At 36.8% G+C, this 72089-nt stretch overlaps 3 non-coding genes across 3 annotated transcripts; 2 read left to right on the forward strand and 1 right to left on the reverse strand.

Moving 5' to 3' along the window:
• The first annotated feature begins 32732 nt into the window (after window positions 1-32732).
• On the forward strand, window positions 32733-32839 carry LOC121209229 (small nucleolar RNA R71). The gene has a single exon (XR_005904346.1). It is a non-coding gene; the product is annotated as a small nucleolar RNA R71 (small nucleolar RNA).
• A 16061-nt stretch (window positions 32840-48900) lies between these two features.
• On the forward strand, window positions 48901-49007 carry LOC121209210 (small nucleolar RNA R71). Its single transcript, XR_005904327.1, has one exon. It is a non-coding gene; the product is annotated as a small nucleolar RNA R71 (small nucleolar RNA).
• Window positions 49008-55784: 6777 nt separating this feature from the next.
• Window positions 55785-55891, reverse strand: LOC121208863 (small nucleolar RNA R71). The gene has a single exon (XR_005903987.1). It is a non-coding gene; the product is annotated as a small nucleolar RNA R71 (small nucleolar RNA).
• Window positions 55892-72089: the final 16198 nt, after the last annotated feature.

Below are 72089 nucleotides of genomic sequence, written 5' to 3' on the forward strand. Positions count from 1 at the left end.
CCTTAATCTAGATACAAGTATGGCCGAACCTCCTCCTAATCCTCTTCCAAACCAAACATGAAGCAAGAACTCCTTCCTTCTTCCTTAGAATTTTCGGCCAAGGATGAACCAAAGGATGAACACTTTTTTTTTTGTTTTCTTTTCTTCCACTCACGGCAATGGGGGGGAGACAATCACACACATTCTTTCCTTTTTTCCATTTCTTTATTACCCATACTCCTTATTTTATTTTTCCTAACATAGATCACTAACATAACATGTTTGTGACATGTTTCCACTCATAGCATGGCCGGCCACTAAGCTTAAATTTGGGTAAATTGACATGCAAACCCATCATTTTCACAACATGCATTAATAGGCCATTTCACATTTGCCTAGCACATTTCTAAATTTTCTCACATAAGTCCTATTTGATAAAATTCACTTACAATTGACAAAATTCAAACATGAAATTTTCACACATGCATATATACATATAATAAGCATCAAATATGACAGCTAATTATTTTTATGACTCGGTTTTGTGGCCTCGAAACCACTTCCCGACTAGGGTCACTTTAGGGCTGTCACAAAGTCATTTGTCACAGCCCGATTTAGACCCTAATCGAAACGGTGGTTTCGAGACAACAAATCCAAGTCAGATAAATATTTTTAAATTATTTTTCATGTTTATTTTGTGTGAATTTATATCTATGAAATTTTCGTGATTTAATTTTGTCGTTTAAGTGTCTGATTAAATAAAAGGACTTAATCACGTAAATAGTAATTTTGGTAGTTTAAAGTATAAGGACCAAAAAGTTAGTGGCTTTCTAAGTTGAGGCATTGAAGTTGCAAATAGCCCATAACTTATTAGGTGTACGATAATGGGTTTTTATTATAAGGTTTTCATATAAATTAATTAAGGTTATTTTTGTAAACTAACATTATAAACAATTATAATATAACATATATATTATAAAACATAAAATAAAGTTTACATATTTGTTATAATGGTTCTTCATTTCCAAAACTAAAGAAAATAAAAAGAAAAGAAAGCAAGCTAGGGTTCGGCCAATATTCAAGCTCAATCAAGGGTCATTTTTGTTCAGTTTTTGATAATTTCTACGTTTTTGAGATCGTTGCTTCGAATACTACAAAACCCAAGCTTTAATTTTTGATTTTGATGAATTTTTTGAGTTGTGCCATTGTTGATAGTTTGTGATTTTGTTGTTTGACGATGAAAAATGAAAGATATGTTTTAGATTAACATATTTTGTATTGAAGTTTTTGATGATTTTGAGTAATTAGGACTTAATTGCATTGTACGATTTATGTGATTATCCGAGTGTCCTATCCAATTTCGAATGGTTCATCGGGCAAAGGTAAATTGCGTACGGATTGTATAATATGAGCTAATGATCAGGTATGAGTTAACTTGATAATTAGTTAAGATAAGGTAAGAAAGTACTATGTATATATGTTGTAAATCATGTACAATGAAAATGAAGAATCCATGTGTATTTGATATGTGTATTCGGCTTATGAATGAATAATTTGTGTAGTATTGAAATGATACTTAGTATGTGTATATATATAATTTGAGTATTCGGCTACCTAGATATTAGCAATACATGAGATGTCATTTGATGATTCTTATGTTGTATAAATGAGTAAATGGATGTGTGGTTTATTATGACTGTTTAGTTGGAAGTTGATTTATAAGTGTTAAATGGTCATATGTGCATTTGGCTTAGGTGGATTATAGTCTATGAAAAATACATCATATATAGAATTTATAAGTTTGAGGTCAAGCAGAAAAACGTTAATGTAATATCCTGGATTAGGGCTTAATCAGAATAGTGGTTTCGTGACCACAAATCTGAGATAGAAATAATTATTTTATAATTATTTTGATGATTATGATATGATTGCATGATTGTGTGAAAATTTCGTGATGAAATTCTATGCCTAAAGTGTTTAAATTGAAAGTAGGGACTAAATCGAATAAGTTGCAAAATTTGCATTATAGAAGTTTTTAGTATGAAATTGCATTGAAATATTAATTAGGAGGTCTTAGATAGAATTTGACCAATTTTAAGTTCATGGACAAAATTAGGACATGGAAGGAATTTTTGAAAGTTTAGTAAGGAGGGGCATTTTGGTCGTTTGGATATTAAATGAAATAAAATGGTAAAAATAACACAAAATTGGTCATCATCCTCCTTCGTTGCTGCCGAATTCTCCCTCTCTCCATAGCTAGGGTTTCTTCAATTTTCAAGCTCCATAATAAGTGATTCCAAGCCCCGTTTTTAATGTTCTTTACATTTTTGGAATCCTGGAAGCTCGATTAAGCTTATGCTAGCAATAATTCAACCTAGGGTTTATATTTGGAAAAATACCCATAGGTGAAATTTGTGTATTTTGATGTTTTATGATAGAATATGGGGTTTTAAATTATGTTAGACAACTTATGCTACTCGGTTTTGAGTGAAAACGAGTAAAAGGGCTTAATCGGCAAAAAAAATACCTAATAGTCACAAGTATATGTTAGAGTGAGAATTTGATGTTGCCATAGAAGGGAAAAGTGATCAGCATGTTATAAAACATAAGAATAAGGAATAAAGTTTAATTCCCGAGCCTAGGGGCAAAAGTGTAATTATGCAAAAGTTTAGGGGCAAAAGTGTAATTTTCCAAAGTTCGTATTAAATGCTGTTTTGATGAATGTATGTATTAAATAAGATTAATTTGGTATTATAGATTAAGAGAAACGAGATTCAAGTCGCGATCGAGGAAAAGAAAAGATTGTGGACTAAATTGCAAAATCTTTATATTTTGGTACCAATGTAAGTTCATGTGTAAATAATGTAGCATAATTGTTATTTTAAAGTTATTAATGTTAATTATATGATATGCTGATTTTTAATCATGAAATATTATGCTTTGTGGTTAATGTTGAGTAATATGCAAATTATGTTTACTACTTGATAAATATGAATTGCTGCCGAGTATCGGTTCCGATATTCCATGGAAGACGGCAAATGTGGGATCGAGGGAAAAAGCCTGTTTGAACCTTAGGAATAGATTAGGATACAAGTGACATGTCACTAGGATGGTTGAGCATCAGAACTCGTTGAGTTGAGTCCAAGTTCACTTATGGATGCAAATGTTCGAACTCGTTGAGTTGAGTCCGAGTTCGTGAGATGTAACTAGGCATCCGAACTCGTTGAGTTGAGTCTGAGTTCATTTATGGATGCGAACGCTCGAGCTCGTTGAGTTGAGTCCGAGTTCACTTAGGGGCGGGTTACATGATTTCTTGATTACATATGTGGCACTTATGTGCAAATTATCCATGTGTCCGAGTTATATTCCGATGTGTTCAACGGGTGAAATTTCTAGTTTAATGGAAGAGCACTTAAGATATAAGTGACGTTTTGGGTAAGTGTTGTGAAATGGACACTTTGGACAGGTATGTTCTTAACCCTCGGGTTGGAAATAGATACAACAACGATAAGATCGTAAGACGATGAATGATATTTAGAGATGTGATAAATGTTTTGGTGATACCATGTTAAGGTTGTTTGGTATGATTGTATTGTTATGTTGCTTGTTATTTGCATATGAACTTACTAAGCATTTATGCTTACTCCTTCCTTTTCATTCACTGTAGTTTTGAACAAGCCGGCTGAGAATCGGGACAGGTCGAAAGTTTGATCACACTATCTAAAGGACTTTTATCTTGGTAAATGGCTTGTACAACTACTTAAGTATGGCATGTATAGCAATATACCTATTTTGTGTAAATAATTTTATGATATGGCCATGTTTGGTTGAGAAAATGTTTGATATTGATAAGTCATGGTGATGGCTAATTTAGATCATGTTTGATATCATGGAAGTTTAATAGGTTATCTAGTTCATAAAAATTCATGGAAAGATGAAACTTGCCTTAAAACAGAATATTACTGCAGCAATGACATGAATTTGAAAAATTACTAAAAATAATATAAGTGGAACTAAATGATGATTAAGTTATGAAATTGAATCTTATTGAGTCTATTTTCATGTGGATTGAACAAAACAAGCATATAAATTATATTTTATGAGATATTTAAACTTTTGTGAAACAGGGCCAGAGTGATTTCTGGATCCCCTGTTTTGACTTTAAAAATTCATAATAAATTTTTAAAAAAATAATTATAAGTTTTTATTTATATGTAAAGATTCCATATTGAGTCTAGTTTTAAGATAAATAAACCTCATAGTCATTGAAATTTTTTATAGAGAGATATCTGATTCGTAATACACAGAGGTCAGAGCAGTCGAACCCTGAAACAGGGGAGACTTTCATTAATAAAATGTACTAATTGGCTCAACCAAAAATTCTAGAAAAAAATTAGTAAATAGATATATGAGTCTAGATTCAGGTAAAATTTACGGATCTTGATTTTGAGTTTCGTAACTCGAGATATGATTTTTCTTGTAACTATGACGCGGGTAGCTAGAAAGCTGTGAATGTAGAAATAAATGATTTGAAGTTCTTAATTTGATAAATTATGTTCGGTAACCCCTCAAGATCGACTCTGGCGATGGTCTCGGGCGTGGGGACGTTACAATTAATGTATTTTGTTTGGTTAATATGAGTCAATTATGATAATGAGTTGTTTATTTGCTTATGACTTACAAAGATTTGATAGCTTACCTTGTGTGCTATGTTTACTCTGTTTTATAGATTTTGAAGTCAAGCTACAAGCTCGAGAACTGTCAGCCAAGCTCATCACACTATCTACAACTTCGGTATTTAGATAATCAAACTCGTATTGTGGCATGTATAGACTGGAACATACTTTTGAGATATTGATTTTGGTTATTTATTTAAGCCATGCGAAAATGGCTTGCTATTTATGTTTAGATTTGGTTTTATGTGTGCTTGGTTACAAAGTTTAGTAAGCTTGGTATTGATAATTCAGTTATGCTTTACTGTGCTTGAAATTCGTTAGTTTAAAGTGCCTAGTATTACACAAGAATGACTTGTGGTAAGAGTTTTATGCATTGGAAATGCCTTCACTTCATGTTCGAAATTTTAGTCATTTTACTTATGGATTATGTATATCTATTTATTAAGCTATGTACTCAGATGCATAGTAAATTTGGTAGTTAATATATGCTAGAATTGGTAAATGATTTTAATTATACTTGAGTATAATTTGGTTAAGGTTATGCATGAGTATAAATGCTTATAAGTTCAGTATTTAATTATTATTATCATGTGATATATGCTGGAATTTAATTGATGAAACAGCTATTGCTTATATATATATATAGGTATTTGAAATATCGGCTATGGTATTAATATACATACACGCTCATAGGTAATTTAGTTGATTTGGCTATGGCATTTATGTATGTGTAGGAGTATTTTCAGCTTGTTAGATATATGGTATGACGTATGGAAAATTACACAAATTTGATGTATTGAAAATACCTTATATGACCGAATAGGTAATTAAATTGTTGGTTGTGTATATGTATTTCTATTCATGGTAAATTGGCATGTGAAATGGGTGTACCTTTAGTTGTTATATGTGCTTAAGGTGATGAGATAAAATAACTAGGTATATGGTTTGGTTTGGTTATTGAGCATAAGGGTTAGATACTTTGAAATGTGTTTGATGTTCGAAATGATTAAACAAAAATTTATAGTGGATTACTTATGAATTATTAAAGTACATGAATATATTAGTCCAGTGGGTAATGTTTTAATACATTTCATGCATGTATGTTTTATAAGCTATACAATAAGTATTATTTGATCTTATATATCGAATGTACGTAAATATTTTTTTTAAAATTTTGCATTGTCCAATTAATTGAAGAAATAAATACGTGATATTAAAGGCTGTAAGATAGATGCTTGGTATCATTTATGAAAGGAGATATGTTTTGTTTTAATTTTGTATGTACTTCAAATTTTATTGTATATGACTTTGAGTTTTCATTGATTTTATATTATGATTTAAACTATGTGTTAAATGACTAAACAAAATTATGTTTTAGTTATGTGAATATAACATACGTGTATATGTGAACGTCCTAAATTTTGTGTCTCTTCCAGTAATACCTCGTAACCGCATTCTGGCGACAAATACGGGTTAGGGGTGTTATATTTTATTGGTATCAGAGCTATGATCTAGTCGGTTCTAGGACTACGTAGTGTGTGTGAGTTTAGCTATACATGCCATAATTATATACTGTGATAATGTGATAACTTCTGACATTTGAAATGTGTTTTCATATAGTAAATGGATCCTGATCGAGCTGTAGCTGATGATGTCGAGAGTGTAGCGTCTGTACCCACGCAAGGGACAGCGCAGGTTGATTCTCGACCGACTTCGAGTAATCCAGAAAGTGAGGTTAAACAAGCCTTCTATCAAATGATGAATGACTGGTTCACCCAATATATCTGGACTAAACTAGCTGCACAACAATCTCCACCCCCAATTTATCCATCTTCCATGCCTGCTATACCTCAAGTAAGTGATCCGTTGCGATTGAATAGACCACTTGTTTAAAAAATCAAAAAACATAGAGCTAAAGAGTTTAAAGCGACTGATGTTGATGATGCTGAGCGGGCGAAGTTCTGGCTTGATAATACCATCCATGTGTTTGATGAGCTATCCTGGACTCTAGATGAATGTTTGAAATGTGCTATATCCTTGCTACGAGACACAACATATCACTGGTGGAATACCCTGGTATTAGTAGCTTCGAGAAAGCAGGTGATCTGGGAATTCTTTCAGACTGAGTTCCGTAAGAAATATATCAGTCAGAGATTTATTGATTAGAAGCGTAAAGAATTTCTAGAGCTAAAACAGGGTCGGATGATAGTGACAGAGTATGAGCGGAAATTCGTGACACTCAGCTGGTATGCCCGAGAGTATGTTTCCATTAAAGCTATAATGTGTAAAAGATTTGAAGATAGGCTGAATGAAGATATTAAACTATTAGTTGGCATACTTGAGATTAAAGAATTTATGGTACTTGTTGAGCGAGCCTGTAAAGCTGAAGAGCTCGGGAAAGAGAAAAGAAATGCTGACTTTGAAGCTAGAGATGCACGCAAAAGAGCATCTGGTAATTCATTTCAGTTGACATCAAAGAAATTTCGAGATGATTTCAGCCATCCTAAAGCCACTTCAGGTTACTCCAGACGGGATCAGAATAGACCACCAGTGAGCTCGAGAGCTACCTCGGTAGCGAGTGCGGGTAATGTCAGATCAAATTAACCCGAGTGTAAACACTATGGTAAACGACATCCCGAAAGTTGCAAATTGCATGATCAGGCTTATTTTAAATGCAGATCGACAGATCATTATATTCGAGATTGCCCAATGTTAGCTAAAGAAATTCCAGTGCAGAATACGAGATCGAGTAATACTACAGCTCGAGGTAGACCACCTAGAAATGCTGGTAGTGCGAGTGGCAATCAGAGAGGGACTAAAGATACGAGAGACAGATTTGAGGCTCGTGCACCTGCCAGAGCCTATGCCATTCGCGCGTGAGAGGAGGCTTCATACCCAGATGTTATTACTAGTATATTCACTCTTTATGATACTAATGTAATTGTATTGATTGATCCTGGTTCTACCCATTCTTATGTGTGTGAGACATTAGTATTCAGCAAGACTCTACCTGTTGAGTCTACTGAGTTTGTGATTAAAATGTCAAACCCCTTGGGCCGGTGTGTTATGGTTGATAAAGTGTGTAAGAATTGTCCTTTGATGGTTCGAGATCTGTGCTTTCCGGCTGATTTGATGTTGCTGCCATTTGATGAGTTCGACATGATTCTGGGTATGGATTGGCTGACTTTACATGATGCTATTGTGAACTGAAAAAGAAAGACCATTGATCTACAGAGCCAGAATGATGAAGTAATTTAGATTGAATCTAGTGATTTATATGGTTTACCAGCAGTGATTTCTTCGATGATAGCTCAGAAATATGTGAAGAAAGGGTGTGAAGCTTATTTTGCCTACATACTTGGCAGTAAAGCTGTTGAAAGAAACATTGAATCAGTACCTGTTGTATGTAGGTATCTGGATGTGTTTCCAAAAGAATTACCAGGTTTGCCACCTATTCGAGAAGTAGAGTTTGGTATTGAGTTAATGCTTGTGACCACTCTGGTATCCATAGATCTGTACAGAATGGCACCAACAGAATTAAAAGAATTGAAAGATCAATTGCAAGAATTGACAAATAAAGGTTTTGTGCAACCAAGTTTCTCTCTGTGGGGTGCACCTTTGTTGTTTGTGAAAAATAAAGATAGAACTATGAGAATGTGCATCGATTATAGACAGCATAATAAGGTGACTATAAAGAATAAGTATATGTTGCCACAGATTGACAATCTGTTTGACCAGTTGAAAGGAGCTACAGTATTTTCAAAGATAGATTTGAGATCAGGCTACTATTAGTTGCGAGTTAAAGATACAGACTTGGCAAAAACTACTTTCAGATGAGGTATGGACACTATGAGTTTTTGGTTATGCCTTTCAGACTCACTAATGTACCTATCATTTTTATGGATTTGATGAATCAGATTTTCAGACCATAACTGGACTGGTTTGTGGTTGTGTTTATAGATGATATTTTGATCTACTCTCGTGATAAAGTTGAACATGCCGAGTATTTGAGACTCGTGTTACAGACTTTGAGAGATAAATAGTTGTATGTGAAATTCAGTAAATGTGAGTTCTGGTTAAGTGAAGTCAGTTTTCTGGGTCATGTCGTATCAGCATCAGGTATTCGGGTTGACCCGAGCAAAATTTTAGCTATACTGGATTGGAAACCTCCGAAGAATGTTTCTAAAGTCTGAAGCTTTCTGGGACTTGTTGGTTATTATAGACGGTTCGTGAAAGGTTTCTCTATGATTGCAAGCCTGATGACTAAGCTATTATAGAAAGATGTTAAGTTCGAGTGGTCAGAGAAGTGCCAGAAAAGCTTTGATTAGTTGAAAGCCCTTTTGACCGAAGCTCTAGTGCTAGTTCAGCCAGAATCGGGTAAAGAATTTGTTATTTTTAGTGATGCATCTTTAAATGGTTTAGGTTGTGTTTTGATGCAGGAAGGCAAAGTGATAGCTTATGCCTTGAGACAGTTAAAGCCACATGAAAGAAACTATCCAACACACGACTCAAAATTGGCAGCTATAGTGTTTGCATTAAAGATATGGACCGACTATTTGTTCCGTGAGAAATGTCATGTTTATTCTGATCAAAAAGCCTGAAATACTTGATGACTAAGAAAGATTTGAATTTGAGACAATGTCGTTGGTTAGAATTGCTAAAAGACTAAGAGCTTGTGATTGACTATCACCCGAGAAAGGCTAAAATTGTTACTGATGCTTTAAGCTAAAAGTCACTGTTTGCTTTGTGTGCAATGAATACGCATATGGCCATGTTTGATGATGGTTCGATAAGCTGAATTATAAGCTAGAATTTTATTTGTTCAACAAATATGTGATGCCTAGAAGGTTGATAATGAATTGATTGCAAAACGAGCTCACTGCGAGACGGATGCTGATTTAGAGTTCAGAGTAGATGCTAATGACTGTGTGAGATTCAGAGACTGGATATGCGTTCTAAGAAATTCAAAGTTGATTCAGATGATTTTGAATGAAGCACATAGTAGTCGGTTATCTGTTCACCCAGGTAGTACAAAGATGAATAATGATCTGAAACAGCTTTACTGGTGGCATGGTATGAAATGAGACATTTCTGACTTTGTTGCAAAATGTTTAGTTTGTCAACAAGTAAAAGCTGAACATCAGGTGCCTTCAGGACTACTTCAACCTATCATGATATGTTTTAGATTAACATATTTTGTATTGAAGTTTTTGATGATTTTGAGTAATTAGGACTTAATTGCATTGTATGATTTATGTGATTATCTGAGTGTCCTATCCAATTTCGAATGGTTCATCGGGAAAAGGTAAATCACGTACGGATTGTATAATATGAGCTAATGATCAGGTATGAGTTAACTTGATAATTAGTTAAGATAAGGTAAGGAAGTACTATGTATATATGTCGTAAATCATGTACAATGCAAATGAAGAATCCATGTGTATTTGATATGTGTATTCGGCTTATGAATGAATAATTTGTGTAGTATTGAAATGATACTTAGTATGTGTATATATATAATTTGAGTATTCGGCTACCTAGATATTAGCAATACATGAGATGTCATTTGATGATTCTTATGTTGTATAAATGAGTAAATGGATGTGTGGTTTATTATGACTGTTTAGTTGGAAGTTGATTTATAAGTGTTAAATGGTCATATGTGCATTTGGCTTGGGTGGATTATAGTCTATGAAAAATACATCATATATAGAATTTATAAGTTTGAGGTAAGGCATAAAAACGTTAATGTATTTTGTTTGGTTAATATGAGTCAATTAAGATAATGAGTTGTTTATTTGCTTATGACTTACAAAGCTTTGTAGCTTACCTTGTGTGCTATGTTTACTCTGTTTTATAGATTTTGAAGTCAAGCTACAAGCTCGAGAACTGTCAGTCAAGCTCATCACACTATCTACAACTTCGGTATTTAGATAATCAAACTTGTATTGTGGCATGTATAGACTGGAACATACTTTTGAGATATTGATTTTGGTTATTTATTTAAACCATGCGAAAATGGCTTGCTATTTATGTTTAGATTTGGTTTTATGTGTGCTTGGTTACAAATTTTAGTAAGCTTGGTATTGATAATTCAGTTATGCTTTACTGTGCTTGCAATTCATTAGTTTAAAGTGCTTAGTATTACGCAAGAATGACTTGTGGTAAGAGTTTTATGCATTGGAAATGCTTTCACTTCATGTTCGAAAATTTAGTCATTTTACTTATGGATTATGTATATCTATTTATTAAGCTATGTACTCAGATGCATAGTAAATTTGGTAGTTAATATATGCTAGAATTGGTAAATGATTTTAATTATACTTGAGTATAATTTGGTTAAGGTTATGCATGAGTATACATGCTTATAAGTTCGGTATTTAAATATTATTATCATGTGATATATGCTGGAATTTAATTGATGAAACAGCTATTGCTTATATATATATAGGTATTTGAAATATCGGCTATGGTATTAATATACATACACGCTCATAGGTAATTTAGTTGATTTGGCTATGGCATTTATGTATGTGTAGGAGTATTTTTAGCTTGTTAGATATATGGTATGACGTATGGAAAATTACACAAATTTGATGTATTGAAAATACCTTATATGACCGAATACGTAATTAAATTGTTGGTTGTGTATATGTATTTCTATTCATGGTAAATTGGCATGTGAAATGGGTATACCTTTAGTTGTTATATGTGCTTAAGGTGATGAGATAAAATAACTAGGTATGTGGTTTGGTTTGGTTATGGAGCATACGGGTTAGATACTTTGAAATGTCTTTGATGTTCGAAATGATTAAACAAAAATTTATAGTGGATTACTTATGAATTATTAAAGTACATGAATATATTAGTCCAGTGGGCATTGTTTTAATACGTTTCATGCATTTATGTTTTATAAGCTATACAAAAAGTATTATTTGATCTTATATATCGAATGTACGTAAGTATTTTTTTTTAAATCGTGCATTGGCTAGTTAATTGATGAAATAAATACATGATATTAAAGGCTGTAAGATAGATGCTTGGTATCATATATGAAATGAGATATGTTTTGTTTTAATTTGTATGTATTTCAAATTTTATTATATATGACTTTGAGTTTTCATTGACTTTGTATTATGATTTAAACTATGTGTTAAATGATTAAACGAAATTATGTTTTAGTTATGTGAATATAACATACGTGTATATGTGAACGTACTAAATTTTGTATCTCATCCGATAATACCTCGTAACCCTATTCCGGTGACGGACACAGGTTAGGGGTGTTACATCATTGGTGTGATTTTGGGAGAGAAATGAAGCTTGAAATGGCTTTATTTTGTCCACACAAGTAGACACACGGGCGTGTGTATAGACCGTGTGTGACACACAACTTGGTATATGAGCGTGTAGTTAGGCCGTGTGTCTCTTGAACCTAAAATTTGAGAAACAGAATGCTCAAAATTGAGCACACGAGCGTGTGTCTCTCCCGTGTGTGCCATATGGCCTAGCACACGAGCATGTGGCATGATTGTGTGCACAAGTTAGAGAGTTATATAGAGTCGAACACGGTCTATAGCACGGGCGTGTTCTAGGGTCACAGGGGCGTGTCCCTTGGACCACACAGGCATGTCAACCCTGCACCTTGGAAATTTTTTGAAATGTCACAAAAAATTCTTAGAGTTCACAATTAAGTCCCGACTCGATTATAATGCTTGTATTGGGCCTCAAGGGTCCAATTAAGGGACGTTATGAATGATTTCAGAAAATGAATAGTAATTGACTTGAGATCTCTTTAAATGTTCTAAAAAATTTTGGTAACTCTCCGTAATCCTGTTCTGGCAACTGGTATGGGTTAATGGTGTTACAAAACTAGTGCAGGCTACCTCGCCTCAATTTGGTTAGCATCTCTGCCAGGTGCTCTCTAACTGTAGCAGCCCGGTTTTAGCTAAATCAAAACAGTGGTTTTGGAACCATAAATATGATGTCAAAAAATTATTTTAATATTATTTTATGTGTTTACAGCATGATAGCATGTATGTGTGAAAATTTCGTGAGCTAATTTCATCGTTTAGTTGCTCAATTTGAGAAAAGGACTAAATCGCGTAAAATGCAAAAGTAGCATTCTATTAGTTAAAGGTTTCAATTGAATTTGGCTCTTAAGTATAATGGCCTTAAATGGTAATTAAACCACTTTAAATGATAGTGGACTATTATGGGCAACCATTATATGTTTTTAATGGTTTTTACTAAAGGTTAGTATGGTAATTTGGTTATTTTAAGTATAATAATAAAACAAAAATATAATTTGAAGGCTATCATCTTCATTTAGCCGATTGGGAAGAAGAAAAAGACACCATTTTTGTGTTTTAAAGGTTCAGCCATGGTACTTTGAGAACGTAAGTCCATTTTGACTCGATTTTTAATAATTGCTACGTTTTTGAGATCGTTGCTTCGTAATCTAGCTAGCCCGTACCTCTGATTTCGAAATTTTTAAAGATTTTGATAGTTACCATTGTTGAATACATGTGTTAATTGATGTTTGATGATGAAATATGAAATTTTGATGATAGTTTTGCATGTTTTGTAAAGTGATTTTGAGTAAAAATTTCAATTTTGGACTAAATTGTAAGATGTGATAATTTAGTGGATAAAATGTGAAATTAATTGAATATATAGGCTGATAGTAATGTAACAGACCAATTTTGGGGCTAGTCAGAATAGTGGTTACGAAACCACTATTCTAAAGCCATAGAAATTATTTTAATATTATTTTATGTGTGATGACATGATTGTAAAGGTGCATGAAAAATTTGGTGAATTAATTTTAACGTTTAAGAGCTTAATCGCGCAAAAGGACTAAATCACATAAAGTGCAAAAGTCCTATTTTGATAGCTAAGGGTGTCAAATAGCTAAAGAGCCAAAACTGGGGGGTCTTTAAAGGGCAAATCGACCCTAAAAAGAGTGCTTGGCCAGACATGGGACAAGAATGGTCAAAAAAGTCAAATTAGGTAGGTTTTGGTAGCTTATTTGACTAAAATAGAAATAAAGTAAAAGAAAGATTATATCATCCCTTTTCACCATTTCTTATCCACCAAAAATTCAGCTATTGTTGGGGTTTGAAAGCTTGAAAATTTCAGCCACTTAATCTCTCTACAAGTAAGTGATCTTAAGGGTTTTTCTTGATGATTTTTGTACTTTTAGAACCCTTGTAAGATGAGCTTTCAAATGAGGGGACTGTTTTGCAAAATGGTTGATAGTCTAGGGGTTTTACCATGAGTGTGTTCATGTTGTTTTCTAAAATTTTATGTAAGAAAATGAGCTATGGTAGTGTAATAAACAACTTTTGTGTAGTAGATTTCATGAAAACCCTAACTAAGGACCATTTTGCATAAGTTGTATAATAGGTGATAAATATATGAAATAATGAGAATTGTGGGTTGCTTCTAGTATAAAAAGTAATTAGCTAGGCCTGGTTAGTGAGAAAATGTGATAAAGATCGATTTTCGGACCTAGGGGTAAAATGGTCATTTTGTGGAAGTCTAGGGCAAAATGGTCATTTTGCCCAATTATGAATTGTTGAGTACCTAGATTAATAAAATGATTAAATGTGTGAATTTTCATCATTTTAGATCAAGAATTACAAAATTCAAACTTAGACCGAGGAAAAGCAAATCTAGTGGACTAAGCTGAAAAGTCGCCATATTTTGAATACCGAGGTAAGTTCTATGTTAATAATACAACTATATCTTTGTGATGTGTAATTGAGTTGATATCGCCTAAATTGTCTTGGTTTTGAATGCGAGAATACATGTTGAGAAATTTAGGTGGTAAAGACTTTCGTTGAACATTTGGAATAGACTTGGATATTTGTACTGTGATAATGGGTGATATGTGTGCCAGTGTAAGACATGTCTGGGACATGCATCAGCCATAGCATGAGAGCAAGTGTAAGACATGTCTGGGACATGCATCGGCCTCGAGATAGTTAAGCCAATGTATGACATGTCTGAGACATGCATTGGCCTCGCGATATACAAGCTAGTGTAAGACCTGTCTGGGACATGGAATCAGCTTGTGGCGTGTTAGTGTAAGACCTTTCTGGGACATAGCATCAACACTGCTAGATGAGAGCCAGTGTAAGACCATGTCTGGGACATGGCATCGGTATTTTAACTCATGTTAGGGCTATTGAGTATCCAGTAGTATTCCAAATGGTTCAATAAAAGGTTTATGATTTATATCGAAATGAAAAAAAAATTATGATCATGTGATGAATGGTACAAGTACCTAATTGAAATGTATGAGATATGGCTCAATGTATGCAATATGAGTTGTATTGGATGGTGATAAGTAAGTTGTACTTACATTTAATTATGGTATTCATGGATAAATTATGAAAGGTTATGGGTATATTGCTTTATGATAAGTAGTTGTTGTTTATTTTCATGCAACTTACTAAGCTTTATGCTTACCTCGTTTCTTTCCATTTTCTTTTAGTGTCGCCTAATTAGCTCGTGGATCAATGGACATCGGAGACATCAATCACACTCTCAATTGAAGCACTTGGTATAGTTAGATCTTTTATTTTGATTATAGCATGTATAGGACTCTGACTTTTTAGTTTTGTGTCATTGTTAATTTGCCAAATATGAAAAATGGTTAATATTAAAGTTATTATGTGAATGCAAGCTAGCCTTTCATGAATGTGAAATTGTTGTCATAGTTGAATGTATGTAATGTATATGGGTCTTAACTATGGTTGTTTGGTTGAGAAATCATATTAAGTTAATCTTTGATGTGTTGGTTGATGTTAGATTTTGTTTAAGGGTGCCAAAGGCTTGGTAGATAGCCTTATATTGTCCATACGGGTAGACATACGAGCATGTGTCTAGGCCGTGCGTGACACATGGTTAGCCCCATGGGCGTGTCGTTCGGCCGTGTGTCCCCTGCACGTAAAATTTACAAGTCAGAATGCATGATAGTAAACACACGGCCAGAGACATGGCCATGTGTCTCAGCTGTGTGGAGGACATGGCCTCTGGCAATAGGCATGTGCCTGGGCCATGTACCTCTTATTGGATGCTGACGTCAGAAACAAAATGTCAAGGTTTTTAGATACGGGCTAGGACACGAGCGTGTCATGGCTGTGTGAGGGACACGAGCAATGGACACAAGCGTGTGCCAGGCCATGTGAAAACCCCTGTAGGTTTGAATTTAGAATTTAATTCACACGATCATGGGACACGGGTGTGTCCTTAGATGCTTAGGTCGTGTGTGTCCCACAGGCCATCAGCACAGCCATGTTATAATGACTACACGGGCGTGTTACCCTTCCACACGAGCGTGCACCTTGTTTCAAGTGTTATTTTTCTAAAATTAGTTAGAGGACTCGGGTTGGTCCTGAAGGGTTTCCAATAGAGGTTTGGGGCCTCGTAGGTCCATATTAAGGAGCTTAAACAAAGTTCGAAAGAGTTTTAAATTTGATCAAGTCTTGGTGACTCAGAAACAATTGTATGCATGTGATTAAGTAAGGTACTGACTTGTGCCCAGTTCTGACCTTAGACTCAGGTAAGGGGTGTTACAAGTAATATATGAAAAATTCGGCTAGCTTGGGTTTGTGTTTAATTTCATGAAATTGTGATTTTACGTGATATACTAAATTGAAAAAAATGTGAAATTATGGGGGAAAAAGTGTAAATGTACTTTAAAGTAAATTTTGGATTAAATTGAATAAAGAGATAATTAAATAAGATGATTTTGATTATAACTAGATTGAGAAAAGCGAAATATTGGTTTAGATCGAGGAAAAGATAAAGTACTAGACTAGTCGATCCGTTCCATAGTTTTAATGATCGAGGTAAGTTCGTATGTAATCAGCATTGTTATAATTATGTTTTTAATGCTTTGATATTGAATAAATTGTATGTATGGGATTACAGTTATGTTTGATGACAAATTGGCTAAATATGGCACTTAGTGTGCGGTTTGACATAGCTTCGGCTAAATATGGCACTTAGTGTGCGATTTGAGATAGTTTCGACTATGTACGACACTTAGTGTGCAAGACATCGAGTATGACACTTAGTGTGCGAAACATTGAGAATGGTACTTAGTGTCTGAGATATTGAGTACGACATTTAGTGTATGAGATATCGAGTATTCAACTGGCATAGTCAAGAAAAGAATGAAAGTGTGATCGAAATAAGTAATACAGGTATGTACAAAACTTATGTTACAATCGTATGAAAGTGGTGAGTTCATATTGTATCATGTTTATGAAATAAGAAAGCTTTGTTTATAAATATGTGTTATGCCAAAATAGATTCATTTGGATATATGGAGGTATGAATTTGATGTTAAATGAAGCATGAGTTACGTTTGTTTTAACTATATATGCATAAGGTATATAAAATGCAAAATACTGTTACTTGATGATATTAACACGATTCACCTTGACTAAAGAAAATGTGAGGAAATTTTAGTCTGAATGAAGTTATATAAATAGTTATTTTAGTATATGTAAATGCTTAATATATGTTTATTCAATAAGATCAGTTAAATATCTTACGAGCTTACTAAGCTTTATAGCTTACTTTGTGTTATTCTTCTATGTTTTATAGTGATTCAGACGTTCGTTCGGGTTGGAAGTCAGCAGAGATCGCATCACACTATCCGGTTTATGATTTCGGTATTTATATACCTGTGACTTGGTTATATGGCATGTATAGGCTTGAATTATGTGGACATGTGTTTTGAATTATAATTTTAGCCATGAGACTTGGCTTGTAAATGTTGGTGTGTAATTGGCCATTTATGTTGGCTTAATTCATGAGTTTGATAAGTGAAATTTGATGTATATAATGTCTTGTGTTTTGGCATTGTTTGCCATGGTTGTTGACATGGCTAAAGGTTGCTCTTTTGGTTAGTTATTAATTGATGTACTAAAGCTTGAGGAATGGTTTATTATGGTAAGATTTATAGATGATGAATTGATATGTTTAAAAGGTATGATTTAGTTGAGGGAATGGTGATGAAAGGCAATTGTAGGTTATGTAAATTTTGATGATTTTGGTATAATGAATTGGTATGTTTTGAATATGGATTTGAGTAGTAGAAATGGTTGATGATGGATGACATGATATGTGTATAAATTGGTTTGTTTTGGCTGCCTATAAGTGTATTGAAATGGTACCAATTTGGTTGTTATGAGTGCATGAGAGAAGGTGGCAAATTTGCTTTTCAAATGGCCTATTTTTTGTCCACATGGGTAGAGAAACAGGCGTGTGCCTCAGCCGTGTGTCCCCTGGGGTACCCTTTCGAATTAAGTCAGTATACCCTAAAGTTTTGACACGGCCTAGATACACGGGCGTGTCTACTAGCCGTGTGACACAGGGCTGGCACATGGGCTTGTCGCAAGCCATGTGACCTAAGTCAGTAACCGCTCCAGTTTTCCAACGGCCATGGAACACGGGCTTGTCTCCAGCCGTGTAGTGCAAGTCAGTATGTATGCCCTGTTTTCACACGGCCTATGACACAGACGTGTCTGGTGGCTGTGTGAGGCACACGGCCGGTTCACACGGGCGTGTGACCCTTAAATGTTGGAAAATTTTCTATGTTTCTAAAAGTTTGCAAATGTTATCGGTTTAGTCCCGAACCACTTCTAAAGTATGTTTAAGGCCTCGTTGGCCCTCATAAGGGACATTGTGATAGTAATGAATGATATTTGATTATGAATGCATAATGTAAGAGATATGTTTGATTAATGACTTGTATTGGTTGGTAATACCTTGTAACCCTATTCTGGTAGTGAATATGGGAAAGGGGTGTTACATTTAGTGGTGTCAGAGCTATGGTTTAGTCAATTCTCGGACTAACCTAGCGTATGTGAGTCCAGCTATACATGCTAGATTACTATTCATGATAGTGTGGTATCTCCTGGCTCTAACAAAATTGTTTTTTTAAGATAGAGATGACTTCCAACCGAACTATTTTTGATAATGCTGAAAATGATATTGAATTGAATGAAATGTGTTTACGATGTGTTGAAATTTCAAAAGGTATGAATAGAAGTTCATGAATATACATATGTTGATATACGAAATGAGATAACCATAAGTTGAGAAAAGTATAAATGTGGAATGAAATGAAAATTTATATGGTGATAAGCCATCCATGTTTGTATGGCATGCATAGGATGTTATGTGCCCAACATATTTGATTAAGTGAATATGATAAGTAAATTTAATTAATGTATGGAATGTGTGTGTATGTACACTTGTTTGAATAATGCATAATTAGTATGTTCATATAGTTGAATTTCATGTTTAAATTATTAAATTAGAGAATATATAATGTTTTGTTTTATGACTTTGTTGTGGAACCCTAAATACTATAATGGTATGAAAACTAAATTGGAAGATCAAATTGAGTAGAACGCAGGAGATGAGTATGATCTTTTGATGATGAATTGACAGATAAGACCATGGTTGGACCATGGCGGTACATGTGAGTACGTATAAGACTATAGCTGGGCTATGGCATCATAATAACATGTAAGACCATAGCTGGACTATGGCATTGTGATCCCATGTAAGACCATATCTGGGATATGGCGTTGGCATCGATATGTGATCCCATGTAAGACCATATTTGGGATATGGCGTTGGCATCGATATGTGATTTCGTATAAGACCATGTTTGGGACATGGCATCAAGAAGAGACTTTGTGTAAGATCATAGTCAGACTATGGCATCGAGTAAATGACGTACTCAAGCCCGTAAGACATTCTCTAGTTTGACAAGTGTTGGTAAAAAGAATTTTTGAAGCTAAGTGTTGGAATTTAATTAGATATTAATATTGAGCTCTAGTAAGTAAATTCATTATTTGAAGTCGTGAATGGCAAAAAATATTTGTAAAATAAATACGTATATTAAATTGCCTGGGGTGAATTATGTGATTATGATGATGTTATGTTGATGATGAATCAAAGTCATATGTTTGTATTTATAAGAGTCAAGTTAGAGGCTTTACGATCTCACCCCCTTGCCAGTGTTACTTTATGATAAAAATTACGAGAATCATGTCAAATAAGTCCACAAGTGTGAAACTAAAGAGTTCAATGGTGAAATATCTAGTAATGTGAACAGAAAAGAGAATAGTTGGGAAAGTGAAAACAGTCTTGAGAAGAATATCAAAATATTTTAAAGGCTATACAGATTATGAAATGTCATTATTAAAGAAGAAGTTGACTTTGATGAAACAACATATTCATGTATGATATCTAAAGGATGTATTAACTGGAAGTTATTTTGAATTAATTTCTGTTAGTGATGGTAGAATGAGAAATCAGTGATGTCAAATCTAGACAGTGGAATCATGATTGGATTGTAAAGTTAGTTGAGTACAACGATTATAGTCGAATGGTTTACAACAAATTCTTCAGGGTACTCTATGTGTTCAACTATTCTCAGAGATATATGTAGCTATATATTTTAAGATGAAATTCTTATCGTATGAGAACGTAAGTAGAACATACTGAAAAAAAGGCATTGCTGGTATATTTGAGTTATGATCGGCATTGCTCTATCTTTCTCTGATATTCTAATCCCTTGTGTTGATAGGAAAGTCGATGGTAAAATCTGTATGATGTTAGTATTTTGTTTCTACTAGTAATCATCCTATTGAATGTATATGAAGATTATATTACTTCTGTCACCGTAGATTTCAGTACTTGTGAATGACATTTTCCCTTCTGGAAATTTTCTAAGATATTATCGAGACTTCTACCATTCTATATGAGTTGTGATTTTCAGAAATTTTGTATAGCTCCACATTTTGAGATTTCGCTATCTTGACTTCCTTAGTATTTTATTTTTTAATTTATTAAGCATGAGATATTTACAATAGATGTCCTTTTGAAGAAGATGGTTATACTTGTTGTGATTATAATTTCTAGTTTGAGCAACGTGGTACAATGGTACCGTCATAAGATTATAGAAGTTGTGTTTTTACATTTGTTACTGAGGAAACCATTTTTTATTTTATTTTGTGTTCAAAATGCATTATTAATAGTTGGGGATTTTATCTATTTAAATGGTTCAAACGTTGGTCTTATTGCAGCATTATGATTTTTATATGATAGAGGCAGCTTCAGTATATTTCAACGCTCTGCTGATTAATAGTTGAGATAGCTTTATTATATAATTCTTTCTAGTTTCTTAAAAGAGGGCTGTCATCGGAAAAAGTGAAAATGGTGAAAGATCAAGCTCAAATTTGTATGTCGGTTATCATTCCCAGGTAATCTTGACAAAAGTCCATAAGTTGAAAGCCGGATGTTATGTTACATTTGAATTATACCATTTTTAAAGATCATTGATTAGTATCCTAAAGAAATTGCAATAAAATGTATGTTTGAGTTATCTTGACAACAAGATGAAAGGTTTTCTGTCAAAATAGTTATTTGACACGTGAAGCAGAAATGGTTGACATTGTATTCGCATGGAATAGTCAGTGACATTGATTGTTTGGTGAGTTATGTAACCTATTTGTTGACTGAAAGAGTTTAAAATATTTGATATTATAGAGAGATCTGAATTTAGGACAACAAGGATGGCTTGAACTGTCGAGAGATTTTGAGTCAGTAATTGGTTATCATCATAGACAAACAATTATTGTCACGGATATTTTGAACAAGAAGTCTTTGTGTGCTTTACAAGCGATGAATAAGGGATTGATCTTATTGAATGTTGGATAAATATTAGATGAGTTAAAAGCTAAATGGATGTTTATTCCGTGATTTTGTGCAGTTCAGAAATGTATCAGTGAATTGGAAGCTAAATGGATGTTTTACTGGTGAATGAGTATGAAACGTGATACTTCTACCTTGTATGCAAATGTATGATTTATCAACAGGTTAAACCTAATTTTCAAGTACCTCCGAGACTGTTAAAGTCTATATTATTATCTAAGAAGAGATGAAATAGAATTTAGCTGGTTTTTGTAAAAGAAAGATGTTATTCGAACTATTGTTGATTGTTGAAGGAGTCTGTACATTTTATCTCAGTACTTATAATTTTTCTCTTGATAGACTAGCTAAGTTATACATTTCTGAGATTGTTATTTTTACAGAGTGTCAGTTTTCATTAATTTGGATAGAGATCCGAGGGTTATATTGTGCTTCTAAAGACAACTACTATAAGTTTTGGGTATAAGGGTGCATTGTAACACCGCATTTCATTCTCATACTGATGGATAATATGAGAAAGTGGTGCAGATTCTCGAAGATACGGTTTGTTATTGTATTTTAGAAGTGAAAACAATTAAGAAAGATAATTACTATTGGTTGAGTTTGAGCATATTAATAGTTATCAGATGTGTATAAATAGGACATTGTAAGAAGTATTGTATGATTGCAATTACCGAACTCTATTATTATGGGATTGAACTTTGTGAGAAAAAGATTCATGGGATTGATTTCAACAGAGAGATGGAAGAGAAAGTGAAAGTAACTCGTAAGAAGAAGGCAGTTTCAGATCGACAAAAAACATATACAGAATTGATATGTAAAAGCATTGAATTTCAGTAAGTGAACTTAGTGTTTGTGAAAGTGTTGTTGTGAAAATAGAATTTCTCGAGTTAGCCATAAAGAGAAGTTGAATTTGTGATTCATTGGAACGTATAAGATTATTATGAAAATAAAGTCAGTATTATTATCAGAACTTGAGAAGATCCATAATACATTTCTTATATCAATGATGTGACGATTCAGATAAGACCCTTTGTATGTAATATCTCTTTCAGAAGTTGAAATTTAGCTTGATATGACGTATAGCGAAATACAAATTAAAATCTTAGCTCGTGAGATTAAAGAGTTGCGAAATCCGAGACTATGTGAGAGATTGATAAGGTTATAAGAAAGCAAGTCTCTATTTTATTCTCTGATAAGATTTTCGGGGACGAAAATCCTTAAAGGAGGAGAGTTGTAACAGTCTGGTTTTAGCTAAATCAGAACAGTGGTTTTGGAACCACAAATTTGATGTCAAAAAATTATTTTAATATTATTTTATGTGTTTACAGTATGACAGCATGTATGTGTGAAAATTTCGTGAGCTAATTTCATCGTTTAATTGTTCAATTTGAGAAAAGGGCTAAATCGCGTAAAATGCAAAAGTTGAATTCTATTAGTTAAAGGTGTCAATTGAATTTGTCTCTAAAGTATGATGGCCTTAAATGGTAATTAAACCATTTTAAATGATAGTGGACTATTATGGACAACCATTATATGTTTTGAATGGTTTTTATTAAAGGTTAGTATGGTAATTTGGTTATTTTAAGTATAATAATAAAATAAAAATTATAGTTTGAAGGCTATCATCTTCATTTAGCCGATTGGGAAGAAGAAAAAGACACCATTTTTTTATTTTAAAGGTTCGTTCATGGTACTTTGAGAAAGTAAGTCCATTTCGACTCGGTTTTTAATAATTTCTACGTTTTTGAGATCTTTTCTTCGTAATCTAGCTAGCTCGTACCTCTGATTTTGAAATTGTTAAAGATTTTGATAGTTACCATTGTTGAATACATGTGTTAATGGATGTTTGATGATGAAATATGAAATTTTGATGATAGTTTTGCATGTTTTGTAAAGTGATTTTGAGTAAAAATGTCAAATTTGGACTAAATTATAAGATGTGGAAATTTAGTCGATAAAATATGAAATAAATTGAAAATATGGGTTGATAGTAATATATGGAAAATTTGGCTAGCTTGGGTTTGTGTTTAGTTTCATGAAATTGAGATTTTATGTGATAAGGACTAAATTGCAAAAATGTGAAATTATGGGGGTAAAAGTGTAAATGTACTTTAAATTAATTTTTGGATTAAATGATAGAGATAACTAAATAGCCTTATTTTGATTATAACTAGATTGAGAAAAGTGAAATACAGGTTTAGTCAAGGAAAAGATAAAGTATCAGACTAGTCGATCCATTCTGTCATTTTAACGATCGAGGTAAGTTCGTATGTAATCAGCATTGTTATAATTATGTTTTTAATGCTTTGATATTACATAAATTGCATATACGAGATTACAATTATGTTTGACGATTAATTGGCTAAATATGGCACTTAGTGTGCGGTTCGACATAGCTTCGGCTAAATATGGCACTTAGTGTTCAATTTGAGATAGTTTCGGCTATGTACGACACTTAGTGTGCGAGACATCGAGTATGTCACTTTGTGTGCGAAACATTGAGAATGGCATTTAGTGTGCGAGATATTGAGTACAACACTTTGTGTGGGAAATATTGAGTATTCAATTGGCATAGTCAAGATAAGAACGAAAGTACGATCAAAATAAGTAATACAGGTACGTACAAAACTTATGTGAGAATCGTATGAAAGTGGTGAGTTCATATTATATCATGTTCATGAAATGAGAAAGATTTGTTTATAAATGCCAAAATGGATTCATTTGGTTATATGGAGGTATGAATTTGATGTTAAATGAGGCATGAGTTATGTTTGTTTTAACTATATATATACATATGGTATATAAAGTTCGAAATACTGTTACTTGATGATATTAACACGATTCACCTTAACTAAAGAAAATGTGAGGAAATGTTGGTCTGAATGAAGTTATATAAATAGTTATTTTAGTATATGTAAATGCTTAATATATGTTTATTCAATAAGATCAGTTAAATATCTTACGAGCTTACTAAGCTTTATAGCTTACTTTGTGTTATTCTTCTATGTTTTATAGTGATTCGGACGTTCGTTCGGGTTGGAAGTCAGCAGAGATCGCATCACACTATCCGGTTTATGATTTCGGTATTTATATACCTGTGACTTGGTTATATGGCATGTATAGGCTTGAATTATGTGGACATGTGTTTTGAATTATAATTTTAGCCATGAGATATGGCTTGCAAATGTTAGTGTGTAATTGGCCATTTAAGTTGGCTTAATTCATGAGTTTGATAAGTGAAATATGATGTATATAATTGTAACTACTCGATTTTGGGCCTAATCAGAAAAGTGGTTTTGAAACCACAAATCCAAGGTCAAGAAATTATTTTTAATATTATTTTATGTGTTACAACATAATTATATGAGTGCATGAAAATTTTGGACAATTAATTTTAGAGATTGGAAGCTTAATTTTGAAAAAGGACTAAATCGCATTTACGAAATAAGTTGTGATTTGCTAGAAAATGGCGTTAGATGGCCATGCATTATAAAGTAGGGGTATTTAATGTGCAAATAGGTCAATGTTTAAGGCATAGCCGGCTATTGAAACAAAGAAAGTAAAAAAAATTAAGGGTTGTTGGCATTAGGTGATGTATTTAACTAAATAAATAAAATAAAGAGAAAAACATTGTCATCTTTTTACTCTTCCTTCTTCCACCGATTTTTCCTCCAAGAAATAGCCATGGGAGCTTGAAACTTTTAGCCACTTATTCCTCTCTCAAGTAAGTGATTTAGATGGTTATTTTTGATGATTTTGGTACTTTTGGAACGCTTGTAGCATGAGCTATCTATTGAGGGGACTATTTTGCAAAATGGTTGAAAGCTTAGAGATTTGCTATGAGAGCATTTATGATATTTGCTGAAATTTTATGGCAGAAAATGAATCTTAGTTGTTTAATAATTAACTTTTGTGAAGTGGTGTTCATGAAAAAAACACCTAAAAAGGACTAGTTTGTAGTAATTGTAAAATAGATAGTAATGTTGTGAAATAATGGAAATTTTGGGTTGCTATAAGAGTGAAAAGGGTTCGGCTAGGTTTAAGACATGAAAAAATTCGATAAAAATTGATTTTCGAGCTTAGGGGTATAGCTTTAGCAAGACCGGATTGTCGAACCCAAAGGAACCAAAAGTACTAGTAATTACTCTCTTTTTATTATCTAACCTAAAAATTAAGGGATTTGTTTATCTAGACTAATTAACTAAACCAAGGGTGCACAGAGAAAATTGGGAAAAAGCTTTTGGGAAAACTCGATTGATTAAGACAATACCCAAGGAAAAATCCACCTAGACTTCACTTGTTACTTGACTCTCAATCAGATGATTTATTCATTTGACTTGATCCGTAGAAATCCCTAAGTTATATTGTTATCTCTCTCGAGATTAATAACGTCTAACCCTAGTTTGATTAATTGAAATCTCTTTCTAATTAACACCCTAGTGTTGCATTAACTCGATCTATGGATCCCCTTATTAGGTTTCACCCTAATTCGGCAAAATCTTATCACCCTATCTCTAGGCGTGCAATCAACTCCACTTAATTATGACAAATTTACTCTTAAACAGGGTCTATTCCTCCTCTGAATAAGAGCATTAACTTGAATCAATATCTTGGGATATTAAAACAAGAATTAAGAACACATAATTAAGAACAAGTCAAATATTTATCACACAATTCAAATAATAATAACAAGATCTATCTTTGGTTTCATTCCCCTTAGGTATTTAGGGGGTTTAGTTCATAACTAAGAAAGAAAACATCTCAAAAGAATAAAGATAACAAAACATAAAGAAAACCCAAAACCCCTAAATGGAAAATGAAGGGAGATATTTAGTCTTGATGATAAATCCAGCTTCTGAGATGGATCAATCAGCTTCCTTTGAGTAATTCCTTGCCTCCTACGCCGTGTGTCTCTTCTAAGTGCCTCCTCAGGTGTTTAAATAGGCTTTAGAATGCCTAAGAGCCCTCAAAAGTTTTTTTTTCCAAGTAGGACTATACTTGGGCTATGCCTGTGTGCGATTACTCCAGCCCGTGGTCAAGGCTGTTGAATAGGCACAACATGTAGTCTACCCATGTAAGTCATCCTTCAATCCTGCCAAATGGACACTGTAGCGCGCCACGCCCGTGTGAGGAAGTCCAGGCCGTGTTGATTTCCCATGTGGGTCCATTTTCTCCATTTTCGGCCCATTTCTCTCTCTTTTTACTCTCCTATGCTCACCTAAGTATAAAACATGAAATTAAAGAATTAGGAGCATCGAATTCACCAAATATAAGGAGAAACCATCGATAAATGTGCTAGGCATGGGATAAAAATATGTATAAATTACGGTTTATCAAATGGCCCCACACTTAAGCGTTTGCTTGTCCTTAAGCAAGGTCCTCAACTCACAATCAAAATAAATTCTTCCCAATTTATAGTCCTTATCAATAATATCTCAAAATAATCCATCAGTATTCATACATTGAAAATTCAACTAAAAAGTACATGAAAGTTTCAAACATTCCAAGTTGAGCATTTTATCATGAAAACATAGGTGTCCCATTTCATCTAAGTAATCACCTTTAATCAAAATATCAAAAAGTTTAACATCCTCACTAAAGATTCACTTAAATCACTTGTGGTGTTTAAGGACATCAAATAAAGCACTCATTAGTCAATATGAAAAGTTATTACCATAGGGTTGCATGAAAATCAAGTCTCCAACACTATATATTGAGATGATACATCAATCAAAAAGGTCTTTAGAGGGTTGTAACGTGGCTTTGGTTTGGGGGTGTGGTCACAAGCTGAAAGAAAAGGTTAGAATCGAGATTGAATTGAAGAAATCACCTAACTAGAAAAATAACTAATTATCAGTTGAATACAAGTGAGCTTCTTCTCAGAGTATGGAATTAACACTCAAGCCCAAAAGCAACGAATTACAACTAATATGTTTGTAAGTATTGTTTTTTTTAACAAGTCAAATAACATAGAACTTAATTATTGCAACGAAGAATAAAACGTAGCTAAGCAATTAATTCAAATCAAATCTCGACAAAAATAGGGATCAAATTAGGGGATTTCAATAATAATGGGTTATGGGTTACTATTGAGGGTAAATAAATTAATGGCTTGTTAGGCTCAAAAGGGTTCACTAAGGGTTAATTATGTAGGTATGCTTTTGTAGAATGAGTGGGTTAAACCTAAGTTCCTTTTATCATCTCGACATATCAAATCAAATGGTGTGGTCTTGACATGCATAATCAAGCAAGTTCTAGAATAAAAAATCAATAATGACGCACTCATAATAAAAGTGAGCATAAAAGAAATAACATATGATCTAAAGGCTTAATATCTTACAAAAAATTATGGCTTTTTGATATTTAACCTAGTGAATTTCAATTCAAGATAATACCTAAACTTAGGGAAGTAACCTAAATGTTTTTAATTCTTCAAAAATCAACTTATCATGCTTGATTCCCTAATGTCTTAAAGAAATTTTAAACAATCAATGCATGAATGTCTATATTTTACTTCAGGACATATCAATAAAAATAAAAAAAATAATTAAAATTCATTCTAATAGTGATATGAGTGATTCACGTGAGAATAAGACAAAATTCAGGGATTTCTAATGATGATATAAAAGACCCCGCACACTTAAGATGTACATTGCTCTCAATGTTCAAAGATGGATATATTGAAAAATATAGATATATAATCATAAGATAGGGAGAGAAGTGAAACTTCCTGAATGATAAATGAACTGCTTGAATTGGAGTTATGGAGAATAATCAACCAAGGCAATGATGAGAGTGGAGGAGGATACTCTGGTGGTGGTAGAGGTTCATTAGTCCATAAGTCCTGTGCTAGAAGAGTATTATATCTGGTAGTAGCATGGTCGTGGTCGAGCAGGACATGGCAGTCATGGAGAACCTTTTCTAGTGGAGTTTTTAATTCCTATTTGATGATAATCTTTGGAGCTCTTTATGACTGTGATAAAATCAGGAACTCTTTAAGAAATATAAAGAAGTATAATTACTCGTAATGAAATAGCCAAAAATAAAAATTGTAAAAACTAAAATTAAACTAATATTAAAGGGAAATGAAATAAAAAAAATACTTAAAGAAGATAAATAAAGATAAAAGTGAAAATATAAATAATAAATAAAAATTTTTTAAACACCGTCATCGCCGGATGGTTCGTGAGGTGGTGATGGCGATGAGATGTGAAGGTGCTTACAAATCTGATGAAGAGTAGCATCAATGTGCTCAAAACACTGAAAAGACTGCTGCTCAAATTGAGTAAGGCGCTTAGAGATGTCAGAGTATGAAGCCGCTGCATGAACTGGACGACGGATTGGTGGTGGCTGAGATGGTAGGTCCTCATGACGTGGAGGAAAATCATCAGTAATGTTATCTAGGTCCTCCTCCTTGGTGGACTAGATGAGGTGGTATTGCGGAGGGTAGGTTCCACGTTGTTTCTCGATCATCCTCATATGTAGCATGCTTGAGATGCCCTGTGGGGACATCTGGTCGATGATAGTAAGGGAGGATGATTGTGCCGCTGTGTTGAGGAGCACAAAGTGTCAAGCCAATCTAGTCACATAGGGCCTCATAGAGATGACTCCTCTCCTATGCCATTCCGTCTGATGGCGGATGGCGAGGGCAATGGAATAGGCAAGGTCAAAGACGTGCCCGTTTGCCATGCTCCACAAGAAATAGGATCGTGAGTGTTGACGACACTTGAACTCTCTCACTGTCCTGTCAGAGTGTGGGCCAAGATGGCATGTAGGTATCGCAGGGATAGGGTGAGGGCCGACGCCTTAGAGCGGCTAGGATCATAGGTGGTCGAGACAGGGAGAAGGTCCTTCCAGCACTTTGAGGGAAAGTAATGGATGTGGCGATGGAGGGTGTCGAGTTCGTTGTCATTCATGAACTCCTCTGTGTACAGCCCTAGTGCAATTCCAAACTTCGGTATGCTCAACTGGCGCACTAGACCACCAAGGCGGAACTAGACTGTTCCAGGATCGTCGAAGTTTGTCATGATAACTTGAAGATGGAAGGTCGAGCAGATTTCCATCGTGAGCTCGAGGTATGTCGGCTCGATGATCTCAAAGAAGAGCCCCCATGGTTTAGTCGTCAGGAGGGCTCGGACCGCGTCAGCCATCTGAATTTGTTCGAGTGCGGTCCAGTCAATGCAGAGGCCCACACCTAGGGGTCGGGCCCGTAATATCTGAAATAGTTCCTCCTGGGATCCCAAGGAAAACTGGAGGAATGGATGTCTGATTTTGGCAGTGGGACTCGAAGAGGATGCTGGTCCTTTCCTTTTTTTTGAGGCAGGGACGGTAGTTTTTTTACCACGATTCGACATGATATCTGTAATGAAAACATGAAAAAGATAACATGAACTAGCGAATTCAAGAAGCAATTATGAATATAGTTAAACTAACTAATCTAATCAACTAAACAATACTCAGTCAAAATTAGTTCAATCTAGATGATAAGAGTCTATAGCAAATGTCATAAGAAAAGCAAGATTATTTTTTCAACATGGAATGAATGAATTAGATTCTATGGAAACACAAGAAAGAATGAATGTTCCAGAAAACTTTGAATAAAATGGCAAAACATAAGTATGACTATAGTGAGAACTATGAACATTAATCAGAAATCAGCCAAAGAAAACTAGAAAAATCATATAAGAGATAAAGAAAATAGAGAGAAAAGAGTGAACAAACGCAGTATGTTGATGGAGGCAGGAGTTTGGAGAGTCTGGGGTAGAGCTGTGGTCGGCGTACAGGCATGGCAGAGAGGGCGTGTGATAGGAGACCGGCGGCTAGGGTTGGGTTTTGGGGAAGGGGATGATGAATAGTGAGGGTTTTATATAGATTTTGGGTCACACGGTAGTGGGGCACGCCAGTGTGCCCTAATTTTTGCCCGTGTGTTTCGCAAATTTTTTAAATTTGGGCGCGGTTAAGACTCACACACTCCTGTGCTCTTTGGGCGTGTTGGTGCCCACGATCGTGTCGCACGACCGTGTCCTACTTTGTTCGCTTCTCTCACACCCGTGTTGTTTTATCAGTCTTGAGCACGGGTGGTGGGCATGGGTGTGTTGCATGACCGTGCTAAATTTTTAGTTTAAACCACGGTTCCTAGACACGGGCGTGTCACACCGCCGTGTTGGTTTGACAGACTTGCCCACGCCCACGTCGCACTGCCGTGGCCACTTATCGCATCTCATGCTAAGGAAAATTTTTTCCCTATTTTCACACAGCCATATCGTACGGCCATGTCTCCTCCCGTGTGCCCTACCGTGGGGACTAGAGAACCTGTGTTTCAATGACTCAGTTAGTGATTAGATGTTAAAACTAAAATTTTTAAAGAAGTTATCATCGATAGTGCTTGGGTTGCCTCCCGAGAAGCGCTTATATATAGTATAAGCTTGACTTAACTTTTTAGTGCATGGTCAGGGTGGTGCGAGGAGTTTACACTCCTCATCCCTGCTATCAATTTTATCAACATAAGGTTTAAGATGAGTACTGTTTACCTTGAAAGTTTCGAATTTGGAATGAATTACCTCGACTGTACCATATGGGAAAATATTGAGTACCGTAAGAGGGATTGCTCCGCTAGGTTCAGAAGTAGCAATACGAGGGTCTGCTGCATCTAGTAGTACTTTGTCTCCAACCTTAAGCTGATTTGGTGCGACATTGAGATCGTCATGGCATGGTTTTGGTTTATCATGTGTCCTCGATTTATGTGCCCACTATTCATCTAATTCCTCGATTTGTAGCCTCCTTTCTTCATACAGAGGTCCTTTTTTGTTGCTTGAACATGGCTCATGTAGGTTCTTCGAACTTATGTCCTGCAAAGTAGGTTGCACCACATGGTCAGTTTTAGTAGAATGGTTTATACAACCACCTTCAAGTTTTGATGTGTTACTCATATTACGAGCTTGAAGGGTGATTGTTTCATCTCGCACACGAAGTGTGAGTCCACCTGTGCCAACATCAATTATTGTCAATTGGGCCTCCTTAAAATTAAAGGAACGTTACTATCCTCCTATGTCTAGAACAACGAAATCAACTGGGAATATAAATTTGTCAATTTTAACGAGTACATCTTCAATAATCCCCCTAGGAAATCTGATTGTTTTATCAGCTAATTGAATACTCATCCCAGTTTGTTTGGGTTTCCCAAGACCTAGTTGCTTAAACATTTTGTAAGACATAACATTGATACTAGCCCCTAAATCAGCCAAAGTATTATTAACATCTAGGCTGCCAATTAAACAGGGAATCGTAAAACTCCCTGGATCTTTTAATTTGTTGGCCAGCTTATTCTGCAGTATGGCTGAGCAAACCGCATTTAGCTCCAATAAACTGTAAGTTAATATGTAACTTCTTTAATAATTTGAGGAATTTACCGAATTTTTCATCTATGCGATCTTTCCTTGTTGCGTTGGGATATGGCACACGAGGTTTGTACTCTTTACTTATCGGTTTTTGGTTATTGTGGTCCACCTCACCTTTTTACCTTTGCTTACCATAGTTTCTTGTCTGGGTTCTGGTTTTGGTGCAACTAACCCTTCCTCATCTTGAATGTTAATCGCATTGAGCTGCTCCTTTGGGTTAAATTAAGTGTTACTCGGTAGGCTACCTTGTGGTCATTCAGATATCAATTTAGCGAAATGACCTATTTGAGTTTCAAGCCCTTACATCGTTGCTTGTTGATTCTTAAGTGCTATCTCGATATTTTAAAAATGAGTTTCTCACACCGAGATGAATTTTTTTAGCATCTCCTCAAGGTTTGACTTTTTCTCATGTTGGTAGGGTGGCTGTTGGAAGCCTGGAGGTGATGGTCTCTGATTCCCTTGGCCTCCCCATGAAAAATTTGGGTGGTTCATCCAACCTGCATTGTAAGTGTTACTGTAAGGATTATTTTGAGATCAAGGATTATTACCCATGTAATTTAACTGCTCGCTCTCTATGTCGTGGCCATCGAGTGGGTATTCTGAATTGCTTCATTCGCCTCCACTTGCTTCGCACTGCATTACTGGGTGAACTTGTGAAGAACCAAGAAAACCGTCAATTTTTCTATTCAAAAATTCTACCTGATTAGATAGCATGGTGATTGAATCGATGTTAAAAACGCCGTCTGTTTTCGTTGGCTTTGTCCTCATGACTTACTGCTGATAATTATTCAGTGACATCTCTTCTATAAATTCATAAGCATCCTCAGGTGTCTTATTATTAATAGTTCTACCAACGACTGCGTCGATCATCTGTCGAGTCGAAGGATTCAGGCCATTGTGAAACGTTTAAACCTGTAGCCAGAGTGGTAACCCATGGTGAGGGCACCTTCTCAACAGATCCTTGTATCTCTCCCATGCATCGTAAAGTGTTTCGAAATCCATCCGTACAAAAGAGGAGATATCATTACGTAATTTGGCTATTTTGGCCGGTGAAAAATATTTTAATAAAAGCTTTTCGGTCATTTGTTCCCAAGTAGTGATTGACCCTTGTGGTAACGAGTTCAACCATTGTTTAGCCTTATTCCTCAATGAAAAAGGAAACAATCGAAGCTGAATGGCATCGTCAGAAACGCCATTGATTTTAAAAGTGTTGCAAAACTCTAAGAAATTTTCCAAGTGAGTGTTTGGATCCTCGTCCTGCAAACCATCAAACTAAACAAACTGTTGGATCATTTGAATGGTGTTAGGTTTCAGTTTAAAATTATTTCCCACAACAGCAGGCCTAACTATGCTCGATTCAGTTCCTGTTAAAGAAGGTTTAGCATAATCATACATAGTACGTGGAGTAGGATTCTGATTAGCAGTAATTGCAGGGGGTAGCGGATTTTCTTGGTTTTCAGCCATCTCCTCAGTTGTGGTTGAAGTATTGCCCTGTTGCTCTTCCTCTATGTATCTTAAGCTTTGCCTTATTTCTCTTCTGTTTCTACGAACTGTGCAATCAATCTCACTATCAAACAGTAATGATCCCAACGAGTTTCTTCTAGTCATACACTATAAAAACCTGCCAGGAACGAAGAAAAGAAAAATTAGAAAAGAAAATAAAAATTTAAATTACAAATAAAGTAGAATGGCTAAAGTAATAAAAATTGAGTGTTCCTAATATCCTAGTTCCCTGGCAACGGTGCCAAAAACTTGATACATGATATTCGCGATAGGTTTTAAAAATTTATAATTAATCGTTCTTGAAACTAACTATTATCACGATGAAGGCAAGTGTACCATCGAACAGTAGTATAGCTTTAGCGAGACCGGATAGTCGAACCCAAAGGAACCAAGAGTACTAGTAATTACTCTCTTTTGATTATCTAACCTAAAAATTAAGGGATTTGTTTATCTAAACTAATTAACTAAACTAAGGGTGCACAGAGAAAATTGGGAAAAAGCTTTTGGGAAAACTCGATTGATTAAGACAATACCCAAGGAAAAATCCACCTAGACTTCACTTGTTATTTGACTCTGAATCAGATGATTTATTCATTTGACTTGATCCGTAGAAATCCCTAAGTTATATTATTATCTCTCTCGAGACTAATAACGTCTAACCCTAGGTTGATTAATTGAAATCTCTTTCTAATTAATGCCCTAGTGTTGTATTAACTCGATCTATGGATCCCCTTATTAGGTTTCACCCTAATCCGAAAAAATCTTATCACCCTATCTCTAGGCGTGCAATCAACTCCACTTAATTATGACAAATTTACTCTTAAATAGGCTCTATTCCTCCTTTGAATAAGAGCATTAACTTGAATCAATATCTTGGGATATTAAAACAAGAATTAAGAACACATAACTAAGAACAAGACAAAGATTTATCACACAATTCAGATAATAATAACAAGAACTGTCTTAAGTTTGATTCCCCTTAGGTATTTAGGGGTTTTAGTTCATAACTAAGAAATAAAACATCTCAAAAGAATAAAGATAACAAATCATAAAGAAAACCCAAAACCCCTGAATGGAAAATGAAGGGAGATCTTTAGTCTTGACGATGAATCCTGCTTCTGAGATGGATCAATCGGCTTCCCTTGAGTAATTCCTTGCCTCCTACTATGTGTGTCTCTTCTAAGTGCCTCCTCAGGTGTTTAAATAGGCTTTAGAATGTCTAAGAGCCCTTAAAATTGGTCTTTTCTGAGTAGGACTATACTTGGGCTTGACAGGGGCACGTCCGTGTGACACGCCCGTGTGTGATTACTCTTTCCCATGGTCAAGGCTGTTGAATAGGCACGGGCATGTAGTCTACCCGTGTAAGTCGTGCTTCGACCCTGCCAAATGGACACGACCGTGCGCCACACCCATGTGAGGAAGTCCAGGCCGTGTTGATTTCCCACATGGGTCCATTTTCTCCATTTTCGGCTTGTTGCTTATTGTTTTTACTCTCCTATGCTCACCTAAGTATAAAACATGAAATTAAAGGATTAGGAGCATCGAATTCACCAAATCTAATGAGAAACCATCCATAAATGTGCTAGGCATAGGATAAAAATATGCATAAATTACGGTTTATCAAGCAGCATGTAGTGTCTAAAGCTCAAACCACTTCTATTGTAAGTGTTGGTAGTGCTCGATCAAATAGACCAGAATGTTCAGAGTGCGGTACATGTCATTTCAGTGAGTGCCGAGGTAATGAAAGAGGTTGTTTTAAATGTGGGTCGTTGGACCATTTTATTCATAGCTGTCCCGAGATGGTCGAGAAAGATAAGGATCAAGGTGTGAGATTGGGTAACGCTCCTTAGAGGGGTAGACCATATAAAAACCCAGAAAGTGGAGCTACTAGTAGAGGTGCACCAAAAGATGCTACTGTAAGGTTTTAGCGTAGAGCGCCTGCAAGGACTTAAGCCATTCAGCCCCGTGAAGAGGCTGCGTCTCCCGATATGATTACGGGTACCTTTACTATCCATGATATACCTAATGTTGCTTTGATTGACCTGGGATCTACCCATTCCTATATTTTTATTAAATTGATACCCAGTATGAATATGCTAGTCGAGTCCAGGGAAATTGTGGTAAAAGTGTCTAACCCTTTAGGCAAACATGTGTTAGTAGACCAAGTATGTAGAAACTGTCCATTGACAATTAGAGGCCATTGTTTTTCAGCTAACCTTATGCTATTTCCATTTGATGAATTCGATGTAATCCTCTGTATGGACTGGTTGACTTCTCATGGTGCCGTAGTGGATTATGGACAAAAAGTTATTGAGTTAAAATGTGAAAGGAGGGATGTTCTTCGGGTTAAATCAGGTGAAGTGGATAGTTACCTGTAGTAATATCGTTTTTGACTGCGGAAAGATATTATTGAGAAAAGGGTGGAAAGCTTATCTCAGTTCTGTGCTGAATACTCAAGTATTTGAAGTGAAGATCAAGTTAATACCAGTGGTGTGTGAGTACCCGGATATGTTTCTGAAAGAATTGCCCAAATTGCCCCCAACTAGGGAAGTTGAGTTTTTTATCGAGTTAGTCCCTGGTGCAGCACCTATCTCGATTGTTCCATACAAGATTGCTCCGGCAGTTAAAGGAGTTGAAAGTGCAGCTGCAAGAATTGACGGATAAGGGTTTTGCAAGACTGAGCTATTCTCCGTGGGGTGCTTTGGTACTTTTTGTGAAAAAGAAAGATGGGTCGATGAGGTTATGTATAGACTACAGACAGCTCAACAAGGTGATAGTGAAGAACAAGTATCCCTTGCCAAGGATCAACGATTTGTTTGATCTATTAAAGGGAGCCACGGTGTTTTCTAAGATAGACTTGAGATCTGGCTATTACCAGCTAAGAGTTAAGGAGCAAGATGTGTCGAAAACTATGTTTCAGATGAGAGACGAGCACTATGAGTTCCTTATGATGCCCTTTGGCTTAACAAATGCTCCCGCCGTGTTTATGGACTTAATGAACCGTATTTTCTGACCATACTTGGATAAATTTCTTGTGGTTTTTATTGATGATATATTAGTTTATTCTTGTGATGAGAGTGATCATGCGGAGCATTTGAGAACTATTTTACAAACTTTAAGAGATAAGCAATTGTATGCTACGTTTAGCAAAAGTGAATTTTGGCTACGGGAATTCAAATTCTTGGGACACATCATATCAAGGGATGGGATTAGAGTTGACCCGAGAAACATCTCTACTATTGTTGAGTGGAAACCGCCAAGGAATGTGTCAGAGATTAGAAGCTTTCTGGAGTTAGCGGGATAATATAGACGGTTTGTTAAAGGGTTCTCCATTATAGTTACTCCGATGACGAGGTTGCTATAGAAAGAGGTCAAGTTCGAATGGATAGAAAAGTGCCAACAGAGTTTTGAGACATTAAAGGCTTTGTTGACTGAAGCCCCAGTTTTAGTGCAACTAGAACCGGGAAAATAATTCATGGTGTATAATGACGCCTCCTTGAATGGATTGGGGTGCATGCTCATGCAAGAAGGTAAGGTTATAGCCTATGTCTCGAGACAGTTGAAGCCACATGGAGAAACTACCTGACGCACGATTTAGAGATGGCTGCCATCGTATTCGCATTGAAGATTTGGAGACACCACTTGTATGGCGAGAGATGCCGAGTATTCACCAATGCCAAAAGTCTAAAGTACTTGATGAATCAAAAATATTTGAACTTACAACAACGAAGGTGGCTAGATTTGATAAAAGATTACGAATTAGTAATTGACTATCACCTGGAAAAGGCGAACGTGGTCACTGATGCAGTAAGTAGGAAGTCATTCTTTGCCTTGAAAGCTATGAATTCACAGTTGTCTGTAATCGAGGATGGTTCAATTCTGGTAGAGCTAGGAGCTAGACCTATGTTTCTTCAAGAGATTTGTGAAGCTTAGAAGAGTGATAGAGATTTACAAGCCAAGATGACTCAGTGTGAGACAGTTGACGAACCACATTTTTGAGTTAGTACCGATGGTTGTTTGATGTTTCGAGACAGGGTCTGTGTACCTAGAGATGATGAGCTTATTGGGAAATTTCTTCACGAAGCACATAATAGTTATATGTCAATCCATCCGGGTAGTACTAAGATGTATAATGACTTGAAGAGATTGTATTGATGGTCGGGTATGAAAAGAGACTTATTAGAGTTTGTGTTGAAGTGTTTAATTTGTCAGCAAGTGAAAGCTGAGCACCAAGTACCTTTAGGTTTACTTCAGCTTGTGATGGCTCCCGAATGGAAATGGGATCAAATTTCCATGGATTTTATGACGGGATTACCATTGTCACCTAGAAAGAAAGATGCCATTTGGGTCATAGTTGATTGACTAACGAAATCAGCTCACTTTGTCACAATGCGTACCGACTATTCACTTGAGAAGCTAGCTGGGTTATATATTTTTGAGATTGTGAGACTTCATGGAGTACCTTTTTCGATTATTTCGGATAGAGAACCAAGATTAACGTCTCGTTTTTGGAAAAGGTTACAAGAGGTGTTGGGAACAAAGATGAATTTTAGTACTGCTTTCCATCCGCAAATTGACGGCTAGTCAGAGAGGGTAATCTAGATTTTGGACCGAGAGATCAAGAAATTGAGAAAAAAAAGTGTAGCACTTGTTAAAGTATTATGGCATAGACATGGAGTCGAGGAAGCTACATCGGAACCCAAGGAGGCTATGAGAGATCATTACCTGAACTTATTCACCGGTAAGATTTTCGGGGACAAAAATCCCTAAGAGTGGGAGAATTGTAACAACTCATTTTGGGCCTAATCAAAATAGTGGTTTTGGAACCATAAATCCATAGCCAAAAAATTATTTTTAATATTATTTTATGTGTTTTAGCATAGTTATATGAGTGCATGAAAATTTTGGACAATTAATTTTAGCGATTGGAAGCTTAATTTTGAAAAAGAACTAAATCGTATAAAGGGAAAAAGTAGTAATTTGCTAGAAAATGGTGTTAGATGGCCATGGATTATAAAGTAGAGGTATTAAATGTGCAAATACTCCAATGTTTAAGGCATAGCCGTCCATTGAGACAAAGAAAGCCAAAAAATCAAGGGCTGTTGGCATTAAGTGATGTATTTGAATAAATAAATAAAATAAAGAGAAAAATATTTTCATCTTTTTACTCTTCCTACTTCCACCGATATTTCCTCCAAGAAATAGCCATGGGAGCTTGAAACTTTCAGTCACTTATTCCTCTCTCAAGTAAGTGATTTAGATGGTTATTTTTGATGATTTTGGTATTTTTGAAATCCTTGTAGCATGAGCTATCTATTGAGGGGACTATTGTGCAAAATGGTTGAAAGCTTAGAGATTCACCATGAGAGCATTTATGATATTTGCTAAAATTTTATGTAAGGAAATGAGTCTTAGTTGTTTAACAAACAACTTTTGTGAAATGGTGTTCATGAAAAAAACACCTAAAAATGATTGGTTTGTAGTAATTGTAAAATAGATAGTAATGTTATGAAATAATGGAAATTTTGGGTTGCTATAAGAGTAAAAAAGGTTCAGCTAGGTTTAAAACATGAAGAAATTCAATAAAAATCATGTAAAATGGTCATTTTGTGAAAGTCTAGGGGCAAAATGGTCATTTTGACAAAAATGTGAATTTTTTATTGTTTAAATTTATTTAGTGATTAAATGAGTGAATTTTTTTTTTTAGATCAAGAAATACAAAATTTGAACCTAGACCAGGGAAAGGCCAAGCAAGTTGATTAGATCGACTAGTCGCCTACGTTTTGTAATTCAAGGTAAGTTGCTTGTAAATATTTCAACTATATTGCATTTATGAACTAATAAATTTATATAGCATGAAATGTTAAATTGTGATTGTGGAATTGCATGATGAGAATGATATAGTAAAATCCCGGTTGAACCTTCAGAATAGATTGGATATTCCGTGTCTTAATATTAGGGTTATTCGAGAGCTAGTGTAAGACCATGTCTGGCGTCGGCCTTGATACAAGATAGTTAGTGTAAGAACATGTCTAGGACATGGCATCGGCATTGATGTGATTGCTAGTGTAAGACCATGTCCGGGATATGGCATCAGCACCGATAGATTAGAGCTAGTGTAAGACCGTGTTTGGGACATGACATCAGCTATGAGATGTGTCGGTGTAAGACCATGTCTTGGACATGGCATTAGCACAGATGGACGAGAGTCAGTGAAGACCATGTCTGGGACATGGCATCAGCCTCGACATACGAGAGCTAGTTTAAGACCATGTCTGGGACATGGTGTCTGGCTCAATACATGATAGTCAGTGTAAGACCATGTCTGGGACATGGCATCGACTTTGATACGTGAGCTAGTGTAAGACCATGTCTGGGACACGGCATCAGCTTCCTACCCTACGTATAACGCTTATTGAATATCTTTTAATATTCTAATGGTTCAATAGAAAATTGAAAGTTATGTTTGGAATGAGAAATGCTATGACCATGTTGTGAGTGTACAGGTACCTAAACGATATTTACGAGCATTAAGCTTGAATTGTACTGTGTAAATTTGTATGGGTGAAAATGAGTAAGTTAGGCCTATGCATGTTTTTCAATATGTGCAAATGATGATATGTTGTGAGTAAATTATCGCATGGTAATTAGTAGTAAATTATTTATATGCAACTTACTAAGCTTTGTGCTTACTCTATTTCCTTTCCATTTTCTTATAGTTCCACCTAAATAGCTCGTGGATCAAAGAACGTCAGAGACATCATTCACACTATCCATTAAAGCACTTGGCATAGGTAGTTTTAACATTTTGAATATGGCATGTATAGGACCTTATAATTTTGATTAAGTGTCATATTGTTTTGGAGCCAAATGTGTTGGCTTGCCTTAGAATTTGACTCATTTTGTATAAGGCCATGAATGATGACTAATATTGAAAGTTTATATATGAATATGAAAAGGTGTTTCATGAATGTGAAATTGCTGGTATGGTTGAACATGTGAATTTTAGTGCATGGATAGCAAAGTGCATAAATTGGTTGCTTAAGTATATGTGAAATGTGTATAGGCCATAGTTGTGGTTGTTTGGTTGAGAAATCATGTTATGTTGGACTACGGTATGATGGATGGTGTTAGATTGTGTTTCAGGGTGGCAAAAAGGCTTGGTAAATAGCCTTATATCATCCATACGAGTAGACACAGGGGCATGTGTCTAGGCTATGTGTGACATACGGTTTGCCCCATGGGTATGTGGCTTGACTGTGTGTCCCCTGCACCTTAAAATTTCAAGTCGGTATGCATGGTAGTAAACAACGGGTAGAGACATGGCCGTGTGTCTTAGCCGTGTGGAGTACACGACCTCTAGGCACGAGCGTGTGCCTTAGCTGTGTGCCCTTAAATGGTTGCTGATGTCAGAAACTGAATGTCAAGGTTTTTAGACATGGGCTAAGATACAGGCGTGTCATGGCCGTGTGAGGGACAGGGTCCGTGGACACGGGCTTGTGCAGCCAGTGTGAAAACCCCTGTAGGTTCGAATTAGAAAATAAATTTGTACGGGCTATGATCGCGTGATTCGTAACAAGAAATATATATTTATAATGAAGATCAAACCTAGACTAACTATTATCATGATGAAAAGGCAAGCGCACCTATCGAACAATAGTATAGTAACGGAAAGACTGGGATATTGTACCCAAGCGAACCAAAAGTACCAGTAATAACTATCTTTTTATTATCTAGCTTAAGAATAAAAGGGTTTGTTTTAGTTAACTAATTATTTAAACTAAGAACGCACAGAGAAAAGAATTGGGGAATTGCTTTTGGGAAAATCGATTGACTTAAGACAATACCTAAGGAAAAATCCACCTAAACTTTACTTGTTATTCTAGCTCCGAATCGGATGATTTATTCATTCAACTTGTTTCGTGGAGATCCCTAAGTTATGTTATTATCCCTATTTAAGGCTAATAACATCTAATCCGTAGATTGAATAACTGAGACTTTTCCCTAATTAACACTCTAGGATTGCATTAACTCAATCTATGGATCCACTTATTAGGTTTCACCCTAATCCTACAAAATCTTGCCACCTTATTTCTAGGCGTGCAATCAACTGCGCTTAATTATGGCAAATGTACTCTTAGATAGAGTCTATTACTCCTTTGAATAAGAGCGTGTCTTAAATTAGTATCCTGGGATGTCAAAACAAGAATTAAGAACACATAATTAAGAACAAGTTAAATATTTATCATAAGATTTAGAAAATAATAACAAGATTTGTCTTAGGTTTCATTCCCCTTAAGTATTCAGGAGATTTAGTTCATAACTAAATAAGAAAACATCTTAGAAGAATAAAGAATACAAAACATAAAGAAAACCTAAAACTCTTGAAGGGGAATTGAGGAGAGATCTTCAGTTTTGATGATGAATTCAGCTTCTGAGATAGATCAATCAGCTTCCTTAGGGTAATTCCTTTCCCCTCTCATTCATCTCCCCTTTTCTCCTCCTCTAGTGCATATTTATAGGATTTGGAATGCCTAGAAACCCTCCAAAGTGGCCTTTTCTGAATTGGACTTAACTTGGGCTCGGTAGGGACACGCCCGTGTGACATGGCCGGGTGACGTGATTGCCAGGCTGTGTTCGATCCGTTAAATTGCACACGGCCGTGTGGGTCAATGGCTAGGTCGTGTGAATCGTGAAAGCCTTGGTCGACACCCTCGAAAGACACGGGCATGTGATCTGCCCGTGTGGCAAGGCTTAAGCCGTGTGATCTTCTCGATTTGGTTTGTTTTGTCCTTTTTTGGCTCCTTTTGACTCTTGGTGCTCTCTTGAGTACAAAACATAAAATTAAAGCATTAGGAGCATCAAATTCACTAATTCTAATGAGAAATCATCTATAAAATGCATTAAACATGGGGTAAAATATGTACAATTTACGGTTTATCAAATACCCCCACACTTAAGTATTTGCTTGTCCTCAAGCAAAATTCTCAACTCATAATCAAAATAAATCCTTCTCAACTTATAATTTCTATCAATAATATCTCAAATTAATCCATAGGTAATCATATATTAAGAATTTAACTAAAAGAACATAAAAGTTTCAATCATTCCAAGTTGAGCATTTTATCCTGAAAATATAAGTGTCTTCCCTCATCTAAGTAATTACCTTTAATTCAGAATATCACAGAGTTTTACATCCTCACTAAAGATTCACTCAAATCACTCGAGGTGTTTTAAGGACAACAAAGGAAGCACTCAATAGTCAATAATGGAAAGTCATTACCATAGGCTTGCATGAAAATCAAATCTCCACCACTTTAATTTTAAGATGATACATCAATCAAAAGGTCTTTAGAGGGTTGTAATGAGGCTTGGTTAGAGGGTGTGGTAACAAGCTAAAAGAAAGGGTTAGAATCGAGATTGAATTGAAAAGTTGCCTAACTAGAAAAAGAGTTAATCTTCACTTGCGTACAACAGAGCTTCTCTCAGAATATGAAATTATAGATATGCATACATAGTTGTGTTTTTTTGTTTTCTTTTTTTTTTAAGAACAAGTTAAATAATATAGACTAAATATCAAGAACAAAACATAGCTAGGCAATCCATTCAACTCAAATCTCGACAAAAATAGGGATTAATTTAGGGGATTTCAACAATAATGGGTTAAAGGTTAATATTAAGGGTAATACAAGAATTGGTTTGTTGGGCTCAAGGGGGTTTACTAGGGGTTAATCGTGGAGGTAGGCTTTTCATGGCATGAGTGGGTTAATCCTAAGTACCTTAATCATTTTGATATATCAAATCAAATGGTGTGGTCTCAACATGCATAATCAAGCAAGTTCTAGAATAACAGTTCAATACTGACGCACTCAAAGCAATAATAAAAGTGAGCATGAAAGGATGAATAGATGCTCAAAAGGCTCAAAAATCTCACAAAAAATTATGGATTTTTGATGTTTAAACTCGTGAATTCTAATTCAAAGTAATACCTAGATTCGGGGAAACAACCTATAATTTAATTTCTTAAAAATCAACTTATCATGCTTGATTCTCTAATGTCTTAAAGTTTAAATAATCAATGCATAAATCCCTATGTTTTAATTCAAAATATATCAATCAGAATCATAAATCAATTAAAATTTATCCTAAATATGATATGCGAGTTTTTCATGAGAACAAGGTGATTATTCAGGGATCTTTTTCTGATAGTGAAATAAATACCCCCTTACATTTAAGATGTACATTGCCCTCAATGTACAATGATAAATGTTAGACAATAAAAATAAGATAGGGAGAGAAGTGAAACTTCCTGTATGATGAATTCCTCGAACTTAGAGTTTTGGAGAGTGATCGGTTTGAGAGTGGAGGAGGATACTCCGGCAGTCGTAGAGGTTCATTAGGCAAGAAGTCCTACGCCAAAAGAATATTATATCTAGTGGTAGCTATGGTCGTGGTCGAGCAGGACATAGCAGTCGTGGAGAACCTTCCCCGGTGGAGTTGTAGTTCTTATGTGATGATGAGCTTAGGAGTTCTATATAACTGTGATAAAATCAGGAACTTTTTAGGAGATATTAGGAAGTATAAGGATTCAAAAAGAAATAATCGAAATAAAGAATAAAAATAAAATTCTAAAATCTAATAAAAATAATAGAAATAGTTTCAATAATAAGTAAAAACAGAAAATAATAAATAAATATTTCTAAACATCTTCATCATTGGATGGTTTGCGAGGCGAGACTGGCGATGAGATGGGAAGGTGCTGACAACTCTACTGTAGAGTAGCATCAATGTTGTCAAGTTGTTGAAAACACTGAAGATCGAATCGGGTGAGGTGCTCAGAGATGTTAGCATATGAAGCTGCCACATGAACTGGACGAGAGGGTAGTGGTGGCTGAGAATAGGGATCAGGGAGTGGAGAAGGGGAGATTTCGGCTGGGGCTTTTGAAAGGAAGAAGAAAATGAACAGTGATTTGCTTATATATGGGAGGGCCACACGACCTAGGGCCACGCCCGTGTACTTATGAGCGTGAGCCCGTGTGTCTCGAATTTTGCAATTTTAGGTCGTGATTGGCTATTCTCCCATGCCCGTGTGTCTTGGATGTGTGTGGTACATGGCCATATCACACGGCCATGCCTAGTATTGTTTGCTTCTCTCCTGTCCATGTTAAAGTACCACACCTCTGTATTGTTATCCATGGCTTAACGGCACAGGCGTGTCTCACGCCCGTGTCAAAGAAACAGAATCGAGCCTTATCCTTGGCATGCCCGTGGGTTTCCATTCCCATGACCGTGTACGTATCAAGTTCACCCATGGCCATGTCGCACGGTCGTGGGGATTTATCGCATCTTGTGTTTTTGGGAAATCATTTACCCTATTTTTGCACAGCCGTGTTTCCCTCCGTGTTGGGCACACGGCCTTAAGCACGGCCGTGTTACCGGCCGTGTGGTGCTGGGAACCTGTGCTTCAAATACTCTGGTAGTGACCTCAATGTTTAAAACTTGAATTTAAAATAATTTAAAATGGTTAGTACTCGGGTTGCCTCCCGAGAAGCGCTTGTTTATAGTCTAAGCTCGACTGTTACCTTGTTAGTATACTCAGGGCGGTTTGTGGAGTCGTAGCTCCTCTCTATCGACTTTAAAATCCTCACCATTATAAAGTTTGAGACGTTGTCCGTTTACTTTAAAAGTACCATATGATGGGTGACTTACCTCTATCATTCCATATGGATGAACAGATTGAATTACGAAAGGTCCTGACCATCGTGATTTTAGTTTCCCGGGAAACAATTTGAGTCTTGAGTGTATAGTAAGACAAGATCTCCAACTTCAAATTGTTTTCGTTGCTTTAAACGAGTGTCATGGCACCGCTTTGTTGCTTTCTTGTATAGGCGCGAATTTTGATATGCATTGGCTCGCCATTCATTTAGCTCGTTCAGCTGCATCAACCTGTTTTTTCCTGATTCAAGTATTTTGTGTGCGGTCTTTGTTCCACTATAGTGTCCTTCGGTTGGCCCTGAGTGGCAGTGTTCCAATATTTTTGATATTTCTGATCCTATAAGGCATCTTTTGATGACTTGATCTACACATCTGTGAAACAGAAATGGATCGTCCCAAAAGTAGTTTTTTACATCATTAAAAAATTGCTTCTTTTGCTGGTGTGTTAACCCTTTTGGGATAATGTTAGCAGCTAAAAAATTCGCGATATCTGCAAACCAAACTAAAAAATTCACGATGTCTGTAAACCAAGGTACCTCGGAGTTAGATATAGCGAAAAATTATTCTTTAGGGAACTAATCATTTATTTCCACGTCATCTAGTTCTCTAGTATTGGTTTTCTCGAGCCTGGATAGATGATCAGCCACTAGATTTTCAGCTCTTTTCTTGTCCTGAATTTCCAAGTCAAATTCCTGCAAAAGGAGAATCCATCGGATGAGTCAAGGTTTTGCATCAATTTTAGTTAAAAGATAGCGAAGGGCAGAATGGTCAGTGTAAACAACAACTTTAGACAATATGAGATATGATCGAAATTTATCAAAATTAAAAACCACAGCTAGCGACTCTTTTTCCGTAGTAGTATAGTTTTCTTGTGCAGCCATTAAGGTTTTGCTGGCGTAATAGATAGGTTGAAAATGCTTGTCTCTTCGCTGTCCTAGTACTGCACCTACTGCAAAATCACTCGCATCACACATTAGTTCAAATGGCAAGTTCCAATTAGGTGCAATTATAATTGGAGCATTAATTAATTTATCCTTTAAAGTATTAAATGCTTCTAAACATTCCTGATCGAAGTTAAAAGGTATATCTTTTTCTAGCAATTTAGTTAAAGGCTTAGCTATTTTAGAAAAATCCTTAATGAATCTTCTATAAAAACCAGCATGTCCTAAAAAGCTTCTAATAGCCTTAACTGAACTAGGAGGTGGTAATTTCTCGATTGTTTCTTCTTTAGATTTATCCACCTCAATCCCTTTACTAGAAATTTTATGCCCTAGTACAATACCTTCTTGAACCATGAAGTGACATTTCTCCCAGTTAAGCACAAGGTTTGTTTCTTCACATCTTATTAAAACTCATTTTAAATTTTTAAGGCAGAGATGGAAAGAGTTATCGAATACCGAAAAATCATCCCTGAAGACTTTCATGATATCTTCCATGAGTTCGTCGAATATAGCTATCATACAGTGCTAAAAAGTAGCAGGGGCATTACATAATCCAAAAGGCATTCTACGATAAGCGAACGTACCATATGGGCATGTGAATGTCATCTTTTCTTGATCTTCAGGAGCTATTGAGATTTAGAAGTAACCAGAGAGTCCGTCTAGGAAGCAGTAATACATGTGTCCGGATAATCTTTCTAACATTTGGTTAATGAATGACAAGGGGAAATGGTATTTTCTTGTGGCATCATTTAGTTTCCTGTAGTTTATGCAAACTCTCCATTTTGTAACCATTCTTGTTGGGATTAGCTCATTCTTCTTGTTTGTCACAACCGTCATGCCTCCTTTCTTAGGGACAACCTGCACTGGACTTACCCAAGAACTCTCAGAAATAGGATAAATAATTCCAGCATCTAGAAGTTTAATTGCGTCGACTTTTACAACTTCCTTCATGTTGGGGTTCAGACGTCTTTGAGCTTGCACACATGGTTTGTATTCATCTTCCATTAAAATTTTGTGGGTGCAAAAAGAAGGACTGATTCCTTTAATGTCAGAAATTTTCCATGCGATGGCCTTCTTATGTTCTTTTAATACTTGTATTAATTCCTCTTTCTCCTTGGGTTGCAAATTAGAAGCAATAATAACTGGTAATGTAGAATTATTTCCAAGGAATGCATATTCTAAATGGTTTGGTAATTGTTTAAGTTCCAGTTTGGGAGGTTCCTCAATCGAGGGTTTTTGCTTAAGTTCATCGTTGATCTTAATACCCTCATATTCTACTTGTCTTAATAGATGGTTATTAGGTTCCTCACCTATCTCATCGTCTTGAGCTGGACACGGTTCTGTCGTCTCCTCTTGTACAATTTCCTGAAAAGAGTCTTGAGTAATATGATCAATAGAGTCAATGAAATAACATGAATCATCTTGTTCCCTAGAGAATCTCATAGCATCATAAATTTTAAAGATCATTTCCTCGTCAGCTACTCTAGTACCAATTTATCGTCACCCACGTCAATCACGGCTCTAGCAGTGGCTAGGAATGGGCGTCCTAAAATTAAGGGTACTTCCATATCTTCATCCATGTCAAGCACAACAAAATCAACAGGGAGTATAAATTTATCTACTTTTACGAGTATGTCTTCTATAAAACCCCTGGGATATTTAATAGATCTATCGGCTAATTGAATACTTATCCTAGTGGGTTTAGGTTCCCTAAGACCAAGCTGTTTGAACATTTTATAGTGCATCAAACTAATACTAGCACCTAAATCAGCTAGTGCTTTTTCAATATTCAGATTACCAATTAAGCAAGGGATAGTAAAACTTCCTGGATCTTTTAGTTTGGTTGGGAGCTTATTTTTGAGTATGGCGGAGCACTCCTCGTTGAGTTCTACTATAGATAAGTCCTCAAACTTCCTTTTATTTGTTAAAAGCTCCTTCAAAAATTTTTCTTATGTAGGCATCTGCGAGATAGCTTCAACAAAAGGTAACTTGATATGTAATTGCTTAAAAAGTTCAAGAAACATACCGAATTGTGCATCAATGCGATCTTTTTTTAATTTTGCTGGAAATGGAACCGGTGGTGAATATTCCTCCGGTACTGGTTTGTCACTATTTTCGGGTTTTTCTTCCCTCCTTTCACTTTCCACGGCTTCTTGTGCTAACTTTTTTTCAGATTCCGCTAACACTTACCCACTCCTTAGTGTAACTGCTTTGACATGCTCTCTGGATTTGGTATTACTAAATAAATTTTCTGCTGGTCTTTCCAAGATTAGTTTAGAAAGCTGCCTTATCTGAGTTTCTAGTCCTTGGATCGATGCTTGTTTATTCTTAAGTGCTGTCTCGGTATTTTGGAAACGGGTTTCTGACATTGACATAAATTTTGAGAGAATCTCCTCAAGGTTCAGTTTCTTCTCTTGTTGATAAGGTGGCTGTTGAAAACCATGAGGATTTTGTGGCTTTTGATTTCCTTGACCACCCCAGGAGAAATTTGGGTGGTTCCTCCAACCTGCATTATAAGTATTACTATATGGGTTATTTTGAGATCTAAAGTTATTATTACCCATATAGTTGACTTGTTCCACTTCGGTTGTGGGATTGAAGGATTGATATTCTTTATGCACACCTCCTCCGCTTGAATCACACATCATTACTAGATGTACCTGCGTAGAACCAAGAAAACTATCAATCCTTTTATTGAGAAGTTCTACCTGATTAGAGAGCATGGTGACTGAATTGTTGCTATAAACGCCGGTTGTTTTTGTTGTCTTAGTCCTCATGACTTGCCACTGATAGTTATTCAGTGACATTTCTTTAATGAATTCATAAGCCTCTTCAGGTGTTTTGTTGTTGATAGTTCCGCCAACAGCTGCGTCAACCATTTGCCGAGTCGAAGGATTCAGACCATTGTGGAATGTTTGTACTTGAAGCCAAAGTGGCAATCCATGATGAGGAGACCTTCTCAGTAAGTCATTGTATCTCTCCCATGTATCATAAAGTGTTTCTAAATCCATCTGCACAAAAGAAGAGATATCATTACGCAATTTAGCCATTTTAACCGGTAGAAAATATTTTAGTAAAAATTTCTCGGTCATTTGTTCCCAAGTAGTGATAGACCCTCGAGGTAACGAGTTCAACCACTATTTAACTTTGTTTCTTAGTGAAAAAGGAAATAACCGAAGACGAATGGCATCATCAGAAACGCCATTGATTTTGAATGTATCACAAAATTCCAGGAAATTTGCTAAGTGAGCGCTAGGATCTTCATCCTACAAACCATCAAACTGAACAAACTGTTGTATCATCTGAATAGTGTTAGGTTTTAATTCAACTGTATTTGTAGTTACAGCAGGTCTAACTATGCTAGATTCAGTTCCTATTAAAGAAGGTTTAGCATAATCATACATAGTACGTGGAGCAAGATTTTGATTAGCCGTAATTGCAGGAGGTAGCTGATTGCCTTGGTTTTCATCCATCTCGTCGGTTGGGGTTTGAGTATTGTCTTCTCGCTCGTTCTCCGTGTATCGTAAACTACGCCTTATTTCTCTTTGATTTTTGCAAATTGTACGATCAATTTTTTCGTCAAAAAGTAATGGTCTTGACGGGTTTCTTCTAGTCATAAACTATAAAAACCTACCAAGAGAGAGAAACAGTAAATTAATAAATAATAAAATAAAATAAAATTGCAAGAAAAATAAATGGCTAAAGTAATAAAAATTTAGTGTTCCTAATATTTCAGTTCCCTGGCAACGGCGCCAAAAACTTTATCGCGTGATTCGTAACAAGTAATAAATATTTATAATGAAGATCAAACCTAGACTAAATATTATCACGACGAAAAGGCAAGCACACCTATCGAACAATAGTATAGTAACGGCAAGACCGGGATATCGTACCCAAGGGAACCAAAAGTACTAGTAATAACTATCTTTTTATTATCTAGCCTAAGAATAAAAGGGTTTGTTTTAATTAACTAATTATGTAAACTAAGAACGTACAGAGAAAAGAATTGGGGAATTGCTTTTGGGAAAATCGATGAGTTGAGACAATACCTAGGGAAAAATCCACCTAGACTTTACTTGTTATTCTGGCTCCGAATCAGACGATTTATTCATTCAACTTGTTTCTTAGAGATCCTTAAGTTATGTTATTATCCCTATTCAAGACTAATAATGTCTAATCCCTAGATTGAATAACCAAGACTTTTCTCTAATTAACACTCTAGGGCTTCATTAACTCGATCTATGGATCCCCTTATTAGGTTTCACCCTGATCCGATAAATTCTTGTCACCCTATTTTTAGGCGCGCAATCAACTCCGCTTAATTATGGCAAATGTACTCTTAGAAAAGTTCCATTCCTCCTCTGAATAAGAGCGTGTCTTGAATCAATATCCTGGGATATCAAAACAAGAATTAAGAACACATAATTAAGAACAAGTTAAATATTTATCATACGATTCAGAAAATAATAACAAGATTCATCTTAGGTTTCATTCCTCTTAGGTATTTAGAGGATTTAGTTCATAACTAAATAAGAAAACATCTCATAAGAATAAAGAATACAAAACATAAAGAAAACGCAAAACTCCTGAAGGGGAATTGAGGAGAGATCTTCAATCTTGATGATGAATCCGGGCTTTGAGATGGATCAATCGGCTTCCTTGGGGTAATTCCTTACCCCTCTTCTCTGTCTCCCCTTTTCTCCTCCTCTAGTGCGTATTTATAGGATTTGGAATGCCTAAAAACCCTCCAAAGTGGCCTTTTCCGAATTGGACTTAACTTGGGCTCAGTAGGGACACACCCGTGTGACACGACCGTTTGACGTGATTGCCAGGCCATGTTCGATCCGTTAAATTGCACATGGTCATGTGGGCCAATGCCCAGGCTATGTGAATCGTGAAAGCCTTGGTCGTGTGGCAAGGCTTAAGCCGTGTCATCTTCTCGATTTGGTCTTTTGTCTCCCTTTTTGGCTCGTTTTTGGCTCATTTTGACTCTTGGTGCTCTCCTGAGTACAAACATGGAATTAAAGCATTAGGAGCATCGAATTCACCAATTCTAATGAGAAATCATCTATAAAATGCATTAAACATGGGGTAAAAATATGTATAATTTATGGTTTATCAGGCTAGAGACACGGGCGTGTCCCGATATGTTCAGGCTGTGTGAGCCATACGGGCCTTCAACATGGCCATGTTAAGGAGACACATGAGTGTGTTGCCCATCCATACGGGCGTGTGCCCTTGGCAGCTTGAATTTTTATAAAGTTTTCTAGAGTGCACAGATTCTCCCCAAATCAAATCTAAAGTGTTTTTAGGGCCTGGTAGGCCCATAGTAGGGGCATTAAGGTATTATTAGGAGTTTTAAATTGAAACAAAATTTCATAACCAGGAAATATATTTTGCGTATGTTTAAGTCCAGTAACACCTCCCATCCTGTTTCGGCGTCGAACTCAGGTAAGGGGTGTTACAATAATGTCTTGTGTTTTGGCATTGTTTGCCATGGTTGTTGATATGGCTAAAGGTTGCTCATTTGGTTAGTTATTAATTGATGTACTAATGCTTGAGGAATGGTATATTATGGTAACATTTATAGATGATGAATTGATATGTTTGAAAAGTATGATTTAGTTGAGGGAAAGGTGATGAAAGGCAATTATAGGTTATGTAAATTTGATAATTTTTGTATAATTATTTGGTATGTTTAGAATATGGAATTCTGTAATAGAAATGGTTAATGATAGATGACATGATATGTGTATAAATTGGCTTGTTTTGGCTGCATATAAGTGTATTGAAATGATACAATCTGGTTTTTATGAGTGCATGAGAGAAGGGTGACAAATTGGCTTTTCAAATGGACTACTTTTTTGTCCACATGGGCAGAGACACGGGCATGTGTCTCAGCCGTGTGTGACACACGGTCAGGTTATACGGCCATGTGCCCCCTAAGGTACCCTTTTGAATTAAGTCACTATACATTGTAGTTTTGACACGGCTTAGATACACGAGCGTCCCTACCAGCCATGTGTGGCACATGGGCTGGCATATGGGTGTGTGGCCGGCGACATGACCCAAGTCAGTAACCCTTTCAGTTTTCCTACGGCCATGGTATAAGGGCGTGTCTCCGTTCGTGTGGTGCAAGTTAGTATGTATGCCCTGTTTTTACAGGGCCTATGACACGGGCGTGTCTGGTGGCCGTGTGAGGAACAAGGCCTGTTCACACAGGTGTCTGACCCTTAAATGTTAGAAAATTTTCTAATTTTCCTAAAGTTTGAAAATGTTATCGGTTTAGTCCCGAACCACTTCTAAAGTATGTTTAAGGCCTCGTAGGCCCTCATAAGGGACAATGTGATAGTAATGAATGATATTTTATTATGAATTCATAATGTAATAGATATGTTTGATTAATGATGTGTATTGGTTGGTAATACCTTATAACCCTATTTTGATAGTGAATACGGTGAGGGGTGTTACACTAGCCTCTGCCTAACCTATTACCACCCTTAATTGGACCATAACCCCTAAGTGGCTACTGTACTGCCCCCTGAGGCTGAACAAAACCCAGACCCGAAGCTTGCATCTGATCATGACACTATGGGCACTCTCTATTCCGATGCTCCAATGACCCACAACACAAACAAGCCCTTAAACACCTGCAACACTCGCCAAGATAATGCCTACCACAATCACCACATGGGTCAACCACAGTAGGAGCAAATGGAACTCCTACTCTAATAGGCCCATCAGGTTTAACCCGTTTCTTAGGCCTCTAAGCAAAACTTGAGGGCTCTGGATACCTCTTATTATTGCCTCTCTATCGATCTCAGTTCTGGCGCTCAATTCACTTATCATGCCAATCAAAGTCCATTTCAATTGTATTACCTCATAATAACAAGGATATCCTGACTGAAAGCATTAACTTAAGTATTTGAGAAAAGAAATCCAAATACTGGAATAATCATGTTGCTACAATCAAACCGAAATCATAGTCATAATTGACATAACCATCAGGCCAAAGAACTCACTTTAGATATAAGTCATGATTAATATTTTATGGAATAAAAATGTCAAGAAAACCAAATAAAGAAGTCCAAGACAGAGAAATCCAAGATAATGAAACTTCCAAGATTTAGAAATCCAAGTTACAATACCATATTGATAGATCATGGACAAAACTCATAAGAAAACATGAAAGATCTTGATAGTTCCTCAGAGAAAATTAATCCGGAAGAATACATCATTCAAACCCACTGAGAATAGATAAGAAAATGACAATATACTTCCCATATATGTATATATATCAGGCAGAGCAATAATTAGAAGAAACAGGATTCAAACCCACTGGGAATAGATACAACAAGGACAATATACTTCCCATATATGTATATATATCAGACAGAGCAATAATTAGAAGAAATAGAATCATAACGTCATGTGTATTTTCTCATAAAGTCTTATTACGCGAAATGTAACAGAATACCCGAGTGAAATAGAACAACACTGATTATAAACCAATCAGGTTATCAATGCTTTCGTTAAACATCAAGATTAGAAAATATCCTCTTACAATAACAATTTATTAGAATACCTTAGCATTGCATTTAACATGGTCTGTGTAGCTCGATTGGAGAGTACCTCTGTCCAAAAAATATGGTTCTCATTCGTGTCGGGAGACATCACACTATCACGGAACGGTGGCATGTACAACTAGACTCTCATTCGTGCTAGGTTAGTTCAAGATTCGACTAAACCATAGTGCTGATACCACTAAATGTAACACCCTTGATAAACAATAATATATACAAATTTTTAACCCATGCTTGGCATAATTATGGATGATTTTTCCTTGCTTTTATTGAATTTTATGCTCCTAACCCTTTGATTTCATGTTTTATACTTAGGAAAGCCTAGGATTACAAAAGAGAGAGAAACGGGCCAAAAATAGACAATTGGGCCTAAATTAGTGTTTCTCACAGCCTAGCCACTTCCAAACGGGTGATCCACACACCCGTGTCTGACACACGGGTAGTCCACATGCCTGTGTGTCATGGCCATGTCAACATTAATCAAAGTCAGGATTGCACACGACCTGAGCACCTTCACACGGGAGTAGCACATAGCCGTGTCCCTGTCGAGCCCAAGTCTAGTTCTACTTGGAAAAGGCTAATTTTGGGCTATTTTTAGCATTCAAAAGCCTATACAAACACCCTAGAAGAGGATTAAGGGAGATGGAGAGTAGAAGGTAGGGAAGTGCTCAAAAACAGCCATCGAAATCACCTCGGAAGCAGGATCATTAAGACTGAAGATTTTCATCCAATTTCCTAGAAGTTCTTTGGTTTCTTTATGTTTTATTGTTTTCCATACTTTGAGATGTTTTCCATTATTATCATGAACTAAACTCCCTAAATACCTAAAGAAGATGAAACCTAAGACGAATCTTATTACTTTTTGATTTATATGATAAATATTTGTTCTTATTCTTAATTGTGAGTTCTAATCCTTGCTTTAGTATTCCAGGATATTAATTCAGGTTTTTGATGTGCTTATTCGGTGAAGGAAAAGTCCCTGTTGAAGAGTAGATCATTCATAATTAAGTAGAGTTGCATGCAATCCTAGAGATAGGACGACATAAATCTGCCGGATTAGAGTCAAATATAATAAGGGAATCCGTAGATCGAGTTAATGCGACTATAGGGGTTTTAATTAGAAAGAGATTTTAATTAATCAACCTAGAGTCAGTTGTTTTTAGTCTTGAAAGGGATATTAACATAATTCAGGGATTTCTACGGAATAAGTCAAGTGAATAAATCATCTAATTCAAAGGTAATAAGTAAAGTCTAGATGGATTCTTTCTTGGGCATTGTCTTCTCAATTGGTTTTTCAAAAGTATTTTCCAACCTTAATCTCTGTCATAATCTTAGCTAATTGGATAATTAGTTTTAGGTAAACATTCACTTAATTTTTAGGCTAGATAATAAAGAGATAGTAATTATTAGTACTTTTAGTCCTCGTGGATACGATATTTCCGGTCTCACCATAACTATACTACTGTTCGATAGGTGGGCTTGCCTTAAGTCAAATTTTTAGTTAGTTTCACGACCATCAAGTTTTTGGCGTCATTGTTGGGGACTAAGATATTAGGAACGCTTAATTTTTATTACTTTAGCCATTTTTTATTTTTATTGCATTTTAATTTTGTTTTTCTTTACTGAATTTTATTTTCTTTACTTCTGACAGGTTTTTCTAGTTTATGACTAGAAGAAACTCGTCAGGACCTCTACATTTTGATAGTGAGATCAAGAGCACAGCTTGCAGAAACCAAAGAAAAATAAGGAGAAGCCTACAATACATAGAGAAAGGGCAAGAGGACGATATTCACACCACAACTGAGGAGATGGCTGAAAATCAGAATAATGTGCTACCTCCTGTGGTTGCTGCAAATCCAGTAAATCAAAATCCTGCTCCTCGTACTATGTATGATTACCTACTTTAATAGGAACTAAATTGAGTATAGTTAGACCTGTTGTTGCTGTAAATAATTTTGAACTGAAACCTAACACGATTCAAATGATACAATAGTTTGTTCAGTTTGATGGCTTGCAGGACGAGGATCCAAACACTCATTTGGCAAATTTTCTAGGATTCTGCAACACCTTTAAGATCAATGGCATTTCTGATGATGCCATTCGCCTTTGGTTGTTTCCCTTTTCATTGAGAAATAAGGCTAAACAGTGGTTAAACTTGTTACCACGAGGGTCAATCACTACTTGGGAACAAATGACCGAAAATTTTTGCTTAAATATTTTTTGCCAGCTAAAACAGCTAAATTGAGGAATGATATTTCTTCTTTTGTGTAGATGGATCTAGAAACTCTTTATGATGTATGGGAGAGAAACAAGGATTTATTGCGAAGTTGCCCTCATCATGGGTTACCTCTATGGCTTCAGGTTCACACTTTTTACAATGGTGTGAACCCCGCAACAAGGCAACTTATCGATGCAGCCACCAGTGGAACTTTAAACAACAAAACACCTGAAGAGGCTTACGAAATTATTAAAGAGATGTCACTAAATAACTATCAGTGGTAAGTCATGCGAACGAAGCCTACAAAAGTAGCTGGTGTTTTCAACCTCGATGCGGTCACCATGTTATCTAACCAGGTAGAACTTTTAAATAAAAAGATTGATGATTTGTATGGTTCTACTCAGGTACATCCAGTAATGAGGTGTGATTCAAGTGGAGGAGGAGTACACAACACAGGATATCTATCCCTCAACCCTAGCACTGAGGAGGAACAAGTCAACAACATGGGTAATAACTCTAGACCTCAAAGTACCCCATATAGTAACACTTATAATGCAGGTTAGAGGAACCATCCCAATTTCTCATGGGGTGGTCAAGGAAATCAAGACATCCCCCAGGCTTTCAACAACCACCTTACCAATAAGAGAAGAAACCAAACCTTGAAGAGATGCTAACAAAATTTATCTCAGTGTTAGAAACTCATTTTCAAAATACCGAAACAGCACTTAAGAATCAACAAACGTCAATTCAAGGGCTTGAAACTCAAATAGGACAGCTCGCTAAGCTGATCTCTGAATGACCACAAGGTAGCCTACCAAGTAACACTGAACCTAACCCAAGGGAGCAACCCCATGCCATTATTGTACACAATAATGAAAGGTTAGTTGAAGCTGAACCAAAACTGAGGTAAGACAATGTGGAAAATAAGGGTAAGGTTGATGCAAGCAATGGTACACAAAAGCCGGTAAGCAAGGAATATAAACCTTGTGTACCATACCCTAAGGCGATAAGGAGAGACCACATGGACAAACAATTCAGTAAATTCCTTAAATTACTAAACAAGTTGCATATTAAGTTATCGTTTATTGAAGCTCTTTCGCAGATGCTAAACACAGTGAAATTTTTAAAGGAGATCTTAGCTAAAAAATGAAAGTTAGATGATGCATTGCATGTGGAACTAAACGTAGTTTGCTCAGCCATTCTACAGAATAAGCTACCCAACAAGTTAAAAGATCCAGAGAGTTTTACGATTACTTTCTTAATTGGTAGTTTAAATGTTAATAATGCGTTAGCTGATTTAGGGGCGAGTATTAACGTCATGCCCTATAAAATGTTTAAGCAACTCGGTCTTGGGAAACCCAAACAAACTAGGATGAGCATTTAATTAGAAGATAAAATAATTAGAATTCCTAAGGGTATTATTGAAGACGTGCTTGTCAGAATTGATAAATTTATATTCCAGTTGAATTTGTTGTTCTAGACATGGATGAGGATAGTGACCTACCCCTAATTTTAGGAAGGCCCTTTTTAGCAATCGCTAGAACTATGATAGATGTTGGTATAGGTGAATTGATACTTCGTGTAAGAGATGACATGATTACACTTCAAGCTCATGATGCTGCTAATATATCTAGTAATCGAGACGATTGTTTAAATTCTGTTAACTCAAGAAATATTATGGGTCAAACTTCTTTTCAGGAAACCCCTAGGAAGAACGTGATGGAGCTTCATTCTAATCCATACCTCAAAAACAGAGCGACTCACAAGGAAGAAAGATTACAAATCGATGAGCTAGACAAATGGCGAGCACATGTCAAGAAGAAACCAAAAGCACACGATGAATCTAAGCAACACCATGATGAGCGTAAGAATGAAAGAAAACAATTTAAGGTTGGGGATAAAGTATTGTTAGATGGAAAGGACCACCGAATTGCTACTTTAGAGCTTAATACAAATGGAGTGACTCCTTTCACAGTATTGAATGTTTTCCAATATGGTACAGTAGAGGTAAATAATTCTCAATTCAGCACTTTTAAAGTAAATATTACTCGACTTAGACTTTATGTGGATAATTGAATTGATAGTAAGAAGGAGGAGTCTCGACTTCGTGATCCACTGTGACCATACGAATGAGAGGTAAGTTGAGCTTAGACTCTAAATAAGCACTTCTCGGAGGCAACCTCAGCACTAACACCACTAACTAGTTTATTTTAGCTATTTTTCGTATTTTTTATGCAAGAACAGTGACCTACACGGCCTGGACACACCGACGTGTCCTTGGCTGTGTTGAAACAGGGCTATGAAATCCCCAAATATCAAGCCACATGGCTTACGATAAATCCACACGGACGTGTGACACGGTTGTGTAAAAACTGGAGCCAAAAACTTTCAATTTTCAAACAAGTCAGAGAGTTACACGGGCAAGACACACGGCCATATGTTCGAACACACGAGCGTGTGGGATACCACAAGGGTGTGGGAGAAGTGAACAATGAAGAACACGACTGTGCGACACGGTCATGAGCACCACACAACCTAGACACACGGGCGTGTCCCTAGGCCGTGTGGCATATAGTCATAAAAATTTTGTAACTAACACGGGCAATAGTCAAACCAAACTGACGTGTGACACGGCCGTATGGTCCAACATGGGCCTCACACGACCGTGTCCCCTTTAAAACCCCCAAACCTAATTTTTATTTTGTCTTCTTCCTCTCAAATTTTTCCCCTGCAAAACCCATGCCTCCACATCATGCCATACGACCTAACTCCCTATGCCCGTGTCCTCCCTTTTTCATCACCGTCGGCCCGCACCAGCATCTACCGTACTCCTCTGACGACCGGCCACCACCACCGTCGGTCACACTTTCTTTACCCATTCTTCCATCATCTTTATTATTTATTTTTATTTTTATCATTATTGTTCTCATTAATATTATTTCTTTCTCTATCATTTCCTATTTTGTTATGATTATTATTGATTTCATTGCTTTACTTGTTCCTAATTTGATAGTTTAGTGAATCTGGACATGTTGCTTATTGTTTTGGGTTGAGTTTTGCTACTATTTTTATGTCATTATCTTGCCAATCTGTTTCTTCAAGTTTATTTATTTATATATTTATGATCATTATTAGTCTTAATTCAGCTTATTAGGTTTCTGTTTGGTCATTGGCATATTGATTATTATCTTTAATTCGTCAAGTTGTTGAGCTGAATTAAGTGAATTCTTATGAACTTACCTATTGTGTTGATTCGACAATTTGATTTCTTTACTCCCTTTCTTTCAGGTACATCATGACAAACACGCGAGGTAAGAAAACTACCGTCCTCGCTTCGAAAAAGCGGAAGGGCCCAAGCGCAACCTCCTCGAGTGCCTCGACCGAAGCTCGGCACCCTCTACTTCGATTCTCGTCAGGCCCATAGGACGACCTATTTCAGCTGCTTTGAGTACGACCATTAGGAGTGGGATGTTGTATTGATTGGGCCACTTTAAAGTGGGTCCACCTTGCTCACCTTATTTGATTCCATCTCGATACTGCCCCGTGGGATCGTTTCTTTGCAATCATCGAGCCCATCTATTCGGAGCTGGCCTTGAAGTTTTGCACTACGTTCCATCTATAACATGTGATGAATACACATGATAAGGCTGGTACTATCATTTTTAGACTCGATGGACTCGTAAGGTAGATGAGTGTACCAGAGTTTGGAGCTGCTTTGGGCCTTTACACGGATGAGTTCATGGCTTCCGAGAATTTTTTACAACTTCGCCGGTGTATACACTACTCGCCCTCTTACTGTTGGACTGACCTTACGGCGAGTATTGTTTCCTATGACACAAGTCACTCAAAGGCGACTTCTTTTCCACCAGCACTACGTTACATCCATGCTATCTTGGCTCATACTTATGGAGCATGGCAACTGGTCATGTATTTGACTTGGCTTATTTTATCGCCCTTGTTTTTTGCCACCAGATGGATTACCATAGGAGGGGTCCCATTTTCCTTGGACCTTACGTAACTCACCTCGCTCGAAACTTTGGCCTCTTCGACACTCTAGAGATGTCATCGACACTCACACTAGCAGGCCAGATGTCTCCTCAAGGAATATCTAACATGATCCACATGAGAATGACAGAGCGACGCCGTGGATTTGACCCCCTTTAGTACGACTCGTTCAGTCTGATGACCAAGATGAGCCAAAGGACATTACTGATCACAACCCTCCCCCTCACGAGGAGCCACCCCCACCACCACCACCGAGTTACTGACCTATTGCTACTACTTTCACAAATTTATCCGAGCGATTCACTCGTTTTGAGTAGCAGTGCTTTGAGAGGTTTGAGAGCATTAATGCCACTTTTCAACATATTTGCCACCACCTCCACATCTCTTCTTTGGCACCGTCGACCCACAAGGCATCTAATGATGAGGACCTTTGAGTCCACTTATTTTACTTTTATCTTTATCTTTATTAATTTCAGTTTTATTTTGTCTCTTATTTATTTTTGAAGATTTATATTTTCTATTCATAACCATGTTCATCTTTATAATGATTATCAAGTAATCCCTTAATTCTCTTCCACAGTGGTGTTTATTTTCTTATTAGTAACTCAGAATCATGCCTTTTATTCAGCTTTCTCCATAATTCCTGCTTGCACTCTTTCAAGGATTTCATCCAAATTCAAGGCATTTTCGTTTCTCTTCTTCTCTTCTGATATTATGCTTATATTGCTATTATCTATCTCTGCACATTAGGATAATGTACATCTTAAGTGTGGGGAGGTTATTTATGTGATTATCAGAAAATCCCTGAATTTTTATCTTGTTTTCAAATAATTTTCTCATATCATTATTAAAGTGAATCTTGATTGATTTATGATTTTTATTGATATGTTTTGAATTAAATCATAGGTAACTGTGCATTGATTGTTTAAAATTTAAGACACTAGAGGATCAAGCATGATAAGTCGACTTTTGAGAATTAAAATTTCTAGGTTGTTTCCCTGAATCGAGGTATGATCTTGAAGTTTCGAATTTACAGGATTGACATCAAATACCCATAAATTTTGTGAGATTTTGAGCCTTTTAGAGCATATATCTTTCTTGCTTATTGATTATTTTTATGAGTATGTCAACATTGATTTGCTATTCTAGAACTTGCATCGATTATACATGTCGAGACCACACCTTTGATCTGATATACAAAAATGATAAAGGCACTTACGCTTTAACCCATTTACCCCACAAAAAGCCTACCCACATAATTGACCCCTAGTGAACCTGTGACAGCCCAAAATTGACCCTAGTCGGGAAGTGGTTTCGGGATCGCTAAACCGAGTCACTGAAAAGTTTGAATGTGATATTTATTGTCTAGAATATGTAATTATGAATGTGTGAAAATTTCAAGCTTCGATTTAGTCGATTGCATGTGAATTTAGTCAATAGGACTTATGTGAGAAAATTTTAAAATGTGATAGGTCAATGCGTAAGGACCTATTAGTGCATGTGGAAAAAGGGGGGACTTGCATGGTAGACCAAGTGTGATGGGCAAGACATGTCATGGACATGTTGTGTTAGTGCATCATGAGTGGAAACATGTCACAAACATGTTATGTTAGTGAGGTATGTTAGGAAAAATAAAATAAGAAGCATGGGCATAAAATAATGAAAGGGAATATGATGGAAACAAAAAAAAATGTGTGTGGTTGTCTTCCCCCCCCCCATTGCCGTGAGTTAAAGAAAAGAAAGGAGAAAATTTTGTTCATCCTTTTTCATCTTCATTTGGCCGAAATTCTAAGGAAGGAGGAAGGAGTTCTTGCTTCATGTTTGATTTGGAAGAGGATTAGGAGGAGGTTTGGCCATACTTATATCTAGATTAAGGTATGTTTGAGGTTGTGCCATGAGATTCATGCATGTTTTTAGTTGCTAGCTTGAATTCTAATTAGCCCATGGTTCAAATCCTTGCTATGTCATGGGGATGATATTCGGCCTAGGTGGATTTTGTGTTAATGCCATTGCATGCTAAATATGAAGCTTGTTAATGATGCATGTGATGGTGGATTGATGATTCTTGAATCTCCTTTTTATCATTTTTGAGTGAGCACATATGTGCATTGGTTGCTAGATGGGGAAGAATCGGCTAGCAAGTTGTGTGCTAAGGCCGAATATAACTTTTGTATGTTAATGAGCAATGCATGTGTTAAATTGATGGAAAGGGAGAGGATGCTTTACTAGTGTATATATGTGTGTATTAGCCAAGTTTTGAACTTGAAACAAGATGATATTTATAATCAATACAAGTAACCATACTTGTAGGAAGTATTAAGCATATAATCAGCCCCAACATAGACATGCATATTCGGCCATAGGAAGAAGATTTGGTGTTGGATGTATTCGGTTGGAGGCAAGCATATTGATGCTTTTGTCTTGGCTTAGAAAATTCGGCCAAGGGGGAAAATTAGCTAAAATGTTGAGTTTGATTCATGATTCCGTACATATGTGACTTTAATGTCTAATGTATAAATATGGGCTAAGTGCCTTGTGTTCCTCTTTTCGATGCTCAAATGATTACATCAATTTATTTGTTTAATTAAGCTCAAGAGCAAAGGGGAACTAAATCCGATAAAGGGAAGGAAAAAGTGGTCGAATAGTCATCGGAATCGTTCGACAACATCCGAGGTAAGTTCTTGAGTAAGAGAGCTTAAATTAAGATTTGATTAGATCATGTTTTAAGCAAATCAAAATCATGCTCTTTGTGTGTGGCTGTTGAGCCGAAATTGCAAGAATGATAAGTGTCTTGTGTTTGAGTTTTGCTAACGAAAATGAAATACGAATGTGCCATGATTTATTGTTAAATGTGCATGGTTATTTGAATGATGTCCGGGCTAAGTCCCGAAGGCTTTGTGCTAAGTGACCATATCCGGACTAAGATCCGAAGGCATTTGTGCGAGATACTAATTCCGGGCTAAGCCCGAAGGCATTGGTGCGAGTTACTAAATCCGGGTTAAGTCCCGAAGGCATTTGTGTGAGTTACTAAATCCGGGTTAAGTCCCGAAGGCATTTGTGCGAGTTACTATAACCGGGCTATGTCCCGAAGGCATTTGAACGAGGAGCTATATCCGGTTAAATTCCGAAGGTACGTGATTTGGGAATGAATGATCTTGTTGTAAAAATTTCAGTTAATACTCTAGAAACATCCCAACATTGAGGTATGTTTCGTATGTGCTTGAATTTAGTGAGCCCTTACAAATAAGTATTCGCTCAGTTGATAAACGAGCTACCGGCCTTTGGCTAAGTTGATCTTTTGTGTATGTACATAAGGGTTGGTAATGTGAAGCAAGTATGATATCGAAAATTTGTGCATATGAAATTATCCGTTTAGCTATATGAATGCTATACTTTTGTTGTGCTGGAATTCCTTGCTCAAAACTTACTAAGCATAAATTGCTTACTCCGTTTCATTGCTCCTCTGTTTTATAGATTTGGTTCTCCAGCTATCGGACTCGGGATCTTGAAGTCAAAGTCGCCCACACTATCAAAGCCCCCTTTTGGTACAATTTTGGTTGAACTTCGAAATGGCATGTATAGGACTACTCGTTTGTTGTGGGTCATGGACCCTTTGGACTTGTATAATTTTGGTTAGCCATGCGAAAATGGCTTACATATGTTTGAGTGTAATGTTATAATCATTTGGTATGGATATGGTTATTGAGAGGTGTGGATAGGCTTGACAAGGATTGGCCATGGGAATGGTTAATCACTATCATAAATTGTGCTACTTATGCAAAAAGGGCTTGTTGAATCATGGAAACTATGAAATAGGTAAAGTCTACCTTAAAGGCAGATGCTGACAGCAGCAGTGATGTAGATTTGGAAATTCACTAAAAATAGTAGGAATGGAATTAAATAGTGAATAAATTATGTAAACGAACCTTGATGAATCTATTTTCATAGGAAAGTAACGAAACAATCATACGGACAGTATGTTAAGAGATATTCAGGTTCTTGTGAGACAGGGGCAGAACGGTTTCTGGATTTCCTGTTCCGACTTTGGAAATTCATTATAAATTAACCAGAGACAATTAGGAGTCAAGCCATATATTTATAGATTCCTCTCTGAGTCTAGTTTCTATAGAAACAAACGGCATCAGTATTGAAGCCCTGTACAGGGAGATATCCAAGTCGTAATGCGCAAAGGTCAGGGTAGTCGATCCCTGTAACATGGGAGACTTTGACTAATAAACTGTACTAATTGGCCCGACCAAAAATTCTAGAAAAAAATATGTAGATGGGCATATGAGTCTAGTTTCAGGGAAAATTTACGGAACATGATTCCGAGTTTCTGAACTCAAGATATGATTTTTAAAGCGACTATTACGCAGATTGGCAGTGTCTGGAAATTTTTTTAAAAGTCTGTTAACACCTCGTGTTTGACTCCGGTGACGGTCTCGGGTTCGGGGTGTTACATTTGATTGGTATCAGAGCTACGGTTTAGTCGATTCTAGGACTACCGTAATGCGTTGGGTCTAGCTATACATGCCATTTTATGTGATTACTTGATAGTGTGGTGATTTCTGACAATTGTAAATGTGTTTATTTATAGTAATGGATCCCGATCCCGACCGAGAGGTAGCTGATGATCTTGAGAGTGTAGCGCCTGCTCCCGCACAAGGGACAGCGCCGGCGGACTCTCAACCTAATGCTAGTAACCCGAATGATGAAGCTAGACAAGCTTTCTATAGCGTGATGAATGATTGGTTCAACCAATACATTCGAACTAATACGGCTGTTCCACAACCTCCATTCCCGACTAATACCACCCCCGCACCTACAATACCTCCGGTAACTGACAAAATAAGGTCAAATAAGCCCCCAGTTGACAGAATCCGAAAACATGGGGCTACTGAATTTAAAGCTACGGATAGCGACGATGCCGAGCAAGCTGAATTTTGGTTGGACAACACTATCCGGTTACTCGATGAGCTATCTTGTACACCCGATGAATGCCTAAAGTGTACTATCTCCTTGCTACGTGATTCTGCCTACTATTGGTGGAGTACTCTGACTTCTATTGTGCCCCGAGAGCAAGTAACTTGGGAGTTTTTCCAAACTGAGTTTCGGAAAAAGTATATCAATCAGAGATTTGTTGATCAAAAACGGAAGGAATTCCTAGAGCTTAAGCAAGGTTCTATGTTGGTTACTGATTACGAGCGAAAATTTGTTAGACTCAGTAGATACGCTCGGGAATGTGTTTCGTCCGAGGCTATCATGTGTAAACGCTTCGAGGATGGGCTGAATGAAGATATAAAAATGTTCGTTGGCGTTCTTGAAATACGAGAGTTCGTAGTACTGGTCGAGCGAGCTTGTAAAGCCGAAGAGCTTAGAAAAGAAAAACAAAAAGTTGATGTGGGGACTGGAGAGTTTCGTAAAAGATCTTCGGGATAGTCTCTTCAACAGGCATCGAAGAAATTTCGAGATGATGTGGGCTGGTCGAGAGGCACTTCGGGCCTTTTTAGACGAGATCGTGATCGACCCCCTGTGGGTACACGAGGCACTTCGGTCGCCAGTGTTGGGAATGAACGTCGAGACAGAACGAAATGTCGATATTGAGGGAAATGGCATTCGGGGAGTTGTAGATTCCCTGACCGCTCCTGTTACAAGTGCGGATCAGTTGACCACTTCATTAAAGATTGCCCGAGGTTGTCTGAACAGAATGTAAATCAGAGTGGGAAACCGGGTGCTACCACTGCTCGAGGTAGACCATCTGGAAATACGGGCAATACTGGTGGTGGTCAGAGAGGATCTAGAGATGCTACGACCAGATCCGAGGCTCGTGCGCCTGCTAGAGCTTATGCTATACGTGCCCGCGAGGATGCTTCTTCGCCTGATGTTATTACCGGTACTTTTACTCTCTTTGATACTAATGTAATTGCTTTGATTGACCCCGGTTCTACTCATTCTTACATATGTGAAACCTTAGCATCCAGTAAGACTTTACCTATTGAGTCTACTGAGTTCGTAATTCGGGTGTCAAATCCCTTGGGTCGTTACGTGCTTGTCGACAAAGTATGTAAGAAATGTCCCCTAGAAATTCGAGGTTCCTGTTTTCCGGCGGACTTGATGCTTTTGCCGTTTGATCAATTTGATGTTATTCTTGGTTTGGATTGGTTGACCGCGCATGATGCGGTTGTGAATTGCAAAAGCAAGACTATTGATTTGAGGTGCGCAAATAACGAAGTAATCCGAGTTGAGTCTACGGACTTGGAGGGGATGCCAGCTGTAATATCAGCAATGTTGGCCCAGAAATATGTAAGAAAAGGGTGCGAAGCATACCTTGCGTATGTACTTGATGACAAAGAATTAGAAAAGAAACCCGAATCTGTGCCGGTGGTTTGTGAATACCCGGATGTTTTTCCTGAAGAATTACCGGGTTTACCACCTGTCCGGGAGGTAGAGTTTGGTATTGAGCTTGTACATGGGACTACGCCGATTTCGATAGCTCCGTATCGTATGGCACCAACCGAGTTAAAAGAGTTGAAAGCTCAGTTGCAAGAATTGACGGATAGAGGTTTTGCCCGACCAAGTTTCTCACCTTGGGGTGCACCAGTATTGTTCGTGACAAAGAAGGACGGAACAATGAGGTTGTGCATTGACTATCGTCAACTGAATAAAGTGACGATAAAGAACAAATATCCGTTACCGCGTATCGATGATTTGTTCGACCAACTGAAGGGAGCCTCAATGTTCTCAAAAATAGATTTGAGATCGGGCTATTATCAGTTGCGAATTCGAGAATCGGACATACCCAAAACTGCCTTCAGGACGAGATATGGTCACTACGAGTTCTTAGTGATGCCGTTTGGGCTCACTAATGCCCCTGCGGTATTTATGGATTTGATGAATCGGATCTTCAGACCATATTTGGATCAGTTCTGTGACAGCCCTAATGTGACCCTAGTCGGAAAGTGGTTTCGGGACCACAAGACCGAGTCGTAAAAATAATTAATTGCTATATTCTGTGCTTATTATGTGTGAACATGAGTATGTGGAAGTTTCATTCCCTAATTTTACCAATTGCATGAGAAAATTGTTAATAGGGATCGATTTGAGACATGGAGAAAATATGATAGTCCAATTTAAAATGGTCTATTAGTGCATGTACCAAAAAGAGTGGACTTGCATGTCAAATAGACCATTTTTGAATGTGAATGGCCGGCCAACACACGCATGCATTATGGTGTTCCCTTGTCTCCATTTTTTTATATTTGGTGGGAATTATGTATAATAAATTTATATTAGTAAGTGGTGATAAAAACAAAGTTCCATCATCTTTTCTATCATCTTGCCGAAACCATAAGGAAAAGAAAAGAAAAAAATGGAAGCTAGGACATTCGGCCAAGTGAGTTTATAGATTAAGGTATGATATCATGTGGTTCTTTTGGCATTTTTTTGTGAAGTTGAGTTGTTTTGATGCTCATAACATGACCCATGTGTTGATTTTTGAGTTGTGTTGCAAGAAACCTTTGGTTATGTTCTTATATGCCAAAGTGATGATGTTTTGTAGTATGTGATTTGAAATGGTTATAGATGAATATGAACTAAGAAACATGTATTATTGAGTAAGTAGAAGATAGAAAGGGGTTTAAATGGGAGGTTCATTTGATTTATTTTTGTCCTTGTATGAAAAGTGGTTCTTGGTTAAGGCCGAATGAGTCATGCTAGATTAGTTGAAAAGAATGTTCATGTTATGAGGTAATTTGAATAATTGACCGAAACATGAAAGGAATAATGAAAGTTGTATTAAGTTTAATGTGCATACTTTAGTCTAAGTGTTGAGGAGTATTCGGCTAAGATAGTTGAAATGTGGGTGTTGCCGATTTTTAAATTTAGATTATGGGAGTGGCTATAATGGGCATTAAGATGTTGAACTTAAGAAATTAGAAGTAAATGAACTTGATAGTATTTAAGAGATAGAGGTGATAGATTAATGTTGCACATTCGGCTATGGTTAGGCATGTTGATGATCTTATCTTGATTTAGATAATTAGGCATAAAAGGGTGGTAAAGGGGATGGAATTGTCGAATGATTAGTTGGGTAACAAAAGAAGCATTCGGCCATCTCTTGAGAGCTTGTGTGATGTTGGGTTTAAAATTAGCAAAGGTAACTTACCTAATGCATGTGCATGTGTGATTAGATTTTTGATGATATGGTAGTTGCATGAGGTTATTAGCCGAATATACTAACATACATATACATGTGAAATTGGATTGTAAATATTTAGCAAGGTGGTTAAACTAGTTAAATTATTGATTTAGCTCAAGGAGTTAAAGGAGGTGAATCGAGCAAAGGCAAAGAAAAGGTTATCGAGTAGCCGAGTTGGAACCGTCTTACCCAACACGAGGTAAGTCATTAAGCATGTAGTTGGTATTATTTCAAATGGTCATAATGTTTATGTATTGATGCTGAATGGAATGAATAAATATACATATATATATATGCATGTACGTATGTGATGATGAAATTGTTGAATGAAAGAAAAGAGGTAAGATGTACTGAGTTGTTGATCTCGGCACTAAACGTGCGGGATAACCATTTATGACCATGAGATTGGCGCTAAGTGCACGGGATTAAATTGTACAGCACTAAGTGTGCGATTTGACTATGTTGCACTAAGTGTGCGAAATGAATATGATGCACTAAGTGTGCGAATTGACCATGCGGCACTAAGTGTGCGAGTTTGACTATGTAGCACTAAGTGTGCGAGTTGATTATATAGCACTGAGTGTGCGGGCTCAATATACATTCGTGAATCATTATGGACACTATGTGTGCGACACTATTGAGTCGATCGCGGACAGCGGATCGGGTAAGTGTCTTGAGTACATGGCTAATAGGTGCTATGCTTATACTTGGTGTTGAGCTCGGTAAGTTGAACCTATGTGACAACTATACTTGAAGTCACGTACATAAAATTTATCGTAGGATGGGTGAAAGGCCGTTTAGTCGTTTGATTGTAACGAAAATAAATTGATTTATGAAAATGCTTCAATGTCCTATTGATGAGTATATGGATTGTGAATGCATGAATTGATATGAAATTGAATCGATAGGTTGGAGGAACTATGGTATGGTTTGGTATGGATGGAGTAAATTGTCTCGTTCCATTTTGTTTCCTCTTGTGATAATGTTATTGATGGATGGTAGTGCATTGCTTATGACTTACTGAGTTATAAACTCACTCGGTGTTTCCTTGTCACCCATTATAGGTTGCTTGGACTCATCTATTTTTGCGGGGTCAGGCCGTCGTCGAAGTCATCACACCGGATAGCAAGTTTTGGTACTTTCTTCTTAGTTGGCTTAGAAGAACATTTTGGCATGTATAAGCTATTACGTTGTGTTTGAATTTTGGCATGTAAACTTTAAGCCATGCGAAAATGGCACGAATGTTCGATTGAGTTGGATCAAGGGTAGGCATGAGATGGACCTAGTTACTTTCGTAACAGATGCTGGCAGCAGCAGTGTCATGAGATTGAAAAATCACTAAAAATAGTAGGAGTGAAATTAATTGATGAATAAATTATGTAATCGAAGCTCGATGAGTCTGCTTTCATGAGGAAGTAACGAAAAAATCATATGGGCAGTATATTAAGAGATAATCAGATTATAGTGGGACAGGGCCAGAACGGTTTCTGGATTCCCTCCTCCGACTTTGGAAATTCATTACAAATTAACCAGAGATAATTAGGGGTCGTACCATATATGTACAGATTCCTCTCTGAGTCTAGTTTTCATAGAAACAAACGGCATCAGTATTGAAGCCCCGTGTAGGGAGATATCCAAGTCGTAATGGGCAAAGGTCAGTGTAGTCGATCCCTGCAACTTGGGAGACTTTGACTAATAAACTGTACTAATTGGCCCAACCAAAAATTCTAGGAAAAAATACATAGATGGGCACATGAGTCTAGTTTTGGGGAAAAATTACGAAACTGATTTTCGAGTTACGAAACTCAAGATATGATTTTTAAAACGACTAGTACACAGATTGGGCAGTGTCTGGAAAATAAATTTTGTAAGGGGTTAAAGTCAGTTAACACCTCGTGTTCGACTCCGGTGTCGGTTTCGGGTTCGGGGTGTTACATTTGATTGGTATCAGAGCTATGGTTTAGTCGGTTCTAGGACTACCATAGCGCGTATGAGTCTAGCTATACATGCCGAATGTTAATGTTTAAATGTGTGATGACTTCTGACGGTTGAAATGTTTTTGTTTTGATTAGTAAATGGACCCCGGTGAAGAAAGAACCCTAGCGGATGACGTTGAGAGTGTAGCGGCTGCTCCTGCACAAGGGACGCCGCCTGTTGAACCTCAGTCATCCGCGAAAAATCAAGGTGAGGGGGCTAAACAAGCCTTCTTTACCATGATGAATGAGTGGGTCGCGCAATATGCCCGAACCAACCCGGCTGTCCAACAATTCCCAAATTTGAATAATCCACCCCAAGAGCCTGTAATGCCATCAGTCGCTGATCCTGTGAGGCTGAGTAAGCCACCTGTAGACTTGATTAGGAAGCGTGGGGCCGAGGAGTTCAAGGCCATAGTAACTGATGATGCCGAAAGGGCCGAGTTCTGGCTTGATAACACCATTCGGGTGTTCGATGAATTGTCATGCACACCCGACGAATGTCTAAAATGTGCTGTATCTTTGTTGCGAGACTCAGCCTACTATTGGTGGAGGACCTTGATTTCCATAGTCCCGAACGAGCGAGTAACTTGGGACTTCTTTCAAACGGAATTCCGGAAGAAATTTATTAGCCAACGGTTCATTGATCAGAAGCGTAAGGAGTTCTTGGAACTCAAGCAAGGCCGTATGACTGTATCTGAATACGAACATGAATTCGTAAGACTCAGTAGGTATGCCCGGGAGTGTGTAGCTGATGAGGTTGCTATGTGCAAAAGATTCGAGGAAGGATTGAATGAAGATTTAAAGCTACTAATGGGTATTTTGGAAATAAAAGAATTTGTAACACTAGTCGAACGAGCCTGCAAGGCGGAAGAACTTGGAAAGGAGAAGAGGAAGGCTGAATTTGAAGCTAGAGATTATCGTAAAAGATCGACGGGTAAAGCTCCGTTCTTAGCTGTAAAGAAGTTCAGGGAGGACATTAATAAGTCGAGGGCGACTGCGGGAATTTCCATCAGGGCAAGACCATCGATGGGCTCCCGAGCTACTTCGGTAGCTAGTGTGGGAAATAATCGTCACGAGAAACCTGAATGTCCCCAATGTGGAAGACGACACCTAGGTGAATGTTGGGGCAAGTCTACTAGCAGGGCCTGTTACGGATGCGGTTCGAAGGACCACTTCATTAGAGATTGCACGGAGCTGGATGAGAAGAATAAGATTCAAGGTGCAAGACCTAGTGGAGTGACATCTAGAGGTAGACCACCGAGAATTTTAGGAGGCAGGGGTGGTAGTCAGAGGGGGGCCTCTGATACGACCGATCGAGCCGAGAACCGTACTCCTGCTAGAGCATATGCCATTCGCGTACGAGAGGAGGCATTCTCCCCCGACGTCATCACTGGTACCTTCACTCTCTTTGATACTAATGTGATTGCATTAATTGACCCTGGTTCTACTCATTCATATGTATGCGAAACCTTAGCAACCAGTAAGACTCTACCTGTTGAGTCTACTGAGCTCGTAATTCGAGTATCAAACCCTTTGGGTCAATGCGTACTTGTTGATAAAGTGTGTAAGAGATGCCCTCTAATAATCCGAGAATCCTATTTTCCGACCGATTGATGCTTTTGCCGTTCGACGAGTTTGATGTTATTCTTGGTTTGGATTGGTTAACCGCGCATGATGCGGTTGTGAATTGCAAAAGCAAGACTATCGATTTGAGGTGCGCAAATAACGAAATAATCCGAGTTGAGTCTGCGGACTTAAGGGGGTTGCCAGCTGTAATATCAGCAATGTTGGCCCAGAAATATGTAAGGAAAGGGTGCGAAGCATACCTCGCGTATGTACTTGATGACAAGGAGTTAGAAAAGAAACCCGAATCGGTGCCGGTGGTCTGTGAATACCCGGATGTTTTTCCTGAAGAGTTACCGGGTTTGCCACCTGTTCGGGAGGTAGAGTTTGGCATTGAGCTTGTACCTGGAACTACGCCAATTTCGATCGCTCCGTATCATATGGCACTAACCGAGTTAAAAGAGTTGAAAGCTCAGTTGCAAGAATTGACGGATAGAGGTTTCGCTCGACCGAGTTTCTCACCTTGGGGTGCACCAGTATTGTTCGTGAAAAAGAAGGACGGAACCATGAGGTTGTGCATTGAC

The sequence above is a fragment of the Gossypium hirsutum genome, chromosome A10 (genome assembly GCF_007990345.1).
Source record: "Gossypium hirsutum isolate 1008001.06 chromosome A10, Gossypium_hirsutum_v2.1, whole genome shotgun sequence".
NCBI lineage: Eukaryota > Viridiplantae > Streptophyta > Magnoliopsida > Malvales > Malvaceae > Gossypium > Gossypium hirsutum.